This window comes from Mastacembelus armatus, chromosome 10 (assembly GCF_900324485.2).
Source record: "Mastacembelus armatus chromosome 10, fMasArm1.2, whole genome shotgun sequence".
Taxonomy (NCBI): domain Eukaryota; kingdom Metazoa; phylum Chordata; class Actinopteri; order Synbranchiformes; family Mastacembelidae; genus Mastacembelus; species Mastacembelus armatus.
The window spans coordinates 2,855,616-2,925,527 of NC_046642.1; the positions used below are offsets into that span (position 1 = coordinate 2,855,616).

Consider the following 69,912-nt stretch of genomic DNA (forward strand, 5'->3'; position numbering starts at 1 on the left):
GAAGGTGACAGAAAGTAAACAGGCGGTTTGTTTGGCAGAACAGAGTCTGTGAATATTCATCAGCACCACCTGCCCTCCTGCACAGCTTTTCACAGCAGCTTCAAACACCACCACAGTGTGTGTGTGTGTGTGTGTGTGTGTGTGTGTTGGCTCGTTGTTTAAAAGGTTTAATCTTTTCCTGGTTGGCCCTCAGAGCGACCCCAGTGCTCCAAGTCTCTTTAAACCTGCGAGCTGAAGACCTTCTCCGTGCTGGTGGAGTCGTCCTTCGCCCGCCGCCTTTCATCACCGTCTGCAGCTTCTCTTAAACGAGGTCCTGTTCCATCCGGAGAGCCATCTATCAGGATGAAACAAATGAGTCATTACGGCAGCTTACAGTGCGTCCCGGCAAGGCTAATTCTGCCCTCCTCCTGAAACGTGTGGGAGTTTTTAATATTGTGGAGAGAAGAACACGTCATCCTGGGACCAGTTTGGCTTTTCATCAATCTGCCATTTCCCTTTTTTTAGGGGGTGTTGTTATTTTTCTCCCTCTCTCCCACACTGACTGAGAGGCAGCGACACAAAGACTCAGAACAAAGCTTTTTTATTGTAGTTCATGCTAAAATCAGCTCTTGTTTTGTGGAAATCTCACAGGAAACTTGGACTTCACAGAGGTGGATGTTTTTCCAATAAAAGCTTAGGGAATATTATGAAATCTCTTTGTTATGCTCAGTGATGTTTTTGCTCCTCTTTAATTTTTTCTACTTTACAGGAATTTGGATATGAAAGTTAGGACTTGTTTCAGAACAGAGGAACTGTTTAGAACAATATCCCCTCAGTTCTTTCAGGTACTGTAGGTACAGTTAGGTACTGTCACGTGCAGTCGGGTTCCGTCAGGATACAGGAGAAAGGGGAAAAACCTATCAGGATTTGATCCATTAGATCCAGTATCGTTTGATGAGCTGAGGATTTTTGAGCTACTGATTTACTTGTATTTTTATTATCTCTATTTAGGCTGTTGGGGACATTTTACATTTATTTCTAATATGTGTATAGAAGAAAGGTGGGAATGTACACACTCCCTTAATGGTTTCACATTAATACAGTTTGGTTCTGGTTTAACAGACCCTACAGAACATTCGGTCTCAGTTTATGAGAGTACAGTTGTAACCTTCAGTTGAAATTTAACCCTCCAGCTTCTATGTTTCTCTGCTCTGTTACCTGAGAACCAGGAGGTCGAGTCACGTTTAATCTACTTAGATGGTTCAAGTCGAAGCAGCCGAGTTGCGAATCATGTGGACACAACTGGAGAACATCAGCGCCACGAGGAGGAGGAGGAGACGCTTCACTTCACCTTCCTCTGGTTCCTCTCTCAAAAAGAGAAGGATTAGAGAGTCTTATAAAGAATGACTTCCATCTGGACGGAGAGGACTGTGTGTGTTTGGGGATTTCTCTCCCTGTAAAACATCTGGAGAAACAATCTGCTGTAAATAAGCAGCAGTGACTCGCTGCCACCCGATAAATAAAAAGAGAAGAAGCTGCAGCCTGTTTCTGCTGAATCCACAGGATGAACACACGAACACACACTGGCTTGTTGTGTGTTTTGTATGTTGTGTTGCTCGTTTTGCTGTTCAGACATGATGGATGTGTACACACACACATATATACATGCAAAAGTGTCCTATGTGTGTTTCTGCTTCTTTACTTCACTGTGTTCTTATGTTTCCACGGGTTTATCTGTGCACTAACACAAACTGAACCCGCTCCTCTGTGTCCACAGAAACCCAAGCCAACCTGCCCCCCACCCCCCAAAAAGCCCAATGAATGCAGGATCACTAACCATCCGACAGAAACTACAGCTGCTAGCACCAAAAACTCAAAGCAACAAACCAAAAGACTTTTCTGTCCCTCCTTGTTTTTTGTTGAATGTCTGGTTTGGATTTAACGTCACTTTTAACTTTATACACATTTTAGTTGAGGTCAGAGGTTAAAACATGTGGACATGAATTATTTTTCTTTTCTGGGTCTCATTAGTAAATATATATTCTTATTCATACAGACAGTATGACTGGGATTTAATTTTGTCAGAAGTTACAGGACTATAGTTACTGTGCAGTGCCAAAATATTCAGATTTCACTCATTAAAACTTGATTTTCACAATAGCTTTTATTAGGGCACATTTTCTTCTTACTATAGGCCAAATTATTCCATCCATCCATCCATTATCTATACCTGCTTATTCCTTTAACCAGGGTCACAGGGATCTGGTGGAGCCTATCCCAGCTTTCTTTGAGTGGAAGGCAGGGGTCCACCCTGGACAGGTCCCAAATTATTCCCTTTGTAAAATTATATTTTACCATATAATAATTCAAATTATAATTATTTTTATTAAGACATGCTGATTTAAAATAACAATAAACTTTACTCATTACCTCATATTTTTAAAAAATATGGTGGCAGTAATGGAACAAACATTGATTATGACCCTTTAAGTTTGAGACCCGGTGCTGAGTTCAGGATAAGGCTGGACCAGACATGTGGACCCGTCAACATGTGTGTTCATGGTGGTCCTCATGCTCTCCAACAGCCTTTAACAAGCACATTTGTATTTCTGATCCACAAATATTCTTCAGTGTATGTTTTACACAGACCCGTATCCATCCCCCCCCCCCACCCCGCGGGGCTCTCTTGGCGTGCTCTCCCATAATTCCTCTTGTCCACACCACAAAGCGTCCTCCCTCAGCAGCCTGCAGTCCATCAGAGAGAAGAGCGCCGAGCCGCCGCCACCATTACGGCGAGTCATGGTGTTCTCCCGGGAACGCGCCGCTCTGCCTCTGAACCTGAAAGCATGGAGCTGTTTGTGTTTACGTTGCTGCTGTTGTTTGCTTTCCTGCGTTCAGACCGACGCTCTACACAAACAGCGTGTTGGCTGCTTGGGTTGGCAGAGACGCAGCCTGTTAATTATGTTTTCCATGCCAAGCATACAATCACACGGTAATTGGAGTTGGAGCAGAGAATTGTGGGAGTGTAGTGAATGATAATGACTGTGTGGTCATCTGCATCATCATCATCACCATCATCATCATCAATACCACATGCTGAACATACGACACACTAAACATCCTGAACTGTTTTCAGATCTGTGGACGTCAAACAGAAATTTGTCAAAAATACTTTTTATGTCGGGATTGTTCATTGGATACAGTACAGTACAGTATCAGGGTTGGAAAGACCTGAAAATGTTATTCTGGACTACAGGTAGTATTCTGTATGTTACTCTACATTTACTTCTGATGTTGTTGCTGTGCTTTATATTTACTCTGTGTGTTACTCTGTACTCTCATACTTTATGCTTCATGTATTGCTCCATATTCAGCCCTGAACTCAGCAGCAGGTGAAGTGAGTAACACTTACTGTCTTGTTACAGTGACACCTGGAGGGAGTCAGGTCTTGAAGTTGCTGGAAGCAGGAAAAACCGTGATGGTGGACAACTGGTCTCCAACACGCCAGCTGTTTTTTCCCGGTGTGCAGCAGTCAGCAGAAAAACAAGTCGGATCCGTGGAGGCCTCACTTCACAGCTTCCAGGGCTTAAGGATCTTCTGCTGACATCTTGGTGAGATGTAAGAGGAACCTTCGGAGGTCTGTGGAGGGCCAGTGCTGTTTTGGCAGCAGGAGGGCACCTACATGATATTAAGCAGGTGGGTTTAATGGAGTGTCTGATACTCTAAATGCGTCACAGTCTTGGTGCTGGTCTCTGACTCAGTTACTTTCTGGACTCCTGTGGACTGTGATTCTCCCTCTAGCCTCCAGCTGTCTCCAGTTTTTCCCTCCAGCTCTGCCCTGCATAACTGCCTCTCATTCCCTAATCAGCCAATCCTGACTGACACAAATCACACCTGTCTCCACTTCACTCACCAACCCATTTTCTGAAGTCCACAAATGCAGGTTCCTAAGTTTGGACTAAAAAACAGATTGATTCAGGGCTTCTGGTCTCCCAGCAAAGAAGGCCTTGTCACATAAATCACTTTATCACCTTCCTGTCACCTTTTCTTTATAAATCTACTTTTTTTGTCATACGGGATGTTTATTGTGTTATTTTTTCTTCTGTTATTGATCTCTCTGAAACAGTCAGAGATTTACTATATAGTATTGTCAAACTACTTCTACTATTACTGCACTTTGATACTACAACATACAGGAATGTGTTTCCATGTTATTCATTGGTATATTTGCATCTGTGATATATTCTAACATTTTATTTACACTTTATAAAAATCTGAGTAGATGGCATGTAGTGCTTCAGACATAAAGATGCTGGATTGATGGATGGATGATGATGGATGATGAACGAACCAGCACTTCCACTCTTTCATGCAGATCACCCTGACTCTGCCCCTTTGTGTTGTTTAGTGTCTCACACTTTCTTGTAGGAAACCAACCTGTATGATGTCTCCTGTGGGTCCTGAATGCAGCAGCAGGTCTTTTTCCCATCATCACCTCAGTGCTCCAGCTGTGTCAGGAGTCACCAGGCTCCGGCGGCGGCAGATGGTGGGCGGCCCTGGAGGAAACCTAACGGCCACTTCGACTGCCACCCTAACTGGGAGGTGAGGGGTTTCCTATACAGAGCAATGGGGGCCAGAATGATGCTGAGGGCGAGACGGGCCTAGCTGTGACATCCATCAAGGCTCGGTGTTAATGAGGGGGGAGGTTGGGGGGTTGAGGGAGAGAGGTGAGGCTCAGAAGGGAGGTGAGACGTATTAGTGATGGTGATAAATAAGAAAACAACAGGAGACAGACTGCAGGGAACTGCAGAACATAGATGGAAAGATGAAGACTCAAGGAAAAAGAAGAAAGTACAACAAGGCTCCATGATGGAGAATTATACTTCTAATTTGAAGCACTTTATATACTGCTGGGTAGCTGATGTTAACTACTTTATATACTTCTAATTTGAAGTACTTTACATCAAGATAGAGATCAGTAAAGTTTTGTAATTAACTGTTAATCAATGTTCATTATTTTCCCAGCAACATGTGGCTCATACAGATGTGGTGGAGTCAGATCAGATAATCTTATGACAAATATATTTTTAGTTTAGTTTGGAGAATTGATTTGGCAGATGGATAAACAAAAATTCTGAGAATGAAAGACAGGACTATAAACCTGGAAACAGATGGAGAAGAGAAAAAGTTTGGTGTTCCTCAGGGCTCGACTGTGGGATTCTGTCAGTTTCACACAAACAAAAACTTTTAATTTTAAAACAGAGAAGAAGAGACAGAAAAAGACTGCCTGTGATCAGAAATTACAGCCTCCCTACAGGAGCCTCACTCCATCATCACCTCTCCCATCATGCCTCACCTGACAGAACATTACAGATGCATTATGGGATCTAAGGGAGGAGGGCGAGGGGACACAGAACTTCATGAATATTTGATAAAACATGAGACGACCAAACGGAGATTGTCGGGAGACGAGGAGGGTCATCAATATTACATCACAGACTGTGCATGGGGGAAACTCGCCTGTTACTGCTTTTTATTATTTTCTTTGTTTCTGGGAAAGTTTGACCAAAAAACAATGTTTCACTGTCAGCCCACCTCCCTGCTGCTACTTCTGTGCGATGGATCCTATCACTAAAGCTCCTGTCATCACAAAATTCATCTTTTTTTCTACAAAGTGATGTTTAAAGTTTTTTACAGGTATCAGTATATCCAGTTTGCAATGTACCCCTGTGCAGTATGCATATAAGGCATGTCCTCATTGGTAATTCAGAAGTCTGGTTTGTCCCTCTTAGGCTCTCGTACTGTTTGGCGTCTGCAGTCCTGCGGGACAGCGTGCTGTTGGTGCAGACAGGATGATGCTGAGCTGTTTTCACAGTAGTTTGAAGACGGGACCGAAGCTCCTGTTCTGATGATTGACTTTGCACATAGAGGTAAAAACAAAACATCGAGCTGTTCGACACTGCACAGACATGAAGCTGTGAAGGTGAGCCGAGACTCTGCTCAAACACTAGATGATATTTTACGATGTGGTCACAAACTTTAAGCTCTAAAGAAGAAGTGAAACATGTTGTGAGCTTTGTCAAATAAACAACATGCAAGTAAAAGTCTTATTCTTCGTACAAAATGTGCAGTGAAATGGAAATGATCTTTGGAGGCTGCACTGACCTTTGACCTCAGGATAAATAATTATTTAGGAGTCCACCAACAGTTCACCAGAGAATGATGCTTTTTCATTAATGATGACTAAACTTTAGAGGATTAAAAAGCTCAATTTCATCTTTAACAGAGCAAACACTCTAACATCATTATTTAATATTAAATCCATCAGTCTTGAGTTTGTAGATTTAGGTAAAGAGTTGCTGGTTAGGGCTGTGTGCACAGAATGTGGAGATATGTTAAATATTTTAAAGGTTTGTTATGAGATGTTTTGGTCTATTTCTCAAAGACAGGTTCAGATTTATTGATCCTGTGCAGAGAAACTGAAGAGTCATTGGAAGTACAAGCATCTGTAGTTAGGACTAAAAAAGTTTTTAAAAAGTAAATGTACATTATAAACAATTACAAATAAATAAATACTGAAATAAAACAGTAAAAGTCATATGCACCACCAGAGACAGACACACTTCCACTTCATCAAATGGAAACACAAGTTGAGAAAATCACGAGGTCAGTGCAGTTTGTGTCTCATCAGCAGCAGATGGATTTTAAGTGTCGCAGACGTCAGAGGCCCGTGGTGTGATTCTCGTTTTATGACTGAACTGTTGTGATTCAGGCTTAGAAACCACTTTAGATTGAGCTGTTGTATGAAAAGTGTTGCATAAATATAAATTAACTTCACTGATGAATATTTTACTGTAATTTCACTTAGCGTTGTTGTCTTTCAGAGGGAGACATGACTGATGTGAGCTGCAATTTCATTTTAATGACAAAACAATCTGCAGTCAGACAAAACACTTCTTTTAAACATTAATGCTGCTGCAGATGTATATCCAGAAAGAAGGGAGGAGTGGAGGGAAATGGGGCAGAAACATAGAGGAGGAGCTCATCCGGTTTGGAAAGTGCTCGGATGAACATCGTCCCAACAAAACATCCATACATAATGCAGAAACATCCATTTCTCATCTGTGAGTGTGGAGTCTGAGTATGATCAGGGAGGGAAGTTTCGAGGATGCAGTCAGTGCAGGGCAAAGTAGAAAAGCCAGATTTTGGGGTGGTTATCCCCTTGAAAGCAGCAGAGAAAGTCCTCCATCCACGGGCAGCTCTGAAAACACCTGAAGTGACTCAGAGAATCTGAGGCTGCTGAGAAATGCTGCTAGAGATGGCTCACACCAGCTCAGCAGCAGCAGCTTAATTATCCCCTCAGGATGACATGTTGGACACGTGTCAGCCGATTAAAGACAGAAACTACTTTTAATCACTGCATGGACGAGCATCTGATTCCATATCAGACTGAATCTGTTCGTCCCTGCGTCCACTTGTCTTTTGTCTCCACTCGTGGGGCTGCAGGAAGAACTTTTCCAGGACTTTTAGATTATCACCACTTTATTAATAGACCTTATGTGTTCCTACTATTATTATTATTATTTACCAGCAATGAACAGTTTTAACAACAGACTTTTAATGTTGATGATCTGGGTGTCAGTCAGTCACTCAGGTTTGGCCACGTCACACAAAGTTCATGGACAGAGTTTTTATGGTTAATTCTCAGTGTAGACAGGAAATATCTGAGGGTTTCTGGGCTCAGCAAAAACTACATAACAAAAATACCTGTACTGCAGGATCTGTAGTACTGGTACCCAGTGTTTCTGTTTTAAATTGCTCAGAGACTTGCAGTGAGGTTTTGGAACATTTAGTACATTTAAATGTACCACAGAACATGGAACATGTACTGAAGTACCTCAGAGCATGTACTGTAGTACCATAGAACATGTACTGAAGTACCTCAGAGCATGTACTGTAGTACCTCAGAACATGTACTATAAAGTACCATAGAACATGTACTGAAGTACCTCAGAACATATACTAAAGTACCACAGAACGTCTAGTGAAGTACTTGTGTTCTCGTGGTACATACAGTACAGTTGTTCGGCTGCATTGGCTCAGTAAAATATAATGTGGAAACTGACTAAACGTTACAAAACAGGTCTCATTACACCACATTCATATTTTCAGACAATGTATATTAAATATTTTTTAAAAATTGTTTTCCACAGGAGTAACACTCGTGTTTTTCTCATTCAAATTCATTAATTCTGTTTTACTGTAATTTCATAGTTTATTTTGTAATTTACTCAGATTTCATATTTATTTTTTAATATTCTTCATTTTTTAAGATCTTGAACTGTTTTATATTTTTTCTCATTAGTTTATGGTATAAGTGAAATACTGTTGAATTTTTTGCTTTTTGAAATTTTATTGAATCTAACTGAAATTTTAATTTTAATTATAATTTTTTCTCTTGTTTGTGAGTTAATGTTTACATTTTAAAATCTATTTTTTACAGGTTTAAATAAATTACTCTGAGCTGCATGTTTTTATTTGGCTCTGGTAAAATATTGCAAATATTGATTGATTGATTGTGCATTCTGTTAATAGATGATTCCCCGTGTTTGACCTGAATTCTTTCGGCTTATTTTTTATTTGGGGAATATTTAGTAATTTATTTAAATTATGAAATTTTACAAATTCTCTTGTTGCTCATATTAAACATTAAACATCTGCTGTTATATTAAATTCATTAGAATCAAATTTAGACCTGAACAGGCTGTAAAATTAATTTTACATGAAATGTTTATGGATCTGACAAACTCATAATGAATCAGTTGATATTTTTTATTGAACATTTTTGTGTCAAACATTATTATTGACCTTATTTTCAGATTTTTGTCTCTACGAACTGGAAAGTCAGTGTTTCCCTGTGGTCTGTGGCTCCACCTGCTGGACTTCATGGTAAATATTATAACCACACTTCTATACTACTACTACTGTGTACTGTTATTTCATGAGAAAGTAATACAGTTGTTTAAACCCAGGAAGTGTGGATTTTTCTTTCATTGTTTATATTTGCATACATTTTCTTTGTATTTGGAACTAAATAGTTTCTTATAGTAATGGAGCACAACCTCTTATTTTTGCTGTTTTATCTTTTATCATTTTATCTATGGTTAATCATATTTAATGTTTCAGTGTCAACTCTTAAACCAACATGCACAAGAAGAAAATCATAAAAATTAAAATTAAGTCTTCTGATGAAGTCCATATGATGCTACTGGAAGCTGTAGATTTTTTATTTAATTTACAAATTCAAGATATATATTTTATTTGATTCTGTTTTAAAGAAATACGTCAGCACATTATGAAACAAAACAGGAAAAACTGAGGTTTAAAATATATAACATATAAATTAGATTTTCATTTTATTATAGCTACATAAAATAGTATATGATATAATTTTAACAGTCAAAATAAAACAAATTTAAAAGAATATTACATTTTATCTTAAATTTGCAGCTTATATAAACATTTTTTAACTTTAAATGTCAGATTGATTTACTAATACCTGATTTATGGCCTTGCTGGTATCTTAAGACTAAACACTGTCACGGCTGAATTAATTATAATAAACAATATAAATTACAAATTACAATTTATTTTCTTTTTATTTCATTTAGATGAGTCCGTGTTTGGATGTGAGCGCTGCAGCCTCCTCGCCAGCAGGTGGCGCTGTTTGATCTGTTTTTAGTGACATACAGACGGGACCGGGGCTGCAGCCATTTAGCCTGTCGCCATTTCCCCCGTTTTAATCTATTTATCTTCTTTAATAGCGATATCTGATTTTGTGAACTTGTTCTTGTTGTTTTAGCGAGCGGTCCTGTGTTTTAAAGAGTTTATTTTAAGGTAAGAATACACGTTTCTGTCCGGTATTAGCCGCCAGCTAATGTTGTTAGCTAGTGTAGTCAGCCGAAGCCTAATAGACATTTTCACCATTTTAATATTTAAAACGCATAAAATGCTATTTGTTAGTCTGTTTCAATGTTTTTGTTTTAATGCGTTGTTGTTTATTTTGTGTGCCGTTAATGTGTTTTTACGTTTCAGGTGATTCTGTGTGTTGGTTTGCGTTTGTGCAGCGGCTGCGTTACAGAAATAATCGTATTTTAACGTCGGTCTGTCTGTGATAATCTGGACTTTGCTGTAAATGTTTTGGTGCCTTAATAGTGTCCCTTACTCTGGAGGAGCAGCCCGACCGAGACTTCACCTGTCCCCGTTTTTCTTTTAGCCCCAGGAAACCCCCAGGTCTCCTCGTCGGCTCCGGGGCTTTGTGTTACAATCAGATCAATTATTATCGATCATTTTCATTGTTGATCAATCTGCCGATTGTTTCATGTCGTCTTTAGTTTGTCTTGTGCAAAAATGAAAGTGATACAAATCGAAAAAGATCAGCTATCCAAATATTTGCTGATTAGTTTTTTGTTTAATCGATAAATTGTTACTACTCTGCAACACGAAGCTTCTGTAGGAGCAGAAGGGACCGAGGCAGCTGATCAATAACTTCAATCCAGATCTCTCACTATTCATGTGACGTTTGTCACAGAAAAGATTCAGCGACATGTAGAAAATTCAACTATTTTTCAAGCAAAATGCTAAAAATTAATTCCAGCTTTTAAAAAGTGACAATTTGCCGTTTCCACTTGTTTCACACTAATTCCAGCCTGATGCTGCTGCTGCTGTGACTTCACTTCCTTTGCAGTATCCAGTTTTGAGATTTTCAACATTTATAAACATTTCAACATTTCAAACCCAGAGCACCGGAGGTTCACGCAGCTCATGAAGAACTTTTCTTTTAGGTGAAACTGTTGCATGTTGACAGGGAATTGCACAGCTGGAACATCTGGGACGAAGTGAAAGGAAGCCTGCCTCTCGAGGGGCTGGAGTTTGTGAACCCTCTTCATTTTTCACTGTGATTAGAGGAAATCCAGCTCCTCCTTCTTTTCTTTTTTTGTTTGTTTGTTTGTTTAGTGCCTTTTGATCTTTTTAGGAAAGGTGTGGTGTGTTTCTGGTGGTCGACTCTGTAGACATTTCAATTATATAATATTTTTTATTCAGGAAGAGATTTGGTTACAATGTGTAGTGGAAAGTCATGTTGGTTTTTTTTTTTTTGTGTGTAACTGAAGCTGAAACGTCATTTTTCTTTCTTACTGTTTGAAACATCACCACTTGTCCTGGTTTTCTGTAAAGACCCTCAGAGACCTGAACAGCGTGTGTTCCTCAGCACTCAGACTTTATGTTCTCATGTTTCCAGCTGAATGATTTTCTCTCAGGACGAACCGTCTGGTCATTGTTTACATCTCCTGTCTTCCCTGACACCTTCTGTCTACAGGAAACGCCCCAAGCGTTTCTCCACAGCTCCCTCCCATCATGTCTCACAACTACCCATTCAGACGACCACCGTTTGGCACCGACCTCAGACCTGAACCTGGACCGTACAGCTCTGCAGACCGCTGCCGCACCTCACCAGAGCGCGACTTTTACAGGCCACCTCCAGAGTCCTTCTCATCATCCTACCCATCCTCTTCCTCCTCCAGAGGCTCAGTGGGGACTCAGTGGTCACAGGATGGTGCTCTGAGCATCCTGAACAGCTGCGGTCTGGAGCCCAGTGACCTGGCTCTGCTGGCTGAGCTCCCCGAGGATGTCCTCACCGTGGAGTCCCTGCCTCACGTCCTGCAACAGATCAAAGGAAAGAGGGGAACCATCAAACCTTTCCCTCCCGGCGCTCCGTCTCCTTCCTCCTCCACCTCATCCTCCTCTTATCCTCCCATCTCTGCTCGTCGACCCCCAGTCAGCACCTCCACCGGAGACTGGGACCAACTCCACAGCCAGCTGGGTCACTACGCACTGGACCATGTACCACCTTGCCCTCTTCCATCTGAGCAGGTCCAGGACCACTGGGGAACCACTAGGGCCAGCAGTTCTGTCAGAGCGGACCTTCTATCATCATCGTCTTCATCAGCGCCCAGCTACATAGTGGTGGACTTTCAGCACAGATCGCCCTCTGAGTATGGTAAGGCAGGCAGAGCCGCCGGTCCAGTTTCCTCTCAGGACCAACTGTCTTTCAGCTCAGTGGGCCGAGGAAAAATAACTTGTCCATCCCGCTTCTCGGAGCCCGGACCAGCTGATTACAGGTCAGCACCTCCTCCACCTCATCCTGCTGAAGAGCACCATCTGAAACCTCGGGGTGGGCGCCATGAGTCTGAAACCTCTTCCATCAGGAGCAGCAGGCGACACACCGCAGCCGTCTCAATGCCCTCCCAACAAGAAGCTCGGGACTTCCACGGGACGCGTCCGACGGTGTTCCCGTACTCGTGCTCTCTGTGTGATATCACTGTGCTGTCAGAGAGGGTAAGTGCCCCAGTAGTCCTGCTCGAGTGTCTCTACAGAGTCTGGTGGGGGCGGGAGGGTCTGTATGCAGCTGCTGGAGAGGGATGATGATGGTGATGATGGAGCATTGGATGGAAGGTGCTGCAGCTGTCGGGTAGAAACTGAGCAGAGTGACTGGAACAGATGTCTTACAACTTGTCTTTGTTTTTCAGGTTTGGATTAAACACATCAATGGCACCCATCATGCAGACGGACAGCTCAGCCTGCTGCAAAGGTAAGTCAGCAGAACAGCCGCCGCTCTTACTGTGACCAGCACATCAGAAAGAAGCAGCCTAGCATCAGTTCATATGATATTACAGTTTGACTTGGACAGAACAGATTGAGAGAGAGCTCCACTTTACACTCTGCACTGGCAGTGTCTTCTTCAGATCTGGTTTCATAACTCGTCTTTCTTGTCCAGGTTTCCTAACTGGGACTGTCGCTTGGAGACAGTCAGCAGGTCAGTGTGATACGTAACTGTGGCCATTAACTAGCACTATAACGTGCTGCCGTCCTGTTACACTGCCCTGTGGCATCTCACGTGTCTGCTCTTGTCTGTAAAACCTGTGTGCGAAGACCGATGAGCCAAAACATTACAAACGCCGGCCTGTTGTGCTGTTGGTGCCTCCAGAACAGCTCAGACAGGCAGAGGCTTGCACTCTGTAGCGGATCCTTTAAGTCTGGTTAGTTGTGAGGTGCAGCTGCATTGTATCGGACTTGTTTAATCCGCAGGACCACACCACTGCCAACCAAGACCAGCCTTGTTCAGTCTGTTCACGTAGCGTCTCACATGTCCCCGACTATGGCAGTTTGGTCGTTAAACAGCTTTTTAATCTTTGTTTGTTCGTAATGTGGTGGCTCATCGGTGCATTTTGCTTGGATGGTGTGTGTGTGTGTGTGTGTATGTCTCTGTCTGTGTATTGTTGTGTGTATGTGTGTGTTGTACGATGGAACAATGTCCTGAATAAACTCTCTCTGTCACTTAAGGGCCGACAGCCAATCAGACAAGTGGAAGGATGAAGAGAAACCCGCCCGGCCGCCTCAGACAGCCAATCAGAACCCAAGTAAATGTTGTTTATTATTGTTGTTCTCAGCGTTCGTGTCCTCACTGCTCCACTAATGTCTGTTTTCTGTGTTTCAATAGAGCTCCAGCCCAACTTGAAGCGCCAGAAGAAGGTGAACTCTGTTAGATCAGTCTGACATGTTTCTTGCGTGCTGCTGTGTCTTTATGGACTCTTGACAAACTTGTCCTGGTTCTGTCCTCTCAGACTTCGGAGAAAGGTAAAGTGGTGTGCGTGAAGTTTCCGGCTCAGTCTGTGGATGAGACATACCTGAGGAAACTGACTGAACCGTTTGGAAAGATTGTCAAGATCCTCATGTTTCCTTCTTTAGTGAGTCCACATGGTTTTTCATGTTTACACAATTAAATACGACCTGTTTGTGCTGTGTAATGTTGTTTTTTAACTCACTACAGCTGTGAGTTTTATCTCATTTTTGGATGCAACATGAAATAATTCTTTGGTTGCGACTGTCTCTACCAAATGCACTGCTGTAGGAAAACTGTCATGTATAACAAACTGGAGTGACAACCAGAAGCAGCAGCTGTTTCACCCACATCATGTAAATGATGAAAATCTGCTGTAAATCCTGCAGGCGTTTGTGGAGCTGGGCTCCACTGACCAGGCGAAGGACTTGGTGAAGTTCCACGTGAACTATCCCCCAACTGTGAACGGAGAAAATATTGAGTTCAGCATCTCCAACACCTTCAACTTCCTCAAGGTGAATAAAGAGTGACAGAGAAAGTCTGGCATCAAATATATGTAAACATATGAAGAACAGCTGTTTGGGCCTTAGTTCAGCCTGTTTCAGTAGATTCTGATCTTAAGAACAACTTAAGGAAAGACACAAAGTTCTTGACTCATCAGTTGTTTCCGATGTGTCTGCAGAGCTCTCGGGTTGTGAGCTTCACTCCGGTTCCAGCGGGAGAGGACGGCCAGTTGGATCTGATCGGCGTCATCAAACGCTTCGGCCCGCCGCTCTACACCATGTTCCTGCCGTCCATGGTGAGACACGGACCTGTCTGTCCAGTGGTTTGTCTGACATGTTTGGTGTAGGCAGAGAAGAAATGCAGAACACGTGCGACTCAGATGTTTGTTTTTCAGGCTTTTGTAGAGATGAAAAACGCACCTGATGCTCAGAAGCTGGTTGATTATTATTCTTCTAAAACCCTGAGGATTAACAACGACATTATCAAAGTGTCCTTCTCTGGAGAATACAAGACCCTCATGTGAGTACAGCAGACCTGATTGGATCTTTATTAGGGGATTATTGATCAATGGTAATACTCCTGCTGTTTCCACGTTTACTGCAGGCGGGTTGCGTCGGCCAAGAGGTATGACGAGGAGACGTCTGCACCAAAGAGGACGAGGAGCTTGAGCCGAGAGACGGGCGACAAGACCACACAGTCCAAGAGGAAGCGGAGCAGCAGCAGAGACCGAGAGCAGGACAGGAGGAAAGAGGACGGGAAATCCACCAGAGAGAGGAGGACCAGGTCCAGGTCCACAGAAAAGACCAGCAAAGAGAAAAAGACCAGAGCCAGCTCCAGAGATAAATCAAAAGAGAAGTCCAGCAAGGAGACCAGAACTAAGTCCAACACTAAGTCTAAAGAGAAGTCCAGCAAAGAGCAAAAGACTAAGTCCAGGTCCAGGTCTAACTCCAAAGAAAAGTCCACAAGAGAGAGGAAGACCAGATCTACATCCAGAGATAAATCCAGCAGCAGGTCCTCAAGGCAGAACAGGTCGGGGGAAAAGACGGCAGAATCTGACAAATCAGTGAAACCAGAGAAGTCTAAGGAACCAGTGAAACCAGAGAAATCTAAGGAACCAGTGAAACCAGAGAAAACTAAGGAACCAGAGAAGTCTAAGGAACCAGTGAAACCAGAGAAGTCTAAGGAACCAGTGAAACCAGAGAAGTCTAAGGAACCAGTGAAACCAGAGAAGTCTAAGGAACCAGTGAAACCAGAGAAATCTAAGGAACCAGTGAAACCAGAGAAATCTAAGGAACCAGTGAAACCAGAGAAATCTAAGGAACCAGTGAAACCAGAGAAATCTAAGGAACCAGTGAAACCAGAGAAATCTAAGGAACCAGAGAAACCAGAGAAATCTAAGGAACCAGAGAAAACCGAGAAAGTAGAGAGAACTGAAAAAACTGTGAAAAGCGAGATACCAGTGAAATCAGGTAAGAAATCAGAACACAGCTGAGAATACCAGTAAAAAAAAAAGGTCAGCGGTGGTAAAACTGGTCAGCTGTAGGGATGAGCATTCAGATAAACCTGCCAACAGCAGAATCCTCTTCTCTGTTTGAGCTCCACACTAAACCAGATTTTTAATTGGTTAATCCCATCATGCACTTTCTGCTGCTTATCCAGGTGATGTTTGGTTCATTAATATTATTTTTGTTATTACATTTTAGCAGGAAGTTCTGATGACACTGATAAAAAATGTATTCAAGACCATTTGAGTGACCATTGATCATTTGTGATGGTGAAACATTTTCATTTGCTGTCACATTCAAACTTCAGGAACAAACATTATCCAGCTGCCGTGGGAGTTAGTTCCATGAATTTTCATGAATGCAAATGTCTTGTTTGTAGATTGTTTTAAGCTGCCACTGAAGGATATTTTATATTCTTATTGTTGTTCTCTTTTAAGAGTCGCATTTTCTTCCGCTGTGATGTGTGTGTGTGTGTGTGTGTGTTTGTGAAGTTTTTGGTTAATTCCCGAGGCAGTGCAGGCCCTGGTTGGAATCATCGTCAGTTCACAGCAGGTTCTCACATTTGAGCTGAAATTAAATGTCATCGTTAAAAACTGATAATTATGTTCTGTCCACAGACACCGAGTCCAAGACTACCGCTGAACCGGCTCCTGTCCGAGACAAACCTGAGGCCGCGGAGAAAGCAGCAGAGTGAGTGTCAGTTTTTGAAGCCTGTAAACACAACGAATTCAAAGCTGCTGCACAAAAAACACACTGACATGAGAGTATAAAGATACTGGAGTCTCGCCTCCATCAAACTGTGTTGTTGTGTATTAACACGAGGAGCTTCAGCCTGGCCCAGCACCAGCAGGAGTCTGGATCTACGGTGACATTAAGAACCTGAGCTCCTGCTGTTGCCACAGACTTTATACTGTAGACAAAACCTCCAGTTCAAAGTATTTTATTCATAATGAACACCAACATAATTTTCTTCATGTCGTTGACTTAAACTGCACTCGTTCCTCTGAAAGGATGAAATGTCCACCTGTGAATGTGATCACCTGCAGGTCGTCCGCAGACGAGAGCGACATCGAGGGGATGGAGGTGATCGCGGAGGATGGGGAGAATGTGGAGGATGAAGACTTGGAAACTCTGGACGCTGAGGGCGATGCTTCTGTGGGACAAAATCATCCAGCAGAGAGAACAGACTCTGTGGAAGAAGGTAGAAATAAAAAGGAGAGGGAGAAATTGATGATTGAAAAGAAAAGGAGCAAATGGAAACTAAACTAAACTTTTGTTTTCAGATAAAGAGGGGAAGGAGCTGCAGGAGGAGGAGGAGTGTGGGATGAAGAAGCAGGAAGAAGGATCCACCAGAGGAACTGAGGAGACGGAGACTCAGCTGGAGGACGAAGAGGTAGAGGCGGTTAAGCTCCCAGTTTAGAAGGGTTTTCCTCGTTTGTGCAGTGACGCCTTATTTTTCCACTGAGTTGAACTTATTGTGTAACATGCACAGTGACTGCCCTCTAGTGGTGAAACCCAACTATTGCAATTGAAGTTTGCTATTGGGCAGATCTGGTGGCAACTTGCCCTCACTTGCCTGCCTGCCTCCCCCAGCAGTGAAGAAAATGTGTTCACCTGAATCCACTCTGACCTGTGTTCCGTCCTCCAGCAGGAGTCAGATTTCCCAGTGGACCTGGAGAACTGCATCACACTAGATGAACTGGTAGAAGACCAGTCTGACAGTCAAGGTACATGTGACTTCATCATTTTAAAGGCGCTGAAACGAGTCAAAACAAACATTAGACATTGAGTTTGTTTCCTCTGGGTTTGTTTGTTGCAGGTGAAGAGGTCGGAGATGAACCTAAGGTGAGGAAGAAACAGTCACGGACACACGGCAATTCATTTGTTGTTGACGCTTTAACATGTTGTTTGTTGTCAGGCTTCATCTGCCAGAGTGGTTTACTTCAGAAACCTGCCCAAACGTTTCTACACCGACGCTGACTTTGTCAAACTGGTCCGAGGGTGTGGGAAGGCAGTGCGCTACTTCCTGATTCGTCGGAAACGAGAGGTCAGCAAAAGAATCTTTCACTTTCTGTGTTCATGTTTGTGTTTGACGTCTCTGTTGTGAAGGTGTCATTTAAAAACAGCGACAGAGCGAGCAGGAAGAGTTCGTCCTGCTGCTGACCATTTTGTTTTTGTGTTTCAGGGTTTCATCGAGATGTCCACTTCTTCAGAGGCTCTGCGAGCTGTCAGAGAGCTGACCCTTAAATCCGTCACCTTCAATGGCTCCAAACTCATCGTCCACATTTCTCACAGATACAACAGACTCCGCAACGGGTTAGAGTCTCCAACTATCTCCACATTGTTACTGTTCGACTGGCAACTCTATCCTGTAGTCCTGAATCCTGTGTCTTTCCTGCAGGTGGGAGGTTCAGTTGAACTCGGATGAAGAGAAGCGGAGTGAGCACCGGAGTCGAAGCAGCAGCAGCAGGAGGAGCAAGACACGAAACGAATCCAAAACCTCAGACAAAGATGAGTCCTGCAGGAAGTCAGAGGGGAGGAAGGAATCCTCTGAGAAGTCTCCAGACAAAGACCCAGAGTCCAGGAAGTCTCCAGAGAAAGACTTGAGGTCTGAGAAGTCACCAGACAAAAAGCCGGGGTCCGGGAAGTCTCCAGACAAAGACCTGGGGTCCGGGAAGTCTCCAGACAAAGACCTGGGGTCCGAGAAGTCTCCAGACAAAGACCTGGGGTCCGGGAAGTCTCCAGACAAAGACCTGAGGTCCGAGAAGACTCCAGAGAAAGACCTGAGGTCCGAGAAGTCTCCAGAGAAAGACCTGAGGTCCGAGAAGTCTCCAGAGAAAGACCTGAGGTCCGAGAAGTCTCCAGAGAAAGACCTGAGGTCCGAGAAGTCTCCAGACAAAGACCCACGGTCCAAGAAGTCACCAGACAAAAAGCCGGGGTCCGGGAAATCTCCAGACAAAGACCCGGGGTCTGGGAAGTCTTCAGAGAAAGAGTCTGACAATAAAACGTCTGCAAAGAAAGACACAAAGTCCACAAAATCCACAGGGAAAGACCCAGAGTCCAGGAAGTCTGCAGAGAAAGACCCAGAATCAATGATGTCTGCAGAGAAGGAAACATCAGGAAAAAACACTCGGGATAAAGACCTGAAAGACATTAATCCAGAGTCTACCTGTAAAAGTTCTGGGTCCAGAAAATCTCCAGAGCAGTCATCAGACAAAAAGACCCCAGAGGAGGAGTCGGTCTCGAAAGCCACATTGGAGAAGACGACATCAGATAAAGAGCTGGTTTGGGAAGGAACTCCTGAGGATGAGTCAGTCCTCAGAAAGACTGAAGAGGACTCCACAGGAAAACAGACTCAAGACAGGGGTCTGAAAGATTTGTCAGAGGAGGAATCAGGTGCCAGAAATTCACCAGAGAAAGAGGAAGCTGCTCAAACAAATCTAGAGAACAATTCTGTCTGTAAAAATCCTGCGTCTGACAAAAAGACCCCAGAAAAGGACTCAGTCTCCGAAACCACGTCAGAAACATCCCCAAACACAGCTCCTGATAACAAGGCGGTTGGGGATGGAAGTGAAGATGAGTCAGTGGCCAGAAAAACTGAGAAGAATTCAGTAACTGAACTGATGGAGTCGTTCGCAGAATCAAGTCTAGAGCACAGGCAGTTAAAAAGAAAAGGGCCTCCTGAGAAGGACTTGGTTCCAGAAAAGACCCTGAAGAAAGAGGTTAACACAGAAAAGGAGGCGATGGAGATAGAGACTGCAGAGATGTGCGAGCAGGAAGGATCCGCTGAAGAGACCGAGGAGACGAGTTCAGAGGCTGCAGGGAAGGAACCACAAGTTTTTTCTGAAGCAGCAGCGAAGGGTCCAGATCAGCCGGATTCTGCTGGAGATCCTCCACAAACTGAAGAGGTATGAGTTTGAAAACCTGTGAAACTGATTCTGGTTCAGAGATCTGTTGAAGACACTTACTGGTGTTTTTGGACCAGATGTTTGTCAAGACAAAAAATGTAAACTTCAGTGTTTTCCTGGTTAACAGACCCCTGATCCTGAGACCTGACTGATCATTTTTATTATTGTAAATAGAGAAAGTTACAAAAACAATCCACATAACTTTTCCTTAAGTGGCGTAAAAATAAAACCTACAAAACATTTGTAGTATAATAATGTGGACTGAAGTTGTGATGGACCAGTTACTGATCTGTGTTCTGTTCTTAGAAACCTGGTACTGAAGATCAGCTGCTGGACTCTGAGGAACCTTTAGAGGAGACTGTAGAGCCTGAGAAACCCACCAAACCTGTTGGTAAGAAAAGAAATTTCATCCGAGTCCATTTTCTTGTGTGGTTTCACCAGCAGCCCGTCCTAGGAGATTTTTAGAAATCTTAATGTGAAGAAAAAGGTGGTTCCTTCTGGGTTTAATGGGGAAAAGGTGTCAGTTCTCTTAGAACGGTTTGATAGAAACTGCAGTGATCACTGGACTCAGAGTAAAAACAGGATTGTTGTTGTCCAGTAGAAGCGGTGCGTTCACTGTCACCTTGTTGGGTTTGTCTGCAGGAACGGAGTTTGTTCGGCCAGTCGTCGGTTACTTCTGCCACCTGTGTCAGCTGATCTACGCCGACGAGGACGAAGCCAAAGGGCAGCACTGCAGCAGCCTGATGCACTACAGGAAATACCAGGTGAGTGCACAGGCCACGTAGAGAACCTTGTGAATCCAGATGTTTTTACGAGCTCACACGTTTAGGCAGCATCATCCACTGTTTTCAAGACTTAAATCAGTTTCTGGTATAAAATTAAAAACCTGGAGAATTTGATTCTAATGAAATCTTTTTGTTCCAGGAGACGACGGGGAAAGATCCATGGACGATCTGAAGGTAAATAAACCTTTAACTGTTTTTTACTGGCCTGAGCTAGAGTCTTGAAACTACATTACCCAGAAGGCCTGAGCAATAACAGCTTGCTTGACATGGACCTAAAGTGTAAACAAAGTGTTGTTTAATCAGAGGTTGAGTTTGAGGACAGCAGCTGTTTTCAGGCTTGAAATGAAAAAGTTTGACTGCGTTTCCAGTTGAAAAGTCTTTTAATGTCGTTCAGTTCAGCAAACATCACGTTCAAAAAACTAAATGGGAGAAAAGGTTTTATTGTATAAAACAAATGAACCAAAGTCAACATAAAAACCAAAAACAAAGTTTAGTGTTTGTTCTGAAGATGGAAAGATTTAAAGGACAAGTTCTAACATGCTTTTTCATTTACAGACAAAAACTGTTTAATCTGCTGGAACTATTTCTCGACTGTGTGTCCTTCCGCTGTCCTGATCAGATTATGATTCAGTTCAGAACCAGAACCAATAACTGATATCAGCTATCAGAAAATCCATTCATGAAATGGACACTGCAGATTTTCACACTGTAGAAGCTTCTGAAGCAGGTTTTGAAAGGTACTCTGGCAAAACAAGCTTTGTCTCTTTCCAAACCACGAGACAAACCAGCAGATTAACATGGGTGTTTGGAGCAAAACACTAACTTTTATATTAATGTGAAACGTCACTTCCTGTCTGAAACCACACTGTACAAATAAACTGTTAACACAAACCTATAAAAGTAACTTTGCTAATGAGCCTAATGTCCCTGTGACACCACAGCTATCCAAGTGGTCACATGAAGCCGAGTGCAGACGACACAGTTCGCCGCCCGGATCCCTGGAGATCTTGGAGTCCAAGATCTCTTACTGGTTTAACTGGAGCAGAACTCTGCCCTGCCTGCAGATGACGAGGCTGAGAGTGAGGTCTGCACTGGACTTGCACTAACAAACTGAAAATAAAATGAAAGCTCCAACTTCCCTCATCATCTTCAGTTTCCAATGTGGCTACACCGTCTTCTTTCCCTTCTTCTTCTCTGCTTTGCTCTGTTCTTTCTCCAGATATTTCTGAAACCATGAGGAAACATCAAGTCACACCATGTCATTCACATCTGTATGTGCACAATACACATCTGTATGACCTTCTGAGCCTCACTAATTTAAAAATGTTTTGTTCCCCCCCCCCATGTTGCACTGTCAGTATTAAAGGGTTTTAATATTGAAAGCCTGTCAGTTTTGGTCTTTTCATTTGGAGAAAATCGTGGCCTAGGTTTGAAACTACAGTTCCCATAATGCTTTGAGACTTGAACATGAAGCAGTCTGTTGGTCTCTGCAAACAGCAGCAGCAGAATCAGCCAATCAGCTGCTGTTTGCAGTGGACACATGGACATAGAGAGAAATATCACTGTGATACTGAAGGAAACTTAAAAACTGCAGGATTCTGAATGAAGTTCTGCAGCATCTGTTCCCTCTGGTTTCTAAGTTTATGGGGTTTATTACAGACAGCAAGTTGTACCTGAGAATAAATGTGAGTTTTGGCTCACTGAGACAGCTCTAAGGTGTGGTGTGATGTGGGCGGAGCTCTGTCAGGTGTGTGTCTCACCTGCAGCTTGTCGTAGTGCGTCTGGCTGCTGCAGTGGCTTTTCTTGGCCGTGTCTTCGTTAGAGTAGAAGAGGAAGCAGACGCGGCAGTAATAACCCATTTTCACATGTTCCACACCTGCACAAAACAAGTTCACAACAGGATCTGGTTTTACTGCAGGAATCAAAACTGGACCTTATTTCCAAAGAGAAGGAGGAGAAATGTCTCGATTTTCTAAAGAATCACAGAAAAACTCACCAATGGGGGTGTTGGGGTCGTAGGGGGGAAGCGGCAGAGCCGCCACGCTGGGTTTGTTTTCAGCAGGAGGGGGCGTATCGGTCTGTCCGTTCTCACTGGTCGACATCTCCATCTCCTCCACCTGCTCCACCGGCTCCTCCTGCTTCACCACCTCCTCCTCCTCCTCCTCTTCCTGCTGCTGCTGCTTTACCTCCTGCAGCCGAGACAGACCAGTCAGATTTATTTCAGATGTTCAGCTCTTAGTCTGAAACCTCCCTGGTCTCCATATACACCAGACACTCAGTGGCTGCATCTCACTCACATACAGTGTCAATAATAATAATCATCATCATCATCTAACCATGAAGCAGACAAACAGAACTGACTGATCAGCTGCTGTTTGCAGTGAACACATGGATGTACAGACCCTCCTCACTGGATTACTGAGATACTGCAGGATTCTGAATGAAGTTCTGCAGCTTCTGGACCTGGACAGTAAATATTGCGCACCGTACGTCACACTCACATTTTGGTTCTGGTCACAAGCCTCAGAAATAATCTCTGCAGAGTTTTCTTCCTCTTCTTTGGCCTCTTCTTCCTTCTCCTCCTTTTTCTCCTCTTCCTCCTTCCCCTTCTCCTCCTCTTCTTCCTCCCGCTCCTCTTTGGGTTTCTTGGCTGGAGGTTCTTCCGGTTGTTTGGAGGACTTTGTTGGCGTGCTGCTGCTCTCTCTCTTTGCTGCGCTTGGACATCGATGCCTGAACAAAAGGAGAGAGAGAGCAGCATTTCTGCTTCCATTTCATCTGGAACACACTGAGGTTTAACTGCTGCAATGCTTCAAAAACATCCGACATGGCCTGAGGAAATAAAATGTCTCACTCTCGAGCTAAAGGACGACAGAAGCGTCCTGCGTTAGAAGTGTTCACGGACTGCTCCTTTAAGCTTCTGCCTTGACACTTCAGAAGAAACTCACCCGTGTTTCAGCTGCCTGTACTTCCTGCTGACGTACACAGTCAGCCGCTTCCCGTTGAACTTGGGCGGATTTGCTTTACACGCCTCGGCCATCCTCTCCGCGTCCTCGGCTTTCTCCATCTCGATGAAGCACTGAGGACAAACAATTCAGAGTTACCGTGATAGAACGGTTCCTGCTCCAACCTTCAGGACTCGCCCCGTCACAGTTCTGTACCTCTCTCTTGATTCGGTTCAGGAAATACTTTCGGACTTTCCCAAAAGGCTCGGCGAGCTTCAAGACGGCCTCGTCCGAGTATTTGCTGCTGGGGATCTGGCCGATGTACACCACCCTGCTGGAGCCGCACTGGACCAGACACAACAGGAAGAAGGTCAGAGTGAAGGACAAACAGCGAGAATAAAAGATTCCACGTTATCGATGCAGTTTCTTTTCATTCAGAGCATTTTAAAACAATCTGTCAACACCAGATAAAACAGCCCTGATCCTGGTCTCAAACCTTCTGCATCGCAGCTCTGATCCTGGTCTCTGACCTGCATCGCAGCTCTGATCCTGGTCTCAGACCTTCTACACTGTAGACAGACTGTAAACACTATGACTCGCCTGAGTCTCCACCTGCTCCTGGCTGAACACTGGACCGGTCAGTGCTTGGAGACTGAGCTGGTTTTACCAATCACATCCCACGTCTGGGATTAAAGACATTCATACTTTTGGTTTGTTAGACTGCATTTTCTTCAGATAAAGGTTTTTTGGGTTGTTTTTCGTGATCCAGACTGAGGGTCTAAGGACAGGAGGTGCTGCACGTTGTACAGATCATATTGGTGACTGGGCTGTAAAAATAAAACTGAGCAACCTCATTTGCAGCAGGGCATCAGATTCTACGAGACCCATGTCTGAAGCAGCGATGATCACCTGGATGGTGGGGTAGGTCATGGAGTGGCTGACCCTGACGGGACGACCACACACCGACGCCGTGACGTTACTGTTGTAAAACTTGGCCATGGCTCGTGCTTCTTCTTCTGTGGCAAACTGCAGGTATGCCTGCGCGCGCACACACACACACACACACACACACGATCAGATAATGCCGGTGTCCTCTAAAACTGAAGTACAGCAATGCTTCTAATAGAACCAACAGAATTTGAGACTTGAGTTCTGAAAACTGGCCCTCGTACATGAAAGATCACAGCCCCCATGTTTGTTTTTTCTCCACAGGACAAATGTGTGAATTAGACATGAACCACTGAACCACCAGGGTTTAGACAGAGCCTGGCATACCTCAGGTCGCAAGTCCAGCACCAGGTGTTTGACCACTTTTCCGAAAGGTTTGGCGAGGCCCAGCAGCTCGTTCAGGAAGTTGTAGCCTCGTCTGAAACCGACGATGTTCACCACCCTCATCCCCTGAGAGAACAACAACCGGTTTCTATGTTCATGCATGTGTTAATACTGCTGATGTTATTTTGGTGCAGTTTAATGAGGTTTTAACACTTGAGACCACGTTGGAAACACGAGTTCAGATGATGAAAATGAGAGACGGATACAAACCCCTTTCCTCGTGTTGTCTGCAAAGAAAACACAAACAGAATAACCTTAGTTCAACCCAGTAGTCATCAAGAAAAATGACCAAACATGACGTAAACCTGAAGGTGAGACTTTCTGATCCAAAATGTAGAAACACAATGTTCAATTTCCAGTTCTGATTCTGCAGTAAAGTACCGGTAGAGTCCGACTCTCCGTGTGCTTCGTCATCGTCCTCCGCCAGCTCGTCTAGAGTCACGAAGTCCTCCATGTTCTCCAGGAAGTTCTCATCAAACTGCAACAACAGAAATCATCAGAAACACAAACAGCAGGTAAACGGGTCAGGCAGAAGCCAAACCCAGCAGTGACACTGGGTCAGGGAAACCTGCAGTAGCACGACCTATAGGAGCTAAGAACAGTGTCATGAGCTGGTCATGTTATTTTCCAATGAGAGCTCAGGTCTCACCACGTCTGCAGGCACATCATCCTCCACCGCCTCCGAACTCTCTCCAGCTTCTGCATTGGCTTCCTCTTTGTTCTCGTGTTCCTCGGGTGTAGCTTCGGTTTCTTTCAGCGCGGCGTGTCCGTCCGACTCCACCCCCTTCTGGGCCTCGCCTTCAGCCCCTCCCACATGTTCAGGTGCATCATCAGTGACATCGTCATCAACGCCACAAACCTGCAAACATTTCATCCGATTGAGAAAATCATTTACAGTCGGTTCCTCCGTGTTTTTGTTTCTGCTCAGTGTGTCCTCACCTCCTCCTCCTGTTTGGCTTCTTCAGACTCCTCCACTATCTCCTTCACAAACTCTGCTCTCTCTGCCTCCTCCCCTTCTGCATCTCCATCGGTGACCTGTTGCTCCCCCACCTCCTCCTCCTCTCCCTCTCTTCCATCTTCTCCTTCCATCTCTCTGGACACCTCCTCCCCCTCTGCAGTTTTCTCCTCAGGTTTCGCTTTGTTGTCGTCTTCCTTCTTGTCCTCTCTGTTCCTGGAGCCGGATGATGTTTTGGACAAGGACGTCCTGGAGCTGGAGGTGGTCCTGGTTCCAGAGCTGGAGGACGAGACGGCGGAGGCGGCGGCGGCGGCATTCACTCCACTGTTCCTCTGGTTTCGGCCATCTCCAGCGGACCCCCCCTGTCTCCGGTTGACACTGAAACATAGGCAGAAATATGACTTCAAATACTGGACTAGATCTGAATCCAAGTGTAAACACAAAGCTTCAATCTACAAAATCACTTCTCCCTTTAAACCCAGTGCTGCCTGCAGCAGATCTGCTGAACTCCAGCTACCCCCCAGGGAAACTGGCTGATTTAAAGTTTTTAACCTCAAATCAGTGACGTCTGACACCGTTTGTCTGCTGTGAGATAAATAAAGGCCAAACACTCCTGATCACAGACACCCTGTCAGTGTTGTCTTCAGATCTGACTTATAACGAGGGACCAGTATGAACTTTAGAAAACACTTCTGTCCTACTTGTCTACACTCGGCCTGGTGGTCCAGTTTAAAGTTCATTGTTTATTGTTCTTAAATCTGAGTCCTCAGAGCTGAAACATGCTGTGACGACAGTGCACAGGGAATCCACCGCAGCTCCACGTGCAACGGACAGATCGATGCCTGGACACACACCCTGGGATAAAGGAAAAGTACAGGGCCCTTGTTTCTTTTGACTGAACCACAAGTTGCTCTGAGTCAAACAGTGATTTTGCCAGTTTCGCAGGAAATTATGGAAACGTATAAATAAATTCATTGTTTGACACGTGAACTAGTCAACGATTAATCAACGATTTTAAAAGTCACAGCTCTGGGTGGTGGTTCTGGCAGTGGGAGTCCAGTGCAGCAACTGTTCCCACTTTTATATTCAGACAACTGTCAGTCCTGCAGCCCCTGTTACACCCTCAGGTGCTGATGACCTGGTGAATACAGGTGTCTGGGCTGTGTGTGTCTCTGTACTCACTTCAGGGTCTTGTACTTGGTGCAGATGTTGAGGCGGATCAGTCTTCCTTTGATGGTGAGTGGGTTCATGCTGTAATACTTCACCAACATCTCTGCGTCCTTCGAGTTTCCCAGCTGGACAAACGCCTGGACACAGAGACACAGACAGATTCAGCCACAGCTCATGAAAACACCCAGACCTCTCTGAGCGCTCCTGGTTGTCACAGGATTTCAAGGTGCTCATGATTCTCTGTCAGCTGCGATTTTGGAAAGAACACTGTCCGTTTACCTGGTCTGTTAAGAAGAGGTGTTTCTCCACAGTGCCAAAGCGTTCAGCGATGGTCAGCAGCTCCCTCTTCTTTTCTTCCTCTCTGGGCAGGTTGGAGAAAAAAACCACCTGACTGCCGTAACCTTTGACGTCCCTGGTAGGTCTGTCCATCGGCCTGTCCGACGCCCGCTCGTCCTTCTAAAGGCCAAACGGAGAAAACGGTCGAGAGTGGTACTCTGATTTCTTATGCCTGGCTCCAACAGTCTGCTGTGAGACCCTTACCTCGATGACCATCAGCCTCTTGGACAGGTAGAAGTTGATGGGCTTGCCGTACAGAGATGCTGGATGCTGGTCATAGTAGTTGACCATGTCCAAAGCCTCCTCGTGACTGTTCATCTCCAGGAACGCCTGACGGAGGTAAACACAGAGTCTGTTCATTATGGGAGAGCACAGAGTCAACACAATACTTGCTTGGTCGTGACAAAGGGGGGCTGGTGCTCAGCTGTAGAGGACGTGTACCTTGTTCTTAAGGACCAGGTGCTCCCTCAGGCAGCCGAACGGCTCAGTGAAGGCGAACAACGTCTTGTTGCTGAGAGGCTTCCTGTCGTACTTCACCACTACCACTCTGCTCCTCAGCTGAGACAAACAACACTTCAGTTTGAACTTTAATACAAAATACAGCTTAATGCTCCAACGTACATAGTTCTGTTTCTTTCTTACACTACGAGCTAAAGGTGTGTGGTTTGAAATTACAGTTGAGGATTATACTCTAGTTGGTTGAGGGGCTGCTTTCTAATCTAATCCACCATTTGCTGGAAGCTGTGAGCAAACATGTTGACTGACAGATGGTGTGTGTGTGTGTGTGAATCTGAAACATAATTAGCAATAACTGGGTTAATAACAGTGGTAGAAGAGCACAAACTGACCTTATTCAGTCCAGGCTGGTTGTTTCCAGACAGACCAGGACCTCCTCCTGACACACAAACACATGAATGTTAACACCACAGGGTTTCGTGAGCCTTTGCTTCATATTTATCTGCTCCTCATCCTCTACACAGATCCACCAACAACACCATCAGGGTGCAGGCTCTTACCCCAGCTGGACGACATCCCTCCTGACGTCTGAGCTGAAGATATGGGGGCAGGTCCCAGCAGTCCTGCAGACAGATTGGGGGCCTCCAGAAGACTCCCACTGCAACAACAAGAATCAGGTGTGAGTCTCTCACAAATCAAACCTCAAAGACAAAGCTTCTTGGACATTTGTGGCCAAATACAAGACTTAAAATGTTAAAATCCTTTTTCGACAAAAATACCAAAAAGATAGTAAAACTGTGTGAGGCCTGCTAATACGACACCAGTGTGTTTTACTTCAGGTGTTCAGCTGCTGTTACATGGACAATATTTGTTCAATCTGACCAAACCCATTCTGGTCAGATTCCACCTCAACCAGGCTCCATGGAAAAAGCTTTTGTATGTGTGCCTCTTACCCTCTGCCTGAGGCCATACCAGGGTCCCACTCCGGGTACCTGCACACAACAAGACATGAGCAGCATTAGAAACCTATGAGGTGCAGTACTGTGACATTTAACCCGTGTCGACATGCATCACAATGACTCACATGTCAAGGAGCAGCCGTCGGTTTTCAGCATGTCGAAGTCCATTAACGTGCTGGTTCCACTCCTACAAACACAAACAGAGAATTACTGATGCTCAACAAGCTGATTCTGCACCTGTCACTAAGTTCAACAGGTAGTTTATACAAATATTACACATTTAGAGGTCTATTCAATGAGCAGTGGGTCTTAACATCTTTGAGTCCACATTGTCCTCAACAACCAAGTTCACAGGACTGAATGAGTAATATCAGAAACATTTCAAACTCTGCAGTCAGTGATCTCAGGGGCTCGACGCAGAAACAGTCAAGTGAAGAAGTTTCTGGTTGTGAGAGAACCAGTTCTGTTTTTACCACCTAAATGAATGTGAAATGTCCCTGTCAGCCGATTGTATTTTATTTCTAGGGATGGGGTCTGATGTTGAGTTCCAAGTTAGTAAAGTACAGAAACTAGTTAAGCTCTGCAGCCAATGAACCCCTTATCAAATCTTTACATCGTTTCCTTAGCCGCTTTCTGACAGATACCCCAAAGCAAAAATAAACTGGGGTGTACAGCACAAGCTAACTCAAGTTAAATGTGGAGTAACCTCAGCAAAGTGAGCTACAGGTAATATGAGTGTGGGAGTGTTAACAACAAGTGGAGTGTGTAGAGTCCACCGGGTCAGAGTCCGAGCTGCTGTTACTGCTGATCAGCTGGGAAGGACCAGAGCTCAACCTCGGCCTCCCGCTGCTGCTCCACCGTGTCCTGTGGGCCCTGCAGCAGCAACAAGCAGCTCGGCTTCAGCACAGACCGACTGAGCTGACACTGACTGACAGAAAGAAAGAAAGAATGAATGAATGAATGAATGAATGAATGAATGAATGAATGAATGAATGAATGAATGAATGAATGAATGAGGAGCACAACAACTGAGGACAGGGGACATGAGAAAACCCTTCAACTCAAGTGTCCATGGACTAGTCTGAACTGAGGGACAGAAAACAGGATGGGTTCACTGACTAACACATCTTCATTCCCATCAACTAATTCCAGGATTTGACAAGAGATTCAATGAAGAGACTTATTAAGTGGGTTTGATTCTGGACTTAGATGGAGTGAAATGCTGTTAAACCCCATCCCTAGTTTCAGATTGGTGTATATGACAGCTATCGAGAAACTAAACTACAATTCAAATTCTCATTAAAACCCACCAGGTGCCTGGATCACCTGGTTTTAAGGTGACACAGAGCTTCAGGTGTTTGACGAGGCAGTGACTGTCGTCATCATGTAAGTACCTGTTGATTGGTCCAGGACAGATCGGACTGGTAAAGTTCTCCAGATTTAAAACTGGACACACTTTTACTAAAATGCAGCTGAATTTTAGAGTGGTGTCTTTCTATTTAACTTTTTGAAAGTGAGTACATTATCTAGCTGCAGGACTGTGGTACTGGCTGAAGAGAGAACAAGAACTGAATATCAGGGTTGACTTTTCCTTTAAAAAGATGTCTGACTGGAGGATGACTGAAAAGCCCCAAATTTGACTGTTTTAAGTTGGACAGCCTTAAGTATCAGTGTAAGAAAATACAGTACATGCTGTAAGGTGATACAAAACAAGGACATTACATGAGGCAAACTGGCCTTGCAGTCACTGGAAAACAGGAAGACATGATTACCACCTGTCTGCTGCTGCCAGAACATTTAAAGCTAGTCCGAGAGGAGAAGAGGAAGGAGTCTGGACAGTACTCACCATGGTGGAATGAACGTCAAAGTCACAAAGAGAGCACACATGGGGGAACATGGGGGGCATGACTCCTAAGAAGTCTTGGATTTTTCCGTTTGATGGGGAGCCCATTCTCCTCTGCATGAAAACGGAGTCGGACGATGGCGGCCCCATGCCAAGCCCACCGTAGGAACCGTGGTGGGAAAGCTCAGAATATGGCCTCTCTCTGCTCCCACCCCCACCACCGCTGCTGTAATTTAAACTGTAGCCCCGGCTGGAGGAGACATCCTGCAGAGAACTGTACCCAAAGTCTGCAGAGGGTTGGGCCCGGGCTGACCCCTGACCTAGAGAAGGACCGCCCATCCTCCCCATGTGCACATCATCCCAGCTGTCCCTTCCTCCTCGATACGCAGCATCAGAGGATGCCACCCGCCGCTCTCCTGTATCCCCCTTGCGGTTCTTGAGCTGCATGAGGATGTGAGGCAGCGTCTCCACGCTGATGTCCTCCTCAGGAATTTCAGCCAGAGCGTCCAGGTCAGAGGGCGACAGCCCCAAACTAGCAAAAAGCTTCATGGTGCTGCCAAGATTGCTGCCGCCGCCACGCCGGGACATCTGGGAGCTGCCGTCCTGGCCCTCCACACTACCATCGCCTACCCCCACACCTGAGGCCATGCCCCCCATCTGGCGGTTGGATCGCTGTTCGTTCATGCTGAAGTTCAAGGTCTCTGCAGCGGCCAGGAGTCCCCGACCCACAGTGAAGTGTTTCTGACTGCTGTCTGACTGTGACTTCTGAGACATGACGTCACAAACGGAGCTGCTCTGCGGCTTCAAACGTTTCAATACAGGTGCGTCAAGACAAAGAATGAAGCAGGTAGTGACAAGTGTCTATGTTTTAAGGATTTTAGGGTCAGTTAATGTCACTTATTGTCTTATGCAAAGAGCAACCTTGGGCAAAGCGAAGGGGAACTCCTCTTCTCCTCTGCAGAATATCTTATCTCTGCTGAAACACAAGGTAGAGACATTCTTCAAACGCTGCCTCCACTAAGAAAACAGAAGCCAGAGGAAAGGCACTGAGCCACAGAAGCATGTAAATGGAAGAAAACGACTGTGATTCTTTAACAGTCCCCTGAGTTGAGAGTATGCTGTGATTACTAAGAGGCAATTAAAGAAGGCTAGGAAAGGAGACAGAAAGGGATTTAAAGTTTTAAATTCACCTCAAACAAGGAGGAAGAAAATGGACTCATGTAGACAGTGTGATGAAAACATCCTCAGTGGAAAAAGAGAAACTAAGGATATCAATGCAAAAATATGAGCTGTAACTATTAATAACAAGTCTCTATATGAATCACTGTTTACAGCTGACAGTCACTTTGATAAAGATTTGAAGAAAAAAAAAAAACTGTTCAATTACAAAGAACGATCCTCCCAAATGGATGGAACTATTCCAGTTCAAAAGCACATATTCCTCCCAGAAACGTACCTATTTCAACAGGACATAACCACTTTACAGTCACTAATCCCCATGGACCAAGGTTGAGAAGTAGTCTCTGGTAGACCATATATATATATATATAATCTACATGTTGCAGTCTTTACTCAGTTACTGGACTGTCTTTTGCACTAGATTTTGTTTCTATCCAGGGACCTTATGTTAAATAAGCTGTCTACTTACACATGGAGGGGCCACAATACTATATACTATACAATACTATAATGCAACATAGTTTAATCAGGTAAAATGCCCGGTGGTTTTTATACAGAAGCAATAGTTACCAGATAAAATACAGGTGTCATTTAATCTCTCAGTAATTCCTGACAATATTTTAGCTAATTATTCATTCAACACAAGCTGGACCTGGATAAGTAATATAAAACAAACGGATGAATATTTGAACCAACTAAAAGAAAACTTCTGCTTATTTAAGGTATGAAATGAATATATCGTAAACATCACAGGTCTGGGAGATGTTTCTGCAGACAAACAGAATCTGACTGCAGGAAATATTTCAGGCCTTAGCAGATGAAATATAAAACCTCTTCACCTTAAACCAGTTAGTTTAAGACTTTTCTCAGTGCTGACAATATATGAGTAACACGAACCTGATCTGTTTTGAATCAAACACAAAAACACGTGTGGCCTAGGCTGGGCTAGCAGTGAAGCTAACTGTGCTAGCAGCGAAGCTACCTGGGTTAACTCAACGTTAACACCGACTTGCTCTTTCTAAGCTCGGCGGTGAGACTCATGTCGTGTTCATTTCGATTTGCCGGTGCTTTGGGCTAACGGAACCAACTAAAAAAGCCAATAATAGTAAATAATTTACGTTCAGCTGGAGACCGGGCTGCGTGCTAGCAGCCTAAGCTAACTGTGCTAACGTTAACGCGATTAGCATGCATCGTGTCTCTTTAACAAGCTGGATCACTCATTCGCTAAATCAGTGTATAATCTCATTGTTTCAATGCTGCAATATGCAAACTGTACATTACGCTGTGTTCTATCAGCTAATGTTTAGAAAATACCTTATATTTGCGGCTGTAAACACTCCTACCTTGCCTTTTGTCCGAGTGCGCAGCTATCAGCTAGGTACCAAAGCGAAGCACTGAGATATCGCGATATTTGGTGTCTGTCTGCAGAGATGAATGGAGTAGGTCGTGTTTTGTTTTTGTTTGCTTCGTGTTTATGTACATTCAGTCATTAATTACAAAACACACACTACAATGATAACTAGTTTTGAAATTTGAATACAGCTGCATTTATTTCACTGAAATATCTGACTCTCATCTTTGTGAATTTAAGTGCCCAGCACAGGAAGAGCAGCTCCTCGGGACCACAGTCAGCTGAGACAGGACACTCATTTGAAGACAGTGATGTACATATGTTGGACAGAGGAAATAGGTGGTTTGAGAGAGGGGTCAGAGAGGTTATATATGTCCAAGTACAAAAATCCTCCCTCTCATCTGTTCCCAGGAAATTAACGAACACATGGTGGATCAGAAGGGTCAGAAGAGTCGGCCATACCATTTCGTCTGTTCACCCAACAAACCTATTCAGGTGCGAAGTGAAACTAATTCAGGAGTGTGGGTCCAACGAGTCTATTCAGGCTAGGGATGGAGTGAAGCCAACACGAAAAATAAATGTGAGTTTCGCTGGTAGAGCCTATAGAGCCTCTAGATACCTTCACCTGGACGACTGAGAATATTCACAGAATAATTATGCCATAGGGGCAGTGATTTCTAACATATTTATACCCTTTTAAAGTTTGTCCTTAAATTTTGCTGAATTATAAAAGGCCCAGAGCACACGGAGAAAATCAGATGAAAAAAACTAATAAAAAACAAACCTATTACAAACCTTTACCGTCCCCTAATTTCCGACGCTTGTGACGCCTTTGGTTTTAATGGGACATGCAGTACGTGAAGGCAGCGGAGCGGCTTATCCAATCACAAGCGGGCACGGAGTGACGTTGCAGATGTAAACAAACAGAGGCAGCGCGGCCATTACAGCAACAGAGGAGTTCATCAGAGTTCACCGCTATTTTCTTCTTTTGGCGAAACAAATCGTGGTTTCAGGTATTTTCACTTATAAAAACACATCAGCGGACTAGTTTAGATTCACATGTCGACGTCTGTGATAATGTTCTTCCGTCGGTGTGACTCGTTTGACTCGGTAAAAATGGCAGAGTCAGCGCCAGTCGTTAGCCGCCTGCTATTGTCTGACAGCGGCCATCACAGCCGAGCTGACGCCGCTTTTCACGGTGAAATGACCTTTTTGTCTCCCGCAGTGTCGGAGCTTGGACGAAACGGAGCGAAATGAAGGACCCGAGTCTCAGCAACGGCGCCCCGAACATGACGAGCAGCAACGATGTGATCCTGAGCAGCCAGCTGGGCTCCGAGGAGAACCCGTTCGCAGAGTACATGTGGATGGAGAACGAGGAGGAGTTCAACAGGCAGGTGAGGAGCACACCTGGGGCTCAGGTGACAGGGAAACCAAGGGTCTAAAGAACAGGTTAAAGGGAAGTTACACCAGGTAATGGTGTTACAGGTTACAGGTAAACAGGTAAGTGTTTGAGCTGGAAACCGCCTGACACCAGAGAAAAGTGGGTGGTGTCGCTGTTTCCAGATGTTTTTGTTTCAATAAAAATGTAAAAGAAAATGATGATTGTATTTAAATATCTTAGGTTTTGTTTTGATATTCTCTGTGTTTATTTTCCACTATACAACCTTTAGTTTTTCTATTGTTGTGACGTCTTCCTGTCTAGGAGGCTTTCTGTTAAAACGCCTGGGATCCACTTCTGTTGTTGATCAATCATTGTGATTAGTGTTTCTGTATTAATGCTCGTCAAAGTCACGTTGACTGTCAGATTAACTTTGACCAAACAGTCAATCTCCAGTTTACTGTGAGAGAACAGGTCTTCAGGTGGACTAGATGAGGAGGGGACCTGCTGCACGTTTCAAGGTTAATACATAAAAACAGCGTTTGTGCTGCTTCAGGTGTGTGAAGAATCACAAAGACCTCCAGGTCTTGGTGTGACCCACATATGTGTGTGTTTATGTGCAGGTGGAGGAGGAGCTGTGGGAGGAGGAGTTTATTGAGCGCTGTTTCCAGGAGATGTTGGAGGAGGAGGAGCAGTGGGAGTGGTTCATCCCATCCAGAGACCTGCCCTCTCAGACGGTCACTCAGCTGCAGGACCAGATCAGTCTAATGGTCCTGGACGCAGACGTCCATGCAGACGCTGACATCGAGGTCGTGGTGAGTTCAGTCTGAGACCATGAAACCAAGTCTGATGGATCTGGGACCGTGGTTTCACACCCTCAGGTCACGTCTCACAGACAACACGAGCCCAGAAACACAGCAAACTCACAGAGCCTGTCTTCTTCTTCTTCTTCTCCTCCTCCTCTCCAGATCAACAGCAGTCTGAACCCCAACGCCAAGGAGTTCACCCCCGGGATCCAGAAACACATCATATGACCCTGCCAGGTGCCTCCTCCTCCCCATTCCTCACTGTGACATCATCACCGAGATGTCTGCTGTATTTTCCAGTCGCCACTTCAGTTTGATGTGTTGCCAAATTTCATTGCTCACCTGTTCAAGTTCACAGTACAGTTACTGCTAGTTAGTATGTACAAGTTACTAGTTACTACTGTTCGTTACTGCACCCCTCCAGCTGTCCATCTGTCTGTGGTGACTCTGAATGTAAACCAGGACTGTTTGTGTTCGGTTTCAGTCCAGAACAAATCGGCTCCGGCGTCGCCACATTCTGAGCTTTTGTTTGCAGTTTTCATTTCATCCAACCTGAAAACAAACTGAGTTCACGTTTCTGTTGCTACAGTCAGATTCAGCGTCTCCTTGGGTTCAAAAGCACTTTTCAGCTCGTGGTTTGAGTTTCTGTGTTAGTTTAGATCTGGTTTTGTTTGGTTTTTGGTCCCTGTCTGTGTTTCATCATGTTTTCCCAGCATTCTTTGTGTTTTTCTGTCCCACTTGGTCCCTGCTGGTCCCTGCTGACCCTAAGAGCAGCTGGTCTCTGCTGCCTCATTAGCTGATGTTTGTGTTTGAGTTTTTTCTACGTGCACATAAAGTACTGTATAAAAAGTCATATAATGAAAAAAAGTTGTAAAAAAATCTATTTTTTCTTAAACTATTTGAAAATAAATGTTTATGGAGAAAAAGTCCTGGTGCATTTTTACTCATCATATATTTACGAAAGTACTGTACTGAAGTCACATTCTGATGTATTTGTACTTGACCTGAGAATTTCATCACAAGCTACCCAGCAATATATAAAGTATTTCATATTAGAAGTATATAAGGTAGTTAACGTCAGCTACCCAGCGGTATATGAAGTACTTCAAATTAGAAGTATATAAGGTAGTTAACGTCAGCTACCCGGCGGTATAGGAAGTACTTCAAATTAGAAGTATATAAGGTAGTTAACGTCAGCCACCCGGCGGTATATGAAGTACTTCAAATTAGAAGTATATAAGGTAGTTAACGTCAGCCACCCGGCGGTATATGAAGTACTTCAAATTAGAAGTATATAAGGTAGTTAACGTCAGCCACCCGGCGGTATATGAAGTACTTCAAATTAGAAGTATATAAGGTAGTTAACGTCTGCTACCCGGCGGTATATGAAGTACTTCAAATTAGAAGTATATAAGGTAGTTAACGTCTGCTACCCGGCGGTATATGAAGTACTTCAATTAGAAGTATATAAGGTAGTTAACGTCAGCTACCCGGCGGTATATGAAGTACTTCAAATTAGAAGTATATAAGGTAGTTAACGTCAGCCACCCGGCGGCATATGAAGTACTTCAAATTAGAAGTATATAAGGTAGTTAACGTCAGCCACCCGGCGGCATATGAAGTACTTCAAATTAGAAGTATATAAGGTAGTTAACGTCAGCTACCCAGCGGTATATAAAGTACTTCAAATTAGAAGTATATAAGGTAGTTAACGTCAGCTACCCAGCGGTATATAAAGTACTTCAAATTAGAAGTATATAAGGTAGTTAACGTCAGCTACCCAGCGGTATGGAAAGTACTTCAAATTAGAAGTATATAAGGTAGTTAACGTCAGCTACCCAGCGGTATAGGAAGTACTTCAAATTAGAAGTATATAAGGTAGTTAACGTCAGCTACCCAGCGGTATAGGAAGTACTTCAAATTAGAAGTATATAAGGTAGTTAACGTCAGCTACCCAGCGGTATATGAAGTACTTCAAATTAGAAGTATTTAAGGTAGTTAACGTCAGCTACCCAGCAGTATGGAAAGTACTTCAAATTAGAAGTATATAAGGTAGTTAACGTCAGCTACCCAGCGGCATATGAAGTACTTCAAATTAGAAGTATATAAGGTAGTTAACGTCAGCTACCCAGCGGTATAGGAAGTACTTCAAATTAGAAGTATATAAGGTAGTTAACGTCAGCTACCCAGCGGTATATGAAGTACTTCAAATTAGAAGTATTTAAGGTAGTTAACGTCAGCTACCCAGCAGTATGGAAAGTACTTCAAATTAGAAGTATATAAGGTAGTTAACGTCAGCTACCCAGCGGCATATGAAGTACTTCAAATTAGAAGTATATAAAGTAGTTAACGTCAGCTACCCAGCAGTATATAAAGTACTTCAAATTAGAAGTATATAAGGTAGTTAACGTCAGCTACCCAGCAGTATATAAAGTACTTCAAATTAGAAGTATATAAGGTAGTTAACGTCAGCTACCCAGCAGTATATAAAGTACTTCAAATTAGAAGTATATAAGGTAGTTAACGTCAGCTACCCAGCAGTATATAAAGTACTTCAAATTAGAAGTATATAAGGTAGTTAACGTCAGCTACCCAGCGGTATATAAAGTACTTCAAATTAGAAGTATATAAGGTAGTTAACGTCAGCTACCCAGCAGTATATAAAGTACTTCAAATTAGAAGTATATAAGGTAGTTAACGTCAGCTCCTCCTTTACCAGCTCCAACATTAAAGTGATCAACACAATAATCATCAATAATATCAGATCCATTGATGTGAAATGGGCCATTCTGCACAATGACTATTTTTACTTTGGATACTTCAAGTACATTTGGATGTTGGTACTTTTGGACTTTTACTGCAGTAACACTTGGAACAGAGGATTTGTACTCTGTAGTAGTTCTACTGTTACTGCAGTAAAGGAGCGGAGTACTTCTTTTAACACTGGTTGTGCATAGAAGCCTGTATCAGGGTTGTCCAGCAGAGGGCGCTGTGGGCTGCAGCTGATGCTCTGCCTGTTCTTCTGGTTTGTGACAGTCAAAGTCTCAAAGAAACAACAGAAGCTACACATCTACAATGGGTATTTTAGAGGGAAGAAGAACTAAATGGCAGCATTTTCTGACAAGGTCTGAAATTAAACAATATAATAATCTGAGAATAAACAAAAAATCAGTTAATGTTTACATTGTTTAATGTCTGACGAAGTGTTATCACTGACCAGAAGGAGGCAGCAAAGCTCAGCCAGTTGCTGTGTGAGCACAGACACACCGTGCACGCTGACTCTGTGTGTGTGTGTGTGTGAGAGGGGGAGGGGGCGTGGCCTTAGGGCCGCAGGTCATGCAGCAGAGAGCTGATTGGATGAAGGGATGTCAGGGAATGTGCAGCAGCTACAGATGTCTGCAAACACCCACCAGGTCACGACCGCTGTGTTGGTGTCAGCACCCCCTTCATCTTCATCATCTTCATCATCATCATCATCATCATCATCATAGTGAGGATGTGCGACTGAAGGCCTCTCATTGTTCCTCCGTAAAGCTCCTCTCAGACGTCAGACCTGGTTCTGTGAGCTGATTGTAAAATTTCATACATGTGTGGGCAGATTATGAGAATAATCCCCTGAGCACAGGCAGGTAAAAGCCCCCTTTTTTTGCAGACCTCACTTCACTCACGGCTTCACCTTCGTACACAACACGTCGCCTTTTACGTGTCATGTCCTGCGTATTTCTCCTGCGAACAGGAAACCTGATGTGTTTTGTTGTGGTCTTGGTTTTGTTGTGTGTCTGTCCAGTAAAGTTAATCTGCTTTCTTTGATTTATCGTCTAAGGCCTGTTCCTGGCTTGTTTTCATTTGTGGAATCAGTTTATGTTTATATCTCTTGTTGTTTTTTTCATATTTTTGTTTGCCTTAAATGTGAACATCACCCTGCTCTCAGGACAATGAGCCTTTGGGGTAAACGTGACACAGTTCAATTGACTGAATGTGGATTCATGTGCAAAATAAACTCAGTAATGACGTTTTTCTGGTTGTGCAGATAAATTTGGACTTTTTCTATTTGGTGATTTATTTGTGCAGAAACTTTACGTCACCAGTGGAAAAGAGAAACACAACAACAGGAACCACAAATACCCTCCAACCTAATGCAGGGGGGCACTTTGACCCCGCCCCCCCCCCCCTCTCCACCGTCCTCTTCCTCTGCTCTGCTGCCCCCCCCCCCCCCCCCAGCTTTCAGATGCAAACTAAGCAGACATATGGAGAGGAGGTCTCTCTGCTGCGGCCCTCCTAAAGATTCAGATTGTATGACAAATCACGTCCAGGGCTGCTCAGCCTCCACTATCCTCCGCCTCCACACCTCCATCGTCCTCCGCCCCCAGACCTCCATCGTCCTCCGCCCCCACACAACAGCTTCATTAGGCTGAAAGAAGAGAGTTTTCGCAGCTTTGTTGAGTCAAGACTCACAGCTCCTTCTCCCCTTCTCAATTACTCCTTTGTTAGAGTGAATTCAAGTTATTGCACTCCACACCATATGCCCCCACCAGCCCCTCTCTCTCCGCTCTGCCACTGCAGCCAAACCTCGCTCGACCCCTCAGACACGTCTGAATTTCAGGAGACACGGCGTTAGTGATGTTCAGATTCTCTGTCTGCAGCTTTCTGTCAGCATATCTGTCGGTACAGCGTTTTACTCTGAGCAGGAAAACCTGTTCGCACTGCATTCTGGGTATTTCAGGAGCTAATTTTCCATCCACAGTGGTAAAACTCAATAATACCTCATGCTGTTTTCCTGTAGCTACTGTGACATGTATGGGTCAGATGTACTCCAGCAGCACCATCGCACTGAAGATAAGGCTTGGAGAAGAAACAGAAATGACTTGAGGTTTGAAACGTGTCTAGAACGTGATGAAGGAGGAACGTAACACTCTGACTGACAAACATAGAGATAGGTGACGTAGATAGGTGAAGCAGATTTCACCTGAAGAACAAACCTTCCAACATAAAAAAAGAGTTCTTCTGTTCTGTTCTTCTTTCATCTCTTCTGTCCTTTCACATTTAATATTGTTCCTTCAGAAATGGAAAAATCAAATGGAGTTTGGTGAGTGAAGTTGTGTCTGACTGACTGACTTGGTTTAGTTGAAGTGACAAATTAAATATGTCAGAAATAGATGTGAACGCAGGTTTGTCACACACTGTCTACGAGCCTGTAGATAACACAGTTGTGAAAATGCCCGACTGTTAAATGAAACGTATCCACAGTTGCTCTGAGTTTTGAGCTGTGTGTGCGCAGAGCTCAGCCTTCACGCTAACAGACACCAGATTATATCAGCGATTTAAAATCTCCCTCAGGCTCCACAGTTTCCAGTCAGAGCTGCACAGAGGCTGAAACGTGCTGGGATTCCTCCCTGGCTTTCAGACGTCAGTGCTGACAAGTGAAAGTCTTTGTTGAGGCGGCAGCAGAAGGTTTCTGCCCGTCTGTCAGTTCGGTTACAGAAGCTGCAGGTTGAAGAGTGATGCTTCGGTAAACACCTCCTCCTCCTCCTCTTCCTCCTCCATCACGTCTCTGCACACAGACGTGGAGCGTGATCAAATACAGTCGATTGTTGGGTCTGTCTGTGGTTATGAATATCTTCCCCTCTGCTCACAGCCGCCTTGTTGTTCAGGAAGGTTTTAATGTAGGGGAACGTCGCCGTGAATCAGCCGCCTGAATGATGCCGTCGCCATCACCGCGCGGCCTCAACCCTCCGGCCTCCACCTCCATCAATCTGCTGTTGCATTCTGGGAGCAGCAGCTTCCTATTCACTTGTCTGCGGCTGTTTGCTCAGGGTTATAATTTACCTCGGGTTTACCCTGCATTAGCGGCCACAAAGGGAGCCGTTTGGGCCGAGGGTTTATCTGTGGCCGACCCGCGTCCTGGCAACGCCACGACCAGAAAACACAGCACCTGAAAAGACTCGTCACCACGCCGGACACCAACTCATCATGGAGCCTCTAACAGAGAGTCAGGGCAGGTTTTCAGTTCAATCTGAGGCCTAAAAAAAAGAAAAACCTTCATCTTACACACTAAACACCCCCTTAAACCTTATGGTTACAGACATCCACACTTTCTCCCACTTCCTGCCCACAGAAGGAGCTACTCTCTGAGCTGCTTCTGCATCCACATCCCAGACCTGAGGGTCCTGCTGCTTTCCATCAGAAAATGCAGGATTTGTTACTGTGTAGTACTTCTACTGTTACTGCAGTAAAAGAGCTGAGTACTTCCTCCACCACTGCTGCAGGTTTTAGCTGTGGACAGACTCATTCTCCTCCTCCAGTGTTTATCAGAAGAGGATTTTCTCTGCTGGAATATATCAGTAAAGCGATCGCTGAATTACAGGATTACTATAGTTGTTGAAAGAGTCTGAGCAGATTAGACGTTTTCTCTCCTTCAGCTCGGTCACTTGCTTTGTTTCCTCTTTTCTCCGAGGGTCCTCCAGCGTCTTTTTTTCTTCGTAAGGGTGGAGGTGGTGGTGGGCTTTGCTTCATTTCATTCTCTGTCATTTTCTCACGTGTTTCACTTCATTGAAATTCAATCACATCTCGTGTTGCTGAGACTTAATCCTGTCAGAGCTTCACCCCGGACAGACCTCTCACTCTGCTGCTTTTCTTCTTTCACTCTTTTTTTTTTTCTTCAATTTTCTCCCTGTTCATCTGAGGCTGCAGAACAAACCCCAGTTCGCCTCATGTTGTTTAATGTGGGATCATATTTTACATGGAAATTTAAACCAAGCTACGTAACCAAATGTATGTAGGTGAACTAAACTTCATCCCACACAGGGAAATGAAATAAATACCCATAAAAACTAGATCCTGAGCGGGACAGATAAGTCAACCCACCCAGTAGTAAATACATCATCTAAACATATTCAACTGGTTAGAGTCAAAAATGACAATATAAAAATGGCACTGTAATGGTGGAGTCTGTGGGAAGGTAAAGGTGGTTCAGACTGATCCGTGTCTCACTGTGTTACACTGACATTTCAGCTTTTATCAGGAAATCTCTTCATCAATTGTCATTAACAGAATCTACCAAACTTTTCAGCTAAAACTGTCGTTGAGTTTTAACGTCTTTCCTGTGCTGTTATCGGCTCTCCAACCACAGACAAGCAAAGACCAGGACTAACACTCTGACGTTCCCTCTGTTGTACCGTGGGTCCAGGTTTGGATGAAATGCTGATTTCCTTCTCATCACAGACACAAATGGGACTGAAATCAGACGCTGACAGCAACTCTGGCACAGCACTGGTCCACAGACGCTGGTTTCATGGTCTTGTTTGTTTCTATAGTTGTTGGTTGGGTGGGACGGGGGGGGGGGATCCACAAAAAGATGCTGTGAGTGTTGCTCCTGCACTGGACCTGTCTATAAGGTTTCCCTGAAGGCCTGTCCATGGAAATGTAGATTGTGCCACCCACATGTCCATCAGCCAATAAAGTCCCAGCTGCAGACAGTTTCCATCCACGTTAACTGCAGCCTGACAAGCTGTTCCCTCACTTTGAAGTGATGGAGGCTGTAAAGACAAAACCTGTCTCCACCTTCTTCTTCTTCTTGTTTTCCTGCTGCAGTCTGTCAGTGTGTTTAAAGAGTCTCCTCCCACACACACACACACACACACAGTGTTTAAATCCCAGGTGAAGCTGCCTCCAGTCAAAGAGCAGCTTCTATAGTTTTACTTTGAAAACTCTTCCTCAGTAGCACGTGATCCTCTGAAGACCGTGACATATGTTTAAAAGTTAATGAATAATTAGGATTGTATTTTTATATCCTACGTTATTTTTGTTTGCTTGTTGTCCAGTGAAGAAAACATGTATCTGAACTTATAAATGAGCAGAGAGACACACACTCACATTCACCAACCAACCGAACCTGCATGTGTTTGGACTGTGGGAGGAGAAAACCCACACAGACACAGGGACAACATACAGACTCCACACAGAAAGGCCCCGGGTCCACCTGGGTTCAGACCCTAATCCTGACCTGCATGTGTTTGGACTGTGGGAGGAGAAAACCCACACAGACACAGGGACAACATACAGACTCCACACAGAAAGGCCCCGGGTCCACCTGGGTTCAGACCCTAATCCTGACCTGCATGTGTTTGGACTGTGGGAGGAGAAAACTCACACAGACACAGGGACAACATGCAGACTCCACACAGAAAGGCCCCGGGTCCACCTGGGTTCAGACCCTAATCCTGACCTGCATGTGTTTGGACTGTGGGAGGAGAAAACTCACACAGACACAGGGACAACATGCAGACTCCACACAGAAAGGCCCCGGGTCCACCTGGGTTCAGACCCTAATCCTGACCTGCATGTGTTTGGACTGTGGGAGGAGAAAACCCACACAGACACAGGGACAACATGCAGACTCCACACAGAAAGGCCCCGGGTCCACCTGGGTTCAGACCCTAATCCTGACCTGCATGTGTTTGGACTGTGGGAGGAGAAAACCCACACAGACACAGGGACAACATCCAGACTCCACACAGAAAGGCCCCGGGTCCACCTGGGTTCAGACCCTAATTCTGACCTGCATGTGTTTGGACTGTGGGAGGAGAAAACCCACACAGACACAGGGACAACATGCAGACTCCACACAGAAAGGCCCCGGGTCCACCTGGGTTCAGACCCTAATCCTGACCTGCATGTGTTTGGACTGTGGGAGGAGAAAACCCACACAGACACAGGGACAACATGCAGACTCCACACAGAAAGGCCCCGGGTCCACCTGGGTTCAGACCCTAATCCTGACCTGCATGTGTTTGGACTGTGGGAGGAGAAAACCCACACAGACACAGGGACAACATGCAGACTCCACACAGAAAGGCCCCGGGTCCACCTGGGTTCAGACCCTAATCCTGACCTGCATGTGTTTGGACTGTGGGAGGAGAAAACCCACACAGACACAGGGACAATATGCAGACTCCACACAGAAAAGCCCCGGGTCCACCTGGGTTCAGACCACTGCTCCACTGTGCCGCCATCAGCGATATCACTTCGTAAACACATGATAAATCCACATTCACACATCCTACACCACAGGTACACACTGCTATATACAGGTTCACACAAGTACACACAGGAACAACAGGTACCTGACACATGTTTCCTGAGCAGACTGTGAGTCCAGTGGGTTCAGATCAGAAAGGTTTAGATAAATGGCTCTGAAAAACATATGAAGAGAGAATTAAACAACTTCAGACTATTTCAATTGATGACACACAAATTTATTAAGTTTGTTTTTCTTCTTTCCTCTGTTCTCATCAGACATTCTCTGTCCTTCTCTACTTTTGTTCTTACTCCCTCTTCACCATCAGTCTCCGTTTTTTTTTTTTTACTTATGTGACAATAAAAAAAATCAACTTTAATCAACTTTTTTTCCTCATTTCTTTTCCAAACTCCTTTCCTTATATTTTCCTCATACATGTTTCCTTTATTCCTTCCCGTCGACTAGAAGCAGAGAAATAAAACGCCGGGCGGCGCGGCTGTATAAAGCTGTTGTAAAAGCGTCTTGTCTGTAGACACCTGTTTACTGTGGCTTCAGTAGAAATGTAGAAAGCAGGATTTTCTCTTGTATCAGCCTGTGTTTAGAGTGTGGTTTATCCTCTTTGAGGGAAATAGGATTGAGGATTTGCGGACTTGTTGTTGGGGCCTCACAGAGGCTTGTGCCGGCCCTGCAGCCAGGGCAGAGATGATTTGTGTGCAGCCTGGGTTTGGTTTTGTTCCTGCTGAGGCCCATTTGAATAAGAATGATGCCAATAGAGTGGCTGAGGCAGAAAGAAAGCAGCACAAAAGGCCAGAGGAGCTGAATTTGGACGAGGGACAAACCAGGAGAGGAGTGAAAAGAAGTGCAGGGCGGACGGCCACAAAGGAACAATTCACCTTATAATCGCTTTGATATATTATACATGCCTGAAGACTCTAAACATTGTGTAATTATTTATAAATGACTGTCCCCCCCTCTCCTGCAGAATAAAGCAGCAGAAAGACTCTGCAGGTCTCTGCTTCTTCTCCGCTGAGCTGCAAACTGAATAAATGGAATAATTAATGGAAAATTGTATGCCTGTCTCATAAAGATGTCTTTAAAAAACACTTAAAGAAAATTGGCCCAGGCCTGTATGTGCTCACTGCTGCCTGAAGAGATGAAAAGACAAACAAAAAGCCAGACTTCATAAAGTGAAACTGTTCATGTCGGATAAAAATGACCCAGACCAAACACTGGGGTCGTTTTTAATGGTTTTCTAGGATTCTGACTGTGGTCCCAGGTTTACTCTCCACCGGTTCAGACTTTGTTCACCTTAAGGAAATGTTCCATTGGTTGTTCAGGACACGGAGCACCTCAGGGCTCTGCTGGAGCTCCTGTTTTTCTCAGAAGATGCTGCTGTTCAGGATTTAAAAAATACTAAAGTCAGAAATGCAAATGTCCCCAGCTGAGCCCACCACCCAAACTCTTTACACTGAATAATTCAAAAAATCATTTTTTTTAATGTCCTGCAGACTTTTTAAATCAGCCAGTTGAGTTTCAAAAGCTGAAATTAAAGCTTTAGTGTCTTTGCTGCTCAGATATGGAAGAAATGACCAGAAGAGTTTAACCGCGAGACTTTCAATCCAAAGTTCACTTTTATTCTTGTCATCTGTCATTTATCTCAAAAAATACATTTAGATTTAAATATTGATATATTTAAATATAATCTCTCTACATTATGGTCCAGTGCCCTAAACGTAATTAAGGTTGTCTGAAAACAGTTTGTCTAAAAACATATTAAAATCCACTGAAAACAAATAAAATATTTATGATTTTAGATTTTAAACTACTTTTCATTTTGTTGTAAATCCAAAATGTGCAGAAATAAAACCGAGGCTATGACCCTGCTGTTCTCGGTGCTGACTCTTAGCATTACAGATTTCCTCTCTATGCAGACGACACTTTGCTGTACACTGCAACAATCACCTGCTGCTCTTTTAAAAGATGAATGTCACTTTCTCAGACCAGGATGAAACGGAGCTCTGTGTTACCGGCCCTGCACCACCTTCTGTGACCTTTGACCTACACTCAGAATGAGAACCTGACAGATACGACAGGTTTTCGGGCCAGTGTTGCAAAGTTTAAATATGTGACAGTAACATTTCTTGAAACCAACATATTCACTGACTGTTGTGAACTGTTGTCGGTCTGGGAACCAGCTACCTCTCTACATTTTTTCTGTTTGTGTTAAAAATCTGTGCAATCATTTTATTTAATGATGAAATATGTAAAGATCATATTTAGAGATTTAAAAATTTTTGAGTATTAATTCTGCATTTGTGCATCTTCACAAATTCTTAAAATAAATTGTCAGCTATTAGAGAAGAATTTACTTCATCATGTCACATCACTGAACCCAGAGGCCTTTTACAAAAAATATCAAAATGCTTTTTTCTAGTTTTGTTGTATTTTGAGTTCTATCCTTTGATATTTGATATAAAATGTATATTGTCGTGTGTTTTCTTAATAAATGACACTACAGTCAAAAGTCCTACAGTTTTCTGACTGTAGTAAAAAACAATCTTCATTTTCTGGCTCCAAAGACAATTTATTATTTAAATAAATGTCCCAAGCAGGACAGATGAAAATCAGATCTCTTCTTCTTCTGCCACCGTGGGAAATGCAAACACACATTCATCCATTTGAAAAGGGGAAATGTTTTTGTTTCTCCTTCATGGGAACAAAAACTTTGAGTTTAAATACAGAATCATCTTCTCACATTGAGATTGTGAGAAAATCTGTGACTTTCAGAATAAAACTTTGAAAACTGAGCCTAAACAAATGAACCTGAGGCTGATCCGACAAAACCTAATAAATAAACTCAAGCTTCTTTTCACCCCCCCCATTTTGTTTTTTGTTGGTCTGCTGATGAAAATCCTGAAGGTTTGGCTTTTATCTGAGGACATTTCTTCGCGGAGATGGTGACTTTTCCTGAAGCAAAAACCTGACCCAGAACTTTTCTTTGTTTTCTCTGTCCGGACTTTGACTCGTTTCTCTTTCTCTGGGTTTTTGTGGTCTTAACGGAGGGATGGGTGTAGGATCAATGGATAGATGATGGAGGGATGGGTAGAAGGATGGGTGAATGCTACGGAGCGTGTCTCCGCCCGGCGGGGGTGCGGGGAGTCCTACCGACTCTTCTGTCTTCATTCTTTCTTTTTTATGTTTCTGGTTTTTACTCTGAAAGTGGGTTTGGTCTTCTGTCTTCCAGGGAGGGGGGGATCAGTAGGAGGAGGTGCGGGTTCGTGCGTGTCGTTCGCGTGGCCGGCCCCCGGCTCTGATTGGCTGACCGTGATTACCGGCACGCTTCTCTGTGCGGGGCGAACAAACAACGCAGGCGTCATTATGTTAATGAGCAGCTCCTGCGGCACGGGGCAGACCTGCCGCAGCATTCATCCCTCTCATCCTGCACCGTGATGGGGGGCAGGGGGGGCACAGGAGCAGGGGCCGGTCATTGTCCCGTCCACAGTATATAAGCGGGTTGAGGCCGGTCGTGTGCCAGGCTCACCGGCTCGCACGAGCTGATCCAGAGCAAAGAGACGCAGAGAGACGCGTGCCGAGCATCCCGCACCAAACACTCGGTCCTGTTGGGTCCGTGCTCACAGAAACTTCTGCAGACTTCAGGTACGTTCAGCGCGTGGCTCTGTGCACCTGCGCGGTCCAGCACATCACACTGCACGCGCCCTGTCAGCTGCAGGTCCTAACCCGCCGCTGTCCTCTCTCCACAGAAACCAGAGACCTGCGCTCCGACATGGACTCCGTCTACTCCGACATCGACAGCAACAGCTGCGACTTCTTCCCGCACACCGACGACGAGGACTCCCGCGCCAGCCTGCGCTCCGCCTCCCCGGACTCCTCTCCGCTCTGCCAGCCGCGCTCCCCGGTGCCCGAGCGGCAACCCGAGAAGAAGCGGCGCCGCGGCCGCGCTCGCAGCGAAGCCACCGTGCAGGTGGTGAAGAAGAACCGGCGTTTGAAGGCCAACGACCGGGAGAGGAACCGCATGCACAACCTGAACGATGCGCTGGACGCGCTGCGCGGCGTGCTGCCGGCCTTTCCGGACGAGACCAAACTCACCAAAATCGAGACTCTGCGCTTTGCGCACAACTACATCTGGGCGCTGTCAGAGACCATCCGCATCGCAGACCTGCAGGCGGGAAAGACCGGGGACCCTCCTCTACTGCTGAGCCCCGCCTGCCTCGGCGATGCCTCGAGTCCCGGCAGCGATGCCTGCTCCTGGAGCTCCAGCGCCTCCTCGTCCTCCTCCTCCCCGGCCTACTGCGCCTCCAGTCCGGGCAGCCCCGCTGCGCCCGAGGACTACAGCTACCTGCAGCAGGACGCGCTGTACGGCTTCCACGGATTCGTGCCGGGCATCTATTGAGCGCCAGGCCGGTCCCTCGAACTCACACACCGGAGAAAAGTAGAGACAGGACGGCGGGACGGGGCTGTCTCTCTGCTGGAATAAGACTGAGAACCACTGTTTGCCTTATGAGCTGATTTGTTCTGCTGACGGATTGGAAACGAGATGAACTTAATGTCTTCTTTATTTAGATCTGTTTTGATTTTCTATGTTTCTCCGAACACCTTTGCACTTTCCCCGCCCCCCAGCAGGTTACAGTCAGGTTTTCACTGATCAGTTTTTCATGTCGGAGGTGAAAAGTCAATTTTACAATTTGCAGAGTGATAAAGCAGAAAAAAGAGCGTGGAAATCGAGTTTCAACGCTCTGACAATAGAGTGAATGGAGCTGCCCTCATTCATTATGTATTCTGCCCCCCTCCTCCTCCTCTGCACCCCCCCCCCCCCCCGTAGATGTTGTTGTTTTTATTTATTCGACTCGCTTCGTTTGGTCACGTGAAATTTGTATTTTGTACATAAAGAGATTTTTATTCTATTTACTGTGGTGCTGCGGTCAGTTTTCTACAGAATAAAGTTCTAACGTTTGTATAAAACGCGGCTCTTCCTGTTTTTCATTCAGCCTCAATGAGTTTTCATCATAATTAATATTAATAAGTTAACGGCCTGCTCGGAGCAGCAGGTGGAAACAAAGATCGTCTATTGTGAGTTTTTACTGTCCCGTTAATGAACAGACAGTGACTGACCTCAACATGGATGTGATCGGGAACAACTACAGCAGTGAAGCATCATCACTCGTCACAGCTGAGCCTTTAATCTTCACACTGATAAAAAAACAACACACACACACACACACACACACACACACAGGGAAGTTACACACGTTAAAAAAATCAAACCACAAAAGCCAAATGAATTATCCATTACACATAAAATATAATTTTAGACAAATGTTTTTTATAAACCACATTAAGCTGATTTCTTTACATTTGACTCCTCGTGTTTTCTAATTAAATGTAGACTGTGACTTTAGGGCCATAATAAAATAAATATTCCTGTTTTAAATTGAATCCTCAAGGTCTGAGCTTATGGAGCTTTACAGATTTTTAGAGACACTGAAATCCAGAATGAGAATTTTTACGTTTTACATTTATTTTATTGAAAATAAAATGTAACAATCAACAAAACCGTTTTTATATTCAGGTGTCACTATTAATACAAAGCACTATGTGTCACTGTATACTGTGTGTATTTTTAGAATACTTGTACTCGTCTGTGTGTTTGTTGTTTGTTCTGGGACCAGAATCTAAAACTTTCTGCTGCAGCTTCTTCAAACTGAACTAAAGTAACAGCCAATATGCAAATATGCTTCAGCTGCTACTCACAAAAGGACCAGCTCCTTTACTGCAGTAACAGCAGAAATACCACAGTAAAAAACCTCTAAGTACTGCATTCCAAATATCAATAATTATTGATTATTGTGTTGATCACTTTAATGTTGCAGCTGGTAAAGGTGGGTAGCTGATGTTAACTACCTTATATACTTCTAATTTGAAGTACTTTATATACTGTTGGGTAGCTGACGTTAACTACCTTATATACTTCTAATTTGAAGTACTTTATATACTGTTGGGTAGCTGACGTTAACTACCTTATATACTTCTAATTTGAAGTACTTTATATACTGCTGGGTAGCTGACGTTAACTACCTTATATACTTCTAATTTGAAGTACTTCATATACCGCTGGGTAGCTGACGTTAACTACCTTATATACTTCTAATTGAAGTACTTTATATACCGCTGGGTAGCTGACGTTAACTACCTTATATACTTCTAATTGAAGTACTTTATATACCGCTGGGTAGCAGACGTTAACTACCTTATATACTTCTAATTTGAAGTACTTTATATACTGCTGGGTAGCTGACGTTAACTACCTTATATACTTCTAATTTGAAGTACTTTCCATACTGCTGGGTATCTTGTGAATTTCCCACCAGGGATCAATAAAGTTTGATGATCAGTCTGAATTTTGTTGGATCCATCTGATTCTGAAAAGGAACTAAAGTTATCAGATAAATGTAGAGCAGGAAGAAGTACAAGGTTTGACTCTGACATGTAGTGAAGTCCAAGGATGAAGTAGGACAAAGTGGAAATACTCAGACAAAGTACAAATACCTCAGACCTGTCCGTAAACAGCTACAGTTCTTATTTACGTCGTTCATATACTCGGGGACGCGCTGACTGCGCGCTCCTAACGCAGACTGTTTGTGTATTGTCGGTGTGCGCGAGGCCGTGCGCTAATTGAGCGGGATTGAGCGGGTCTGCACCTGCAGACTCAAAATGAGGCCGGGTCCGTTTTAATTAATTTTCTATTGTGGCCGCTGAGAGGATGAAGCCAACTCTGTCACTGGTTCAACAGCACACACGCACAAACAGGCACACCAGGGCCGGACACGGGGCTGCTGGTGGTGGAAGTGGACGGGGGCGGGGGTGGCACAATGCATCCTGGGTGCTGTAGGATTTGTGACTTTGGGAGTTTTCTCCAGTTTAGCGCTGTTTGTGCAGTGGATCATTCCTCCACTCACACTCACAAACTCGGGGTCCTGAAACCTCCAGGTTCATGTCATCATCTGTGTTGTTGCAGCTTTTCCCCTGTCGGTCTGGTGCACGGCCCTATGTCCTACAATACCCATGAGCCTCTGCTGCTCCTCAGAGTATCAACCTGAACAGTGTGTCGGTTGGTGAGTTTACTACAGCGTCAGTGGACTGAAGCCCAGTGCTGTCTGTTTGTGCTAACTGTTTGTGCTGACTGTGTGTTTTATCACCTCATTAAATATTGATCAGGACATGATGGAGGAGGCAGCACGCTGTGGCCCCGCCCCCCACAGAGACAGATACATTGATTGGCAGGGATGATGAATCCAGTGGCTCTCACTCAGAGCTCGGGGGCTCAGCTGGGCCGGACTGCAGGGAGCTGACCCCCCCATCTTAAACTGGACACCCTGCAGGTCGTTACTGATTCAAGTCAAACTACAGCTAATGGACAACAGATGGAGGAGACGGGGCCTCATCCTTTAGTCTTTGTGGAGTCACTGAAGGTTTGATTTCTCATCCTGTGAATGAATCACTTCGTTTTATTTGTGTCCAGGACACTCAGTATATCTTATTGTTTTTATGCAGATGACACTCTGCTTCTCACCGATCCCCGTGTAGGATGGACTTTGTTTAGGTGCCAAACATAAAGAGACCAAACTAAGACCACAAACATGAATTTGAGGCTAAATGTGACTGTTTTAAATCGAGGTCCATCTTTGACTTTAAAGACTTTAGAAAGAGCAGTAGATTTTATGTCGCTCACGTCTCAGACGTCCCACTCCCTCTCTCTCAGAGACCGTGTGCATTTGAAACAGTGACTTAGGATTTAAGACTCTGCAGGTTTGGTGCAGGATTGTTCTGATCCTGGATCAGAGCCTCAGATGGGCTCGTTGTCGCCCTGAGGCGACAGAGGACACACTCACCCATCAGCTCTGATCTCAGGTCAGCCTGAGCTCCACCTCCAGGTCACAGAGTCACCTTTAGACAGTGACCTTTGACCTGTGGCTCCCAGCAAAAAGCTCCACAGCAGCAGCTCAGAATGAGACGTGAAGGTGGAGGGAGGCAGTGGCACGCAGCATTTCCAGAAAAATCCAGAGAAAACCTAATGTCCATGCTCAGGCCTTCCCTGAGATCACCGCCCCCCATCAGATGGACAATCAATACACTTTTGTTCACACAGGTGAAGCAGGCTGCCGATGGTTTGCATTTAAGTCTGACTCATCGAAAACAGACAAGATTTGTGAGAAACTGACTGCTTTTGTTTGGAGCTAATCAGTTGTTATTGCACATCTCAACATTTATTTACCTGTTTACCAGTCACCTGGCCCCACCCTCCCCCTCGCGGTCACTGTCTGTCAAACAGACCGATGCTTAGAGGACCAATTAGACTCAGGTTAAGCTCCTGTTTTATCAACAAGTCATTATGCTGCAGGAGGACGGCCGCCGGCACGCCTGCCTGATCCAGCTCAGACCCAGCTGTGCTTGCAGTAATAGTGAATAGGCTGCTGCTGCTAGTACTACTGGTGGTGATGGTCTGAGATCGTGTCAAGGTTTCTACAGTCTGAGACCGTGTCGAGGTTTCTATGGTCTGAGACCGTGTCGAGGTTTCTATGGTCTGAGACCGTGTCGAGGTTTCTATGGTCTGAGACCGTGTCAAGGTTTCGACAGGCTGATCATATTGAGGTTTCTATGGTCTGAGATCGTGTCGAGGTTTGTACGGTCTGAGACCGTGTCGAGGTTTCTATGGTCTGAGACCGTGTCAAGGTTTCGACAGTCTGATCATATTGAGGTTTCTATGGTCTAAGACCTTGTCGAGGTTTGGACGGTCTGAGATCGTGTTGAGGTTTCTACGGTCTGATCATGTCGATGTTTCCAAGGTCTGAGATCGTGTCGAGGTTTGTACGGTCTGAGACCGTGTCAAGGTTCTTCTGTCTTAGACAGTGTCGAGGTTCTACTGTCTTAGACGTGTCGAGGTTTCTACAGTCTGAGACTGTGTTGAGGTTTCTACAGTCTGAGACCGCGTCAAGGTTTCTGCAGTCTGATCATGTTGAGGTTTCTACGGTCTGAGATCGTGTCGAGGTTTCTACAGTCTGAGCGGCTCTCACAGAGACAACAGTTTAGTTAATGAGCGCCTTCTCCTCTGCTGCACGCTGCCATTCAGCTCATTGTAAATTCCTCCACATTGTTCTCAATTTGTTAACCCACTTTATGTTCTTTGTGTGAGAGGACTAAAGCTCTCTGCAGGGTCCTCCTCCTCTTCTTCCTCTGCTCGGACACTTTTTACAGCAGCCTTCACCTCCTCCTCTGTGCCCTCCAACACTGGAAGAAGAATTCCTGCAGTCAAAAGCCTCGTGGCCTTTTCCTGAAGATGGCTTCGTGTTCCTCCTCCTCCTGCCCACCTGATTTCTATCAGCCTCCTCCCTCAGGATGGTTCATTAGTGACTGTGGCCTGTTCTGAGCACAGGGCTTGAATCAGTCCAGAAGCTCGAGCAGCGTTTCTGTGAGTCCTCTGCCAGCTTTGTGAACCAGTTTCTGTTCAGACTCCACACATTTGGCCTGAACCTCCAGCTGTCCTGAACCACAGAACCCGGTCGGGATGTGACACAAAGCACCTTCTTATGACTTAGTTGTTATAAGCAAACGTAGCTCTTGATGCTAAAAAACATGGACCGTGTCTGTCCCCACAACATGAGAAAACAAACATAATATCTGAGACGTGCTTGTAGCGGCTCCTGTGTTGAGTTTGCTGAGTCCATGGTCCAGGTGCAGAAACAGAAAGTCGGCACGAGGAGAAAGCGTCTGCATCACGCTCGAGCAGCCGCGGTGTTGTTGTGTGACAACAGAGTGAGGAGGAAGGAGAAGAGTTTCCCTTTTGTTCTGTGTGGACAGAGCACTTTTAGAAAACGACAGGACTTCACTTCCACTTGGTTTCTCTTGACTTCCTCCATTCAGACACAGCCTCCACCCTGAGGCTGCTCCTCCCTTCATTCACTCACCTTTCTGCTGTTTACAGTCAGGAAATGGAGCAATCATTGCTTATACCTGCACATTCATGGGGCAGGGCCTTTTCTTTCCTTTAGTGTGTGAAGCTGGATTTTTGTTTTAAATACGAGGGAGGGTTTCTGCAGTGCAATTATTAACTTTAAACAACCCTTTAATCACTGCTAGTGTTGTGAAGTGTTTCTGCTCAGACTTCCTCTGATCTGTCTCCCTGCAGCTCTTGACAGCTTCAACTCCTCTGCAGCCTCATGAACGCTGCCAGATGCAGCAGTGAATCCCTAAGTTGTCCAGATACTGATTTTAGTCCTAAAACGTGGCCTGTGAGAAGCTGTGGTCAGCCGGGATTCATTTTATTCTGAAACACCTGACACATGCAGATGAGTCACTGCTGCTGTGAGTCCAACTCAAAAGAGGATGGAACAGATGGGACTGTTTGATGTTAGGGTTTATGTGGAAGGAAAACCAAACCACGAGCACTGAGAGTCATGGAGAGAAAGCAATCAGAACAGGTGAGCTGACCCCGCCCCCTTTAGTCTCCTGCAGGTGAGAAGCCTGTTCAGAGATTTGTTTTCTGGTATTTATGTCATTCCAGTTGTTTCTTCCTTAGATTCTTTCATTTTCACCAAGAAAACACGACAACAGCTTAACCAGAACCTCTTCCTGGTTCCTTTAGACCCATGTAACAAAACACTACTAATAAAAACACAATAACAAAATAGAAAACATCAGTGATCACATGGAAACATCCTCTCACAACAAGTACAGAGGCTGGAACAGGAGGACGCTGGATATTCAGTCCTGTCAACCTTCACATGTAAAGAATTTGTGATTCCAGTTCAACGATGAGAGGAAACAGAGAAGAGAGAAAGGAGGGCAGGCAGGAGCAAAGGAGACTGATGGGGGAGGAGGAGGAGGAGGAGGAGGAGTGTTGGCCTGAGGCCGACCGACCTCCCACAATGTAAAGAAATCTTCATCTGGAAACACACACACACACACTTGTACAGAGGCTCATTCACAGGAACACACACACACACACACGTACACACACACGTACACACTTCAGGACAGTTTATTAAACTCTCTGTTCAGTGCATTCAGACATTAAATCCAGATGTTTGTCAGAATAAGGGAAACTACCATTAAAGTCCTCATTAAAACCTGCTGTGGGTTGATACTGGACTCTGATCACTGTGCATGACCCAGGATGAAAACACTGAGATCCAGTATTTAATGGATCAATTCAGCACTGACTCAATAATTAAAGTGAAATACTTTTAAAAGCCACCAAAGCTGTGGTGTCCTCTGAGCTGTTTCCTCATTCATTCATTCATTCATTCAGTCAGTCACTCGTTCATCCTAAATCCTTCTTGTCTGGGAGACATTACATCAGTGTCAGCACAGTAACCTGCAGCCAAAACACCTTTCAGAGCTGAAGTGCTGCACATCCAGACGAGGAAGAAGAAGGAGGACTGGGTCTTTATTTAACATCCCCGTGTTCATCTGTTCTAAAAGGAATCGGTGCTGTATGAAACATGTGAGCTCCACATCTGAACGTCCTGATGCTCCTGCAGGTCGGAGGTGAGAGGGTCGACAGGTAGAAGTGGCTGATGAAGGACTCTCAGAGCACACTGAAGAGAGCACTAAGGATGTGTGAGTGCAGCTGAAACACTCTGTCGCCTCTCACACACACACACACACACACACACACACACACACACACTGCCCCAGGGCATGTGGAGCTGGGGGGGGGGGGACAGTTAGTTTCCCTTTAAAAGCCCACAAAGGCAGAACATAGTCACAGGAAAGTGTCAATCAAGAGAGCAGCCAAGCAGCAGGCGCACACACACACACACACACACACACACACACACACACACACACACACACACACAAACGTATAATACACACACAAAAATATAATCCACACACACCTTTATGAACACACACTGCACCGTGTTATTTTGTAAATCAGGCGAACTTATAAAACAACATGTGTCAGCAGCTGGAGTTTGTTCTGAGGAGCAGACATGATGTTGTTCAGGTTCATGTTCACGCTGAGAGGAGTAAACATGATGGTTTCCATCCTGCTCTGTCCTCCATCCAGCAGCTACTGATTCTGTCTGTGTCTCACTGAGTCCAGATCCCATCCAAAGACTGACATCAACAGTGAATGTGGATCCAGAACCTGGTTCAGCTTATCGGTCCGTGCCGTAGACCTCCATTGTTGTCCAAAACTACTAAAAACACAGCAGGGAGCCACACCGCTGACCTGGCTCACATGGTTCTTCCTCACCAACAATGGGAGGCCCCGTCTTTTTCCAAAAACCAGCTCCAGACGCTGAGAACGGCCATCACTGTTTACAGTGTTTGAAGGAAGAAAGAGTTGACTGGTCTCTGATTTGGTTCCACTGCTCCACCAGCTTCTCTCTGCTCACAGCAACGTCTGGAGCTGGTTTTTGGAAAAAGAGGGGCCTGGAAGGCCCATGTGAGTCAGTGCAGCGTCTGGCTCCCTGCTGTGTTTTTAATAGTTTATGTCCAGCAGGGAGAATCTTCTCGCTCGTGTGGGTCAGCCTGAGGTTTGATTTTTGATTCTTTCTATTTCATCATCATCCCAGCGTTGATATGAGAGGACACACTCAGGTGTGTCTGCAGAGACTGCAGCGATCCTCAGGTGAGGTGGGGTCAGGAATGAGGACCCCGTCCCCCAGATAGAGATCAGGAAACTGAGCCTCAGAGCTGCTGTTGCTGCTCAGGTAAACAGATGGGAGTTCCTGCCCTCTGCTCTACAAGATAACCTCTGACTCCCCCCTCCGTGTGCCACTGATTGCACCTGTACCCCCCCACCCCCCGTGTTCTCAGCCCTGGGCAGAGTAGAATTTCCTCCTGTTCACCCTGAGCACACCTCTGTCAGCTACTAATTGGCTGATTCATGGGTGCTGCTGGTGTCACAGGATGGACAGAGCAGAAGCAGCTGCAGAATTTCCTGAAACCTGCACAGTTCAGATCTTCAACCGCTGAGCCTTTTCCTTCCATGACCTGTCGAGAGCTGGAACGTTGAAAGTTCCCACAGAAGCTTTGCTTTCACCTTCTTATCCAGTTCAGGTCCAGTCCTTCATGTCTGGGAGGGTTCTGGTGGAGACTGGGGGCGGTTTGGGTATTTTTGGAACAGGATGACTCTGAACAAAACCAGCCGGTTGGGCTCTGTGGTTGCCAAAATAAAACAGATGTAGTTCAGGCAGAAACAACAGACTGCTGCTTCTGAAACAGGAAGCAAACTGGGTCCTGATGTCTGTCCACTCATACGTCCACCCTGATTGGACTTTAGAACCAAATCAGCTGCCCAGTACCTACCAGGCCTCACACAGAGCAGGACTGGACACTGAACCAAACTGTCAGGGCCACTTCCTGTATTGGTACAGATGCTGACGTGACGTCGCCACGATGACCGACAAGAAATTTGACGAACTGATTAGTGATGGAGAAAATTCATCAATAATTTGAGGGAGCCTGTCTCTTCCCCCGTCCATGTATACATACAGTGTGTGTGTGTGTGTGTGTGTGTTGGAGTGGGTGTGGGTGGGGGGATCAGCAGTTATGAGGTCTTAATCAGGGCTACAGAGGTCAGACCCCCCTCCTTGTCTTCCACAATTACCATGAAATTCTTAATGTCCACACGACTCGCAACAGCCCAGAGTCATCCAGAGGGCGAGGGGGCTCCTGGCTGTGCACCCCCAGCCCCACCCTACTGTCACCCCCCTCCACACCTCATCCACCCATTCCATCATTCCCTGCCCCCCCCCCCCGCCTGCTGCCACAGAGAGTTTTAGGGTTCAGCTCAGCCCGTGGTGTCCTGGTTGAACCTCTGACCTCCGACGCTCCGAAAAGACTGAAGCAATTTCCAGAGCAATAAACCGTTTCTACGGCAACCAGGGCCGAGGCGTTCACAATGCAGATGTATGCAAACTAGCGGGAGGCACGATGCAGCTTTCAGACATTTCATTAACACCAAGGAGGTTAAAGGAGATGCATGTGTACAGTTTGCAGTTGCTGGTACAAAAAGTGGAAAGTGTGTTTCCGATGGTGCAGGGTTTGAACCTTTGCACACGCTGCCGACACTCTGAACAGCAGACTCACGCATCCACCCAGCACTTCCTTTCCACACATCTCTCGGCCCTGTGGGAGCGTCGCTCGGCAGGTCCCGTCCCGGTCGCAGACTGAATAATGAGCTCCTTCTATTTTCCAACCATAATAATAAAGCTTTCAGTGGGACTTCTCTTTTAGCTCTAGGAAAAAAACCTTCAAATTCACCATGAAGAAAAGTATAAATCAGACATTTAAGTTGGCCCTGGCTCTGCGGCCGGGCCACAATGGCGGCAAGGAGGGCGAGGACGAGGGGAGCGCCATAATGTAAAATAGTTAAAAGCTTATTAGAAGCGCTGAAAGGCAGAGTGATTTCCACTTTGTTTCGGAACACCCTGAGCTCATCCTTTCAAGTGATTGTGAAGGGGGCAATTCAAATCTCTTTGGGCCCATATGAATGAAGGCCCCTCTTAAAGCTCCTTTATAAGCCGGCAAATTCCCCACAGGCGTATGCCCTTTAGCTCCATTACTGATTTACCCGGAGCATTCATCTGCAGCCTTCTGCTGCCATTGTTCTGCAGCAGCCACCCCTGCACCTGACAACAGCAGCTACAACTGCAGCCCCGACACACTCGCACTTCACTCCCTCGTCTTCCTGCAGCAGAAAACGCTTCAAAAGCTTTTTTTGTGCAACATCTGAAAATCTTCCCATTTTTCGCTGCAATAAAGAAAAACCAGAAAGTGTCGAGAAGTGAAGCTGCAGGAGCGTGAAGCAGAAATAAAGGAAGGAAAATCAGAGTGATTGATTCCTGGGTGGGGGGGGGGGGGTTGCTGCTGTTAAACATGGAGGGGCTGAATGAGGCGGGTCCCCGGATAGAAAAGGTGGAGGCCTGATCCCCTCTCTCTTTTCTTTCTTTTCCTTTCTTTCTCTTTTTCTTTATTTTCTGCCTCTAACCTCCCCCTCCCCTCTGGCCCCCCGCCCTCCCATTCAGATAAAGGGTTGAAAAAAATTCCAAGTGGGCCTATTGGTGCTGTACTTAGATTAATTAGGCTCTCCTTTAGAGCCCATTCAGCTCCTCTCTCAAACGGGGGTCCCGCTCTCTCTCTCTGTAAAGTTTTCAGATCGATTTGCATTTGTTTGTGTGGTTTGGAGCTGTGGCGAGGTGGAGGAGAGGCCGCACAAAAGGAGAGCAGGGAAAATATTCTTTTAATGGCTTTTTCACTGCTTTACGCTGTTTTCTTTGCCCTCCTTTCAGCACTAACAGCTCTCCACAACACGAGAGCAGGAAGAGAAAGAAATACAGAAAAAGTTGTCACAAGAGAGACGAGGAGAGACGAGAGGCTGCAGGTTTGAAATCAGATCCGATGCTCACAAAGACACACCAGTTTGTGTATGTGTGTGTGTGTGTGTGTGTGTGTGTGTGTGTGTGTGTGTGTGTGTGGGGTGGGGGTGAATGCCTGAGCATGTGCACTCATGCATTAAAAGCATTTCAGTCGCCGCAGCTCTTAATGTGATGAAATGTTTATGCCCACGTTAAAAACCTCCACACTGGTTTTAGTGGTTTCCAGTTTTCACACTCACTAAAGTCGAAGTTCAGCAGGAAGTGGCTCACATCCAAAGACTGGATCTGCAGTTTTCTCAGTGGATCTGCTCAATCTGGAGGTTTATGTTGTGCGATTGGAGAAAAAGCATCACATTGGTTCTGATTCTTCACAGTCAAATGTTCGAAGACATTCTGCAGATGAGGATGAGTCCTGTGATCAAATCAGACCAGAGGAGTGTCTCCAGCTCTCGTGCACGCTGTCACTGCTCAGAGCGCACGTGACACAACGACACATTCAACTGGCTGCTGATCCAAAGTGGAGAGCGGGGGCGGGGGGCGGACTAATCTCTTCAGTCCTCTTCAGACTCTCTGCTCCTGTTTCCAGATTCAGGCGGTAACCATGACAACGCCACAACAACACAAGTCCCACCGGCATCACAACAAATCATTTATCAATACTTCCAATAATCAATAGGCAAACAGTTCCTGCTCAGCGTCAAAATCCCACTTTAACATTCAGCAGTTTGTCCTTATTGTCTCAACATGATAAGAAATATTTTCTTCTTCAGGACAGGAGGAATCTGTTCGTTCGTTTTTAACTGGAGAAGAATCGACTTTATCCTCCACAATCACATGATCAATATTTACATATCTGACCTCAGCACAGTCAGAATATTTATACTCATTTCATTCTTCAATAGAGTACGTTGACAAATGTTTGATGACTGCAGTGTATTATTATTATTACTAATAATGAAGGGTTTCTTCTTGTTGAGTTTAAGTTCTGACAGATCCTGGTTCAGGTTCAGGAAAGTTGGTGAAAACATGGTGCAGGTGTGAAGTGTTGCACACTCAGACACGACTTCACGTCGTCAGCCTCTGGACAGGAGGCCAAATCACACAGGCGGACGTGTGAAGGTTTACTAGCTCAGCAGGTCTGAAAACGAGGTTTAATTCTGACCTGGAGTCTGATTAATGAGGGTGAAAGCAAACTGACGTCAGATAGATAAACACACCTGTCCTCCACCTGTGCTCACACACACACACACACACACACACACACACGGTCATGTTCCCATCACTTCAGAGGATTTTACATTAACTTACATCCATTTTGCCATTTACTTGTCCCTGCTAATATAACCCTAACCCTAACCCTTACTCCTTACCAAACCCTAACTCAACCAAAACTGGGACCAAGTAACAGTAATCCTACTGGCCTGACCAGAACCCTGACTAACTGTAGTCCTAACCTTAAACCAAGTCTCTTAGTGGGAGGGGTTAGTCCCCACAGTGCTGCTGTGTAAACAGATCTATGTCCCAACAACTTGAGTAATAGCAGCGCACACAGGTGTGTCAGAGGCAGGTGCAGCAGAAAACCCATCCATCACTGCTCTGAGCCCAGTTTGTCTTCTCCACAGAGGCAGATAAGAGCAGCAGGAAGACCCTGTGTGCTCCGGTAAGGCACTGGGCCCAGTGAAGGGTCACTGGTTGATGCACAGTCCAACCCATGACTGTCTTCTACACTGACCCGATTCTTCTTCACTGCTACAAATGGTGGCAGCTACAAAGTGGCCTGGAGGTGGGGGAAGAGGTGAGGGGGGGTTAAAGAATAGAAACATGGTGAAGTCTAAAAAAGACACAGAGGTCTCCTGTGGACATCAAACCCTTCAAAAACATTCCCCTCAACCTCTGAGCCACTGGTTCTGACAGGTCCCGCCCCCCCCCAGGGGAGCTGGCGGTCATGTACATTTGAACCCACACAGTCACTTCCTCCTGATTACGTCCCGCTGCAGGTCAGAGGTCGGAGGTTCAGGTACCTGAAGGCAGCACAGGTCCCACCCTGACCGAGGCCTGTCGAACTGATCCACCTGGGGAGGACTCAGGTGTAACAGGATTAACTGGCACGTATCATCCAGCAAGGTCATATGCTCTAACCTGGACTTCAAGTTGTTTACTTACATATAAAATAAACAAAACTGTATTTTCTTTATATACTGCAGATAAACAATAGTCCGGCTGGTGTCCAGGCTGAGTCAAACAGTCATGAATGTACACAGAGTCCTAACGTTGCTGCATTCCAGTCCAACTGACCTGGAGCAGGATCTGACAGTGCTGGAGAGGTTTGTGTGGGAACACAAGGAAAGGTCCTCATAACGTGGTGACAAACAATGGCCCCATTTTTCATATAATGTCAGGACTATTTGTGAGTTTAGAAGACACATAAACACAGACATGTTTTTCTTGACAGCAGTAAGACCAGTGATAATACTAATGGTTGTTTTCTGACATCACACTGCTGTTTCCTGCACAATTCAACCCAAAGCTGAGAATTTTGTTCAATAACTGATTCAGTCTCCTCTTCCTGTTGCTGCAAACCTGTGAGCCCTCAGACACAAAGCTGCACTTTCATCAGCCACGAAACCGTAAGAGGGTCTCCAACCAAAAAGCCTCCTCCCCATCCATCCCTTCCCTGCAAAGGTCAGAGGTCAACCCAACAACTGGCAGTGGTCGCACTTCTTTGACCCACAGCTCCTCAGTACCAGTCCAGTACAGTACTGGTTTTCACTGGTGCTAAAGTGTAGGACCAGTGGAAGAAGACAACCCTCTGCAGATGAGAGCAGGTGTCTGTCAGCTTCATACAAATAGTTACTGCTGAGACAGTTCTGATGATACTCTCATCACCCTGTCAGCCTGAGACCCAGTGTGTTCAGTCGACTCTGAGACTAAAGTGTTTCAGATTTTAGGTCTGGAGACATGTTCTCTCTCTTTGGATCCAGTCTGACATAAATACACTCATTCTTTTACACTCATTCCTTTACCTCCTCCTGCAGACGATCCCACCTCCTCCTCCTGCAGACGATCCCACCTCCTCCTCCTGCAGATGATCCCAGCTTCTCCTGCAGACGATCCCACCTCCTCCTCCTGCAGACGATCCCAGCCCAGACCAATGCAGTGGAGATTCAATTCAATTCAATTCAATTTTATTTGTATAGCGCCAAATCACAATACAAATCATCTCAAGGCACTTTACAAAAACTAAAACTAAAAACCCAACAATTCCCTTATGAGCAAGCACTTGGCGACAGTGGAGAGGAAAAAACTCCCTTTAACGGAAGAAAAAAACCTCCAGCAGAACCGGGCTCAGTTTGGGCGGCCATCTGCCTCGACCGGTTGGGGTGAGTGGATAGAGCAGAGAGAAAAGAACAGCAACAATAAACAACAAATAGACACTGCAAGTTGGTGGGGCCAGTAACTGCACATCAGCGATAAACAGCTCCAGGACCAGGGACACCTGCAGAAGGTACAGAGAGAGAGAGAGAGAGAGGGAGGGAGAGAGCACAAACTAGGGGAGAGAGAGAGCACAAGGTTAGTAACATTCAATGGTGGAATATACATGAGGTCGGAGAGAAGGGGGAGGGGGGGGCGGGTAGGGTAGGGGAGCTCAGTGCACCAATGGTCCTTGGGCAGTCTAGGCCTATAGCAGCATAACTAACTAAGGGATGGTTCAGGGTTGCCTGAAGCCAGCCCTAACTATATGCTTTGTCAAAGAGGAAGGTTTTAAGTCTAGCCTTAAAAGTACAGAGAGTGTCTGCCTCCTGAACCCAGGCTGAGAGCTGGTTCCACAGGAGAGGAGCTTGATAGCTAAAGGCTCTGCCTCTCATTCTGCTTTTGAGAACTCTGGGAACCACAAGTAGGCCTGCACTCTGAGAGCGAAGTGGTCTATTGGGATAATATGGTACTATGAGGTCTTTAAGGTATGAAGGAGCTTGATTATGAAGGGATTTGTATGTGAGAAGAAGGATTTTAAATTCTATTCTATATTTTACAGGGAGCCAATGAAGAGAAGCCAATATAGGAGAAATATGATCTCTCCTGCTAGTTCCTGTCAGGACTCTGGCTGCGGCATTCTGGATTAATTGGAGGCTTTTTATTAAGATATTAGGACATCCAGATAGTAATGAGTTACAGTAATCTAGCCTTGAGGAAACAAACGCATGGACTAGTTTTTCTGCATCATTTTGAGACAGGATGTTCCTAATTTTGGAAATGTTGCGCAGGTGAAAGAATGCAGTTCTAGAAATTTGTTTTATGTGTGAGTTAAAGGACATGTCCTGGTCAAAAATAACTCCAAGGTTTTTTACAGTAGTGCTGGAGGCCAGGGCTATGCCATCTAGAGTAGCTATAATTTTAGAAAAGTTATTTCTGAGATTTTTAGGCCCAAATATAATGACTTCTGTTTTCTCCGAGTTTAAAAGTAAAAAGTTACTGGTCATCCAAGCCTTTATGTCAGTTAGACAGGCTTGAAGTCTGGTTAACTGGTTTGTGTTAACAGGTTTAATAGATTGATATAACTGAGTGTCATCCGCATAGCAGTGGTAATTAATAGAGTGCTTCCTAATGATATATCCTAAAGGAAGCATGTACAGGGTGAACAGAATCGGTCCTAGCACAGAACCTTGTGGAACTCCATAACTAACTTTTGTTCGTGTGGAAGGTTCATCATGGACATGAACAAACTGGAATCTGTCCGATAAATAGGATTGGAACCACTTTAACGCTGTTCCTCTGATACCAATCACATGCTCCAGTCTCTGTAATAAGATGTTGTGGTCAATGGTGTCGAATGCTGCACTAAGGTCTAGGAGGACAAGTATCGAAACAAGTCCATTATCTGAGGCTAAGAGAAGATCGTTGGTAACTTTCAACAGTGCTGTTTCTGTACTATGATGTGCTCTAAATCCTGATTGGAAATCTTCAAATAGTTCATTCCTGTGTAAGTGGTCTGATAGCTGCTTAGCAACAGCTTTTTCTAGGATTTTAGAAATAAATGGCAGGTTGGATATTGGTCTATAATTAGCCAAGACACCTGGATCAAGACTAGGCTTTTTGAGTAAAGGTTTGATTACTGCAGTCTTAAAGGCCTGTGGTACGTAGCCTGATACTAGAGATAAATTTACCAAGTCCAATAAAGATGAGTTCATTAATGGCAGGGTGCCTTTAAGCAGTCTAGTCGGGATGGGGTCCAAGAGACACGTTGATGATTTCGATGAAGCAACTACTGATGTAAATTCAGAGAGATCTATAGGAGAGAAGCAGTCTAAACATAACTGAGGTCCTACAGATGATTCAAGAGCTACTGTAGTAAAAGATTCATTTATTGCAGGTATAGGAAGCATCTGCTGAATTTTATCTCTAATAGTTGTGATTTTATTTGTAAAGAAACTCATAAATTCATCACTGCTGAGAGCTAAGGGAACACTGGGCTCAACGGAGCTGTGACTTTTTGTCAGCCTGGCTACAGTGCTGAAAAGAAACCTGGGATTGTTCTTATTTTCCTCTATTAGTGATGAATAGTATGCAGTTCTGGCTTTACGGAGAGCTTTTTTATATGTTAGTAGACTGTTTTTCCAGGCTAGAAAAATTTCCTCTAAGTTTGTGGAACGCCACTTCCTTTCCAGCCTTCGTGATGCCTGCTTTAAGGTACGAACATGTAAATTATACCATGGGGCTAGTCTTCTCTGAATCACTAACTTCTTTTTCAGAGGGGCTACAGAATCAAGCGTTTCACGCAGTGAGGTTACAGCGCTGTCAACAACATGATCAATTTGGTAGGGAGTGGGATTAAGGCAGCTGCCCTCCATTATGTTTATACTTGGCATAGATGTAAATAAAGATGGAATCATTTTCTTAAATTTATTAACAGCGTTGTCAGATAAACATCTGCTGTAGTGGAATTTTCTTCCAGACGCTGCATGATCCATCATTTTAAATTCGAAAGTTATTAAAGAATGATCTGACAAAACAGGATTTGGGGGGAAAATTATTAGATGTTCAATTTCGATGCCATAGGTCAGAACAAGATCAAGGGTGTGATTAAAACAGTGGGTGGGTTTATTAACGTTTTGAATGAAACCAATTGAATCTAATATAGAATTAAATGCAATGCTGAGGCTGTTATTTTCAACATCTACATGAATGTTAAAATCTCCCACTATAATGACTTTATCTGATCTAAGCACTAAATCAGACAGGAAGTCAGGGAATTCAGTTAAAAACTCTGAGTAAGGGACAGGTGGACGGTACACAATGACTAGTAGAACTGGAGATGAAGAAGAAAGCATCCAAAATGAAAAACAGATCAGAAATGAGGATCAATGAAAATTCTAATCAGATCCCAGATTAGCTCAGAGTCTGGGTCACCTGAGGATCTCACCTGTCTGGCTGGGGAGGGAAGGGGTGGTCTCATCTCTCTGAACATACAGCAACATGATAGGTGGGGCTGGAGAGGTGTCGTGAGGCCAGTGGAGGTGGGGTGAAGTGTGCCGCCTGCCAGCCAAAAGGCTGATCCTCAATGGGCAGGCAGGAGATCTGGCAAAGCTCCTTGGAAAATCCCATTAGGACCCCACTCCCCCAAAATAAAAACCCAAAAAAGGCACTTGTTGCCTTGACTGACCCCCCACCCCCACTCTTCTGTGCCCCCCAGCTACATCTCTCTACATGTCTCTTTGTCTGCCGTGTCTTTTTTAAGATTTTATCACATTAGTTCCACTGGGAGCTGGATATCAGCTGTAACTGTGGGTTCTGTGGTGCTGGGGGGCCAAAGCAGGGGAAACGTGAGGGGGAGTGGGGTGCAGAGGGGGAGACAGATCCTGTTTAGTCTCTGATGGAGGTGAAAGAGTGAAGAGTGAAATGTGCAGTTCACAGGTGTTTGTGTCAGTGAACGCCTCAGACTGCAGCATAGTTTTACCTGAAGGACCTGCAGGGACCTGGACAGACCTGCTGCCCTCTGATGGCCTCGTTTCTGCCCTGCATCCTCTAACATCTCTGTTTACACGAGTCTGAACATTAAGACCGTTAGACACCACCTCATCACCATCAGCACAACATATCTTGACACACTAGGAAACACAACAGACTTTGAAGGTGTAGAGGACGTTCTTCTCAGAGAATCTCAGAAACAACGACACAACCACAGTCCGTTTGTCACCTTCCCAACAGGCACAGCTGTAGTGAAAGCTTCACACACAGGATCTGAGCAAACAGGAACTCAACAAATAAACAGTTGAAGCCATGTGAGAGAACTGGACCTTCACAGGGGACAGGTGAGCTCAATTCCCTCTGGCACCCATAGAAAGGTACCGGCACTGTTACCCAGCAGCTGGGTCACAGTTCTTCAGTTAAACTCCAACCCTGCTGAGGTAAGAACACCAAGCTAACATAGACTACTCTCTGCTCAGGTGTGCAGTCCACCATCTTGTCTGCAGGCTTCATGCTGCTTCATTCTGTTGGAAACAGGACATCAGCTGAACATGGTCCTGTACTGGTCCAGATTTAAACACAGAGGCCATGCACAAAGAAAAGAACGTGTGCAGCTCGAAAAACGAAAAACACAATGATTTGACAAAACAAAATCAGAAATGAAAAGCAACCTGATGTCTGTCTGGAAACCTCTGCAGGGCTTTTCTGTGTACAGCCTTTTCATTTCCAGCTGTCAGGATAAATCAGAGCTGCAGAGACTCTGAGCTTTTTGTTGTTTGTGAAAAGACATGGGCGGTAAACTCCTCTCTGTGCTGTTTAACCACAACTCCCCGTTTGGAGCCATATGAGGGTCTTAGTTTGCACTGTCGCTGTTTATTTTAACTAGAAGAACCTCAGGACATGAACCAATGCTGTTGTTTCTGAAAACCACACCGGTCTAATAGAAACATTCCCATCATGACCAGTTCACCACACAGGGAGACTCTTCAAACACAAGACTGGAATAAAACAGTGGATTGACCAACTTCAAACACGTCAGCTGACAACACGTCCACAGTCACAGTTCTGGGAAGATCGACTGGTGATGGTACAAGTAGTCTTTAGCTTCTGATTTTTAGATTTCGATTTTTGGAGCTTAAAGTCTGAACCCTCCAGAACATATTTCTGCATAAAACTTGTGTAAGCAAGTCCTACTTCGAGTCTCCTCATTCTGTTTATTCTTTTGAAGGTCACAAAGCCCATTTCTAGTTAAAGAGTAGTTAAAGTGTTGCCAAAGTAGTTGAAAACATTCTTAATAAATGTGTTTTGGTATTTGTACATTGTTCTATTGTTTTTACTGAAGGAAACCTGTTGGCGAAGGCAAAAGCCACATCATGAAACTCAGTCTACATGCATTTCATCTTCTTTTATTTCTGATTCACCTTCTGTTTCCTCGTTGATTTACTAATTGAACGTGTGGCCAAAGATCAGAGCAAAGAGCCCCACATTTCCAGGGCTCCCTCTAACGCTGACACAGAAACCTTATTTTTCTTTGCAGGTTTTCTGCTGCATCCTGCTGAAGAGCTGCTGTCGCTAATTGGTGCCATGCACACACACATACAATGAAACACAGGCCTGAACCGTCCTGCGAGGCGACCCCCATTCAGCCCCAATATGTAACTTGAGCCCGCCGTGTTATTATGAGACCGGAGAGCTCAAACCGCTAGTTAGAGCCCGGCCTCTGCGGTGCCACCTTCAAACCAGCTCCATTGTGTGGACGCTCCAAGGCTGAGATTATGTGGTCAGGTTAAAAAACAAGAGAAAGACCCTGAGCCACCCCCCAGCCCCAGCTCTTTGGGAACCTGCTTTAAATGGGCTCTATACAACGACGGGAGATGGTTTTACACATTAGGGAGCAGCTCAGCGAGCTGGTCAGGTTGCTGTGGTCACCTGGAGCTGGTGCCACCCTGCAGGACTCGCTCTTTCATCCTTTGTGCCACTGAGCAGGAAAAGGAGGGGCTTTGATTTTGCCATGCAGCTGGTAGAGATGTTTGGTTCCCAACCCCCCCTGCTCAGGACATGTCCTCGACACGCCTTCAGGTCTTCATCCTCTCCTGGACTTTACCTCACTTCACCTCAGCTCATCATCACCATAATTTTTACATCTCAGTCAGAGAAACAAACCGAAGCTGCTAGTCAAAAGGTGTTACTTGCCTGAACAAATTTTCCCAAGACATGAACGTTTCCAAAACTATGAAAGTTTCCCAAGAGGTGAACATTTCCATATATGAACGTCGCTGAAGACCTGAACGTCGCTGAAGACGTGAATGTTGCCAAAGACATGAACGTTACCGGAGACATGAACGTTACCGGAGACATGAACGTTGCCGGAGACATGAACGTTACCGGAGACATGAACGTTACCGGAGACATAAGCGTTGCCGAAGACATGAACTTTGCCGAAGACATGAACGTTCCCAAAACATGAATGTTGCCGTAGACACGAACGTTCCCGAAACATGAACATTGCCAAAGACATGAACGTTCCCGAAGACCTGAACGTTGCCGTAGACATGAACGTTGCTGAAGACATGGACGTTCCCGAAACATGAATGTTGCCAAAGACATGAACGTTGCCAAAAACATAAACGTTGCCGAAGACCTGAACGTTACCAGAGACCTGAATGTTGCTGAAAATATGATTGTAGGCTCTTTCAGCCCAGTTTTGGTTTTCAGCAGAGGCGTGCACTGCTCAGACACACCTGTCAGAGACTGTGTCACGCTCATTCATTTATTCATGATCACTCAGATGCACAAAGTGATGAACCAGCATTTGTTTAGTTTCATTTACGATGATCCATTGATTTTACGATGGGACAACCATCTTTCTTTATCTCTTGCTTTCTTCCTTACAACCCTCTCCCTCTTTCCTACCTCCTCATTTCCTTTTTTACCTCCTATTTACTTTCTTGGTTCCCCTTTCTTTTACCAACTCGCCTCATCTCCTTTTCCCTCCATGTTTCCTTCCCTTCACAGGTATTAAAAGGTGTATTTCCATGGTGAGACGAGTAGAAAAACACACAGACCAAATCACATCCTACTTCTTCCTCGTCAGTGAGCCAGTCTGACCCTGCTCTCCATCCTCTAACACTCACTGAAATAGCTTCGACCCACTTGAAGCTTCTCAGTGTCCTGAGTGAGGAGTTAACAAGCTACCCCCCCAATCCCTCCTGTGGTCTGAATGGATGAGAGGCTGTCGGCTGGAGTGCTCCCTCTTTATCCTCTGTCCTTCCACTGATCACTGGAGTGTGATGTCTGCAGGATGCCGCCTGCTCTCATTGTGTGGGACACTTTTTTATTGGATAAGTGGAGCGGCTTCCTTTGTGCCTTTGAGCCTGAGGTGGCCCGTTGGGCTCTTAATCACTGGCCCTCTGAGGTGCGCTGCGTTCAGGGGGCAGCGGATAAAGGAGCGCCGCCCCAT

At 45.0% G+C, this 69,912-nt stretch overlaps 4 protein-coding genes across 11 annotated transcripts; 3 read left to right on the forward strand and 1 right to left on the reverse strand.

Moving 5' to 3' along the window:
* The first annotated feature begins 9,721 nt into the window (after positions 1-9,721).
* Positions 9,722-21,403, forward strand: LOC113144010 (zinc finger protein 638-like). Of its 3 annotated transcripts, none has more exons than XM_026329647.1 (23): positions 9,722-9,876; positions 11,357-12,375; positions 12,567-12,628; positions 12,815-12,853; positions 13,381-13,457; positions 13,538-13,569; positions 13,662-13,784; positions 14,047-14,172; positions 14,340-14,456; positions 14,556-14,680; positions 14,765-15,630; positions 16,284-16,356; positions 16,713-16,867; positions 16,950-17,059; positions 17,315-17,393; positions 17,486-17,511; positions 17,585-17,713; positions 17,852-17,982; positions 18,068-19,574; positions 19,881-19,965; positions 20,217-20,338; positions 20,499-20,533; positions 21,301-21,403. In XM_026329647.1, exons 2-22 carry the CDS (start codon positions 11,395-11,397, stop codon positions 20,529-20,531), a joined length of 4,998 nt encoding a protein of 1,665 aa, XP_026185432.1. In that variant the 5' UTR covers positions 9,722-9,876; positions 11,357-11,394; the 3' UTR covers positions 20,532-20,533; positions 21,301-21,403. The 3 variants fall into 3 exon arrangements, with proteins under 3 accessions (XP_026185432.1, XP_026185434.1, XP_026185433.1); XM_026329649.1 differs by lacking the exon at positions 9,722-9,876 and having other exon boundaries at positions 9,885-12,375; positions 14,765-15,265; positions 15,311-15,630; XM_026329648.1 differs by lacking the exon at positions 9,722-9,876 and having other exon boundaries at positions 9,885-12,375; positions 17,318-17,393.
* Positions 20,721-32,920, reverse strand: matr3l1.2 (matrin 3-like 1.2). Of its 6 annotated transcripts, none has more exons than XM_026329654.1 (23): positions 32,875-32,920; positions 31,543-31,614; positions 30,356-31,325; positions 28,635-28,696; positions 28,504-28,542; positions 28,111-28,208; positions 27,943-27,989; positions 27,536-27,652; positions 27,299-27,424; positions 27,038-27,214; positions 26,771-26,895; positions 25,573-25,966; positions 25,283-25,492; positions 25,015-25,111; positions 24,844-24,860; positions 24,577-24,699; positions 24,211-24,339; positions 23,518-23,646; positions 23,305-23,435; positions 22,861-23,089; positions 22,356-22,548; positions 22,120-22,235; positions 20,721-21,584 (listed from the first exon to the last, which is right to left on the reverse strand). In XM_026329654.1, exons 3-23 carry the CDS (start codon positions 31,124-31,126, stop codon positions 21,525-21,527), a joined length of 3,390 nt encoding a protein of 1,129 aa, XP_026185439.1. In that variant the 5' UTR covers positions 31,127-31,325; positions 31,543-31,614; positions 32,875-32,920; the 3' UTR covers positions 20,721-21,524. The 6 variants fall into 6 exon arrangements, with proteins under 6 accessions (XP_026185439.1, XP_026185438.1, XP_026185435.1 ...); XM_026329653.1 differs by having other exon boundaries at positions 30,356-31,328; positions 32,875-32,898; XM_026329650.1 differs by lacking the exon at positions 31,543-31,614 and having other exon boundaries at positions 30,356-31,369.
* An 861-nt stretch (positions 32,921-33,781) lies between these two features.
* On the forward strand, positions 33,782-35,946 carry LOC113144377 (polyadenylate-binding protein-interacting protein 2). The gene is made up of 4 exons (XM_026330396.1): positions 33,782-33,895; positions 34,108-34,276; positions 34,884-35,075; positions 35,229-35,946. The coding sequence occupies exons 2-4, from the start codon at positions 34,136-34,138 to the stop codon at positions 35,292-35,294; spliced, it is 399 nt and encodes a 132-aa protein (XP_026186181.1). The 5' UTR covers positions 33,782-33,895; positions 34,108-34,135; the 3' UTR covers positions 35,295-35,946.
* An 11,915-nt stretch (positions 35,947-47,861) lies between these two features.
* Positions 47,862-48,493, forward strand: neurog1 (neurogenin 1). The gene has a single exon (XM_026330825.1). It carries the CDS (start codon positions 47,867-47,869, stop codon positions 48,491-48,493), a length of 627 nt encoding a protein of 208 aa, XP_026186610.1. The 5' UTR covers positions 47,862-47,866.
* Positions 48,494-69,912: the final 21,419 nt, after the last annotated feature.

Bases quoted from the DNA above. Each gene is read 5' to 3' on its own strand.
- LOC113144010 (XM_026329647.1), top strand. From the start codon at position 11,395: ATGTCTCACAACTACCCATTCAGACGACCACCGTTTGGCACCGACCTC. The intron at 16,868-16,949 runs GTAGAAATAAAA...TTTTGTTTTCAG, and splicing joins AACAGACTCTGTGGAAGAAG to ATAAAGAGGGGAAGGAGCTG. The intron at 17,060-17,314 runs GTAGAGGCGGTT...TCCGTCCTCCAG, and splicing joins CTCAGCTGGAGGACGAAGAG to CAGGAGTCAGATTTCCCAGT.
- matr3l1.2 (XM_026329650.1), bottom strand. From the start codon at position 31,126: ATGTCTCAGAAGTCACAGTCAGACAGCAGTCAGAAACACTTCACTGTG. The intron at 25,493-25,572 runs GTGAGGACACAC...AAATGTTTGCAG, and splicing joins AAGCCAAACAGGAGGAGGAG to GTTTGTGGCGTTGATGACGA. The intron at 21,585-22,119 runs GTGAGACACACA...TCATGGTTTCAG, and splicing joins CGCACTACGACAAGCTGCAG to AAATATCTGGAGAAAGAACA.
- LOC113144377 (XM_026330396.1), top strand. From the start codon at position 34,136: ATGAAGGACCCGAGTCTCAGCAACGGCGCCCCGAACATGACGAGCAGC. The intron at 34,277-34,883 runs GTGAGGAGCACA...GTTTATGTGCAG, and splicing joins AGGAGGAGTTCAACAGGCAG to GTGGAGGAGGAGCTGTGGGA. The intron at 35,076-35,228 runs GTGAGTTCAGTC...CCTCCTCTCCAG, and splicing joins ACGCTGACATCGAGGTCGTG to ATCAACAGCAGTCTGAACCC.
- neurog1 (XM_026330825.1), top strand. From the start codon at position 47,867: ATGGACTCCGTCTACTCCGACATCGACAGCAACAGCTGCGACTTCTTC.